General features: G+C 42.7%; 1 protein-coding gene across 2 annotated transcripts; it reads left to right on the forward strand.

Annotated features, from left to right (window-relative positions):
* Positions 1–14,675: 14,675 nt before the first annotated feature.
* amer1 (APC membrane recruitment protein 1) lies at positions 14,676–50,130 on the forward strand. 2 transcript variants are annotated; one of them, XR_013577358.1, is made up of 3 exons: positions 14,676–14,787; positions 25,220–30,961; positions 50,121–50,130. XR_013577358.1 is itself a non-coding variant. In XM_078547437.1 (2 exons), exon 2 carries the CDS (start codon positions 25,326–25,328, stop codon positions 28,944–28,946), a length of 3,621 nt encoding a protein of 1,206 aa, XP_078403563.1. In that variant the 5' UTR covers positions 14,676–14,787; positions 25,220–25,325; the 3' UTR covers positions 28,947–31,063. The 2 variants fall into 2 exon arrangements, 1 of the variants encoding a protein (XP_078403563.1); XM_078547437.1 differs by lacking the exon at positions 50,121–50,130 and having other exon boundaries at positions 25,220–31,063.
* The last annotated feature ends 21,959 nt before the right edge of the window (positions 50,131–72,089 follow it).

Genomic DNA, 72,089 nt, shown 5'->3' on the forward strand with positions numbered 1-72,089 from the left:
GACATCCCAATAAGGGGTATATGCAAGGATCCAGTACAGTATGGAAATCAGTCTGTTAATTTACCCCTGATAGTGGTAGCAGGGGAGGGTTGGAACTGGCTGAAGGAAATAAAGTTGGAGTGGACTGAGATTTTTCAACTCAGAATGAAAGACCTGCAAGAATTATTACATAAATATGCCTCCATTTTCAGGGAAGAGCTTGGGAAGATTAAGGGGCTGCAAACTAAAATCCACGTGGATCCTGGGGCAAACCCCCAGATTCTTGAAGGCGAGGTCAGTCCCTTATGGATTATGAGAAAAAGTTGTTATTGAATTAGACAGGCTGGAAATGTTGGGAGACTTACAACCTATACAATTTTCTGAACGGGCAGTGCCCATGGGGACTACAAGTTGACCCATTAATAAAGTGGCCAGGCTTGACAGGCATCCTACACTGAAAATTGATGAATTGTACTCCAAGCTGGCAGGGGGAACTGCATATATGAAGCTCGACATGAGCCACGCTTACCAACAAGTCAAATTAGGAAAGGCCTCTTGGGTTTTTGTGACCATCAATACACATAGGAGGTTGTAGCAGTATACCAGGTTACCATTTGAAGTCTCATTGGCTTGTGCCATTTTCCAAAGGACTATGGAAAATTTACTTCAAGTTTTGCCCTATGTTGGGATTTATCTCATGACGTCCTATTAACAGGACTAACTGATGAAGAACACCTGGCTAACCTGGAAGAGGTATTGAAGCGTTTCTCACAAGCAGGAGTACGTTTGAAAAGAGAAAAATGCATCTTCCAAGAAAAGGAAGTGGTTTACCTGGGTCATAGGGTCAACTTGCAGGGCCTTCACCCAGTAGAAGACAAGGTGAATGATATTAATGAGGCGCCAACACCAAGAAACACCATAGAACTCAAGTCATTCTTGGGAATGATTAACTATTATTGCCCTTTTCTCCCAAATTTGTCAACAGTGCTGGCTCCATTATACGGTTTGCTCAAGAAAAACCATAATTGGACTTGGCAAGCCCCACAACAGCAGGCTTTTACGACAGTAAAGCAGTTGCTACATTCATCGGCCCTGTTGGTACATTTTGACCCAAAGAAAAAATTGATTTTGACCTGTGATGCATCCCCTTATGGAGTAGGGGCAGTACTCTCCCACCATATGGCAGATGGCTTCGAACGGCCTATTGGTTACGTCTCAAGAGCAGTCAGTGTTGCAGAATGAAGATACTCACAAATAGAGAAAGAAGGCTTCTCCACCATATTTGGCGTTAAGAAGTTCCACCAATACATCCATGGTCGCCACTTTACCATTGTATCCGACCACAAGGCTTGTTCGGGGAAGACAAGGCAATACCCCCGATTGCCTCTGCATGCATCCAAAGGTGGGCACTGATTCTAGCTGCTTACAAATATACTTTTATCCACCGGCCAGGAAGCCAGATTGCAAATGCCGATACACTGAGCCAATTACCTCTAAAAGACAGCAATGCAAACATCCCAATTACTCAATAACTTGTCTTATTATTAAACTTTCTGGATTCGTCACCTGCACATGCCAAACAATTAAGAGAGCGGACAGACCGTGATCCAGTTTTGTCTGATGTAAGGGAACAAGTCTTACAGGGATGGTCTAATGAGCCAAAGTCTGATGAAATGAAGCCCTATTTTAATAGGAGATATGAGCTCACCTGCTAGGATGGCATCTTACTGTGGGGAGCGATAGTCATTGTGCCTCCGAGAGGAAGAAAGCCATTAATCATCGAATTGCATAGTGCTCACTCTGGCATCTCTGGAATGAAACTGTTGGCATGTGGCTACTTATGGTGGCCAGGGATGGACACAGGAATTGAAAACTTAGTCAAGAGCTGCATACAGTGTCAACATATACAGGAATTTCCCCCCTCTGCTCCATTGCATCCCTGGGAATGGCCAGGAAGGCCATGGGTCTATCTCCACATTGACTATGTGGGGCTTTATTTCCTCTTGGTTATAGATGCTCACTCCTAGTGGATGGATGTATACAAGGTGAGATCAGCCACATCTGCCGCCACCATAGACAGATTGCGTCAGAGTTTTGCGATATATGGGTTACCAGAAATAATAGCATCTGAAAATGGAACGGCATTCACCAGCGAGGAATTCCAAAGATTCATAAGTCTCAATGACATAACATATGCTAAGACCTCACCATACCATCCTGCATCCAATGGTTTGGCTGAGAGCGCAGTCCAGACCTTCAAGACTGGAATGAACAAACTGGATGGAGACTCTATTGCAACTAGATTATCATGTTTCTTGCTCAGCAAGAAGGACTATGCCACACACGACCACTGGTATTGCCCTCGCAGAGTTATTGATGAAGAGACGCCTCAGGACACGTTTAAGTCTCATAAGGTGGAATTTAAGGGGGAGGGTAGAGACAAGTCAGGAAGCCCAGAAAAATGGACACGATTACCACAGTCATGGAAGAAACTTTAGTGTTGGAGACACAGTTTTTGCAAAGAACTTTGGAGATGGGCCTAAATGACTATTAGGTGAAGTTAGTGCTGTGACAGGACCCCTTTTCTATCACATATCAGTTGAAGGTCGGATAATTAGGAGACACGTAGATCACCTCAGGAAAAGAGAAACAGATCTACAAGAAAGGAAAACAAAAACAGAATTACCTGGAAAAACTCAGCAGGTCTGGCAGCATCGGCGGAGAAGAAATCAGTTAACGTTTCGAGCCTTCATGGCCCTTCGGCAGAACGCTTTTAGCTTTTTGTTTTTATCTACAAGAAAGGATGAGCCAGGCATCCCTGTTGGAATCTACACCACATGTGGAAGGAACTCCACTTGGTTTGGAAGTCCCTGTAGGATCCGTTGAGCCTGAGAGAGTCGAAGACACAAACTTAAAGATTCCTACTGGAGAACGTAGTGCACAGATGACTCCTGAGAGGGAGGCCTCGGGTGAACCATCCAATGTTGTAGAACTACAATATTTGACATGTTTGAAGAAGCCTCCAGAGAGACTGAATTTATAAATAGTTTATTTATGTAAATAGTTGATATATTGTAAAGATTGTAAACTGTACTTTTGAGTAAAGGTAATCTGAGGTGCAATACACCTTTAAAAGAATGTGAGCAGATTGACCATGTGATTGCATTACCCAATTGCTGTGTAGTGCGGGCTACAATGTTAATCAGTAGTTTAGATTAGGGCCTGGTTGAAGAAGCACGCATGTGTTAGTGCTTTGTTACTTGTGTTAATAAACAGCATGTGCTTCATCTTATATTGGTCTCTGCATCTGCAGTATCTTGTTTACCAACTCACTCACCAGTAGATAGGCGTGCAACCGTGTTCACTGAGCAAAGGAACCCAATAGAGAAGGAACATAATAATGGCGATGGCGCTCTTTTTGAAACAGATTTTTTCACAATGGCTGCCTGCATCAGGTGCCTGCGATTTCTTTTGTTCAGCTGTTAACTTTGTAAATTGTTGCTTTGGTCGAATTGGAGCTTCTGCTTGTTTTATACTGAGCTGGACAGTTGCGACGTTCCTGAAATATTTAATTAGTTTGTTCTCTTTTTTGTTTCAGACAGCCTCGGACGCCACATTTTCAGGCTGTAACTCAGGGATTGGGTTTTAGCAATGGGTTTCTTTCAAACTGTACTTCTGACACTGAATTACTTAAGACAGTTCTCAGGACTTGCTGCAGCCTGGAATTTTTTTAAAGATTTAGTTCATAATTTCAGGTTCTGTTGACTTCTGCACTCTGAAGCTGGACTTCCAAAGGAGATTCAATGGGATCTTCTGCAGTGAGGATTTTTAAATTTCTGCCTGCAGGCTCCAGGCCTTTCTCTGGGGCATTTTATGGTGATTTTTTTCTCTGTGCCTCTGCTTCTTTAGGAGCTTCTTTTCAAGTCAGAATGCTTTGTTGAATTTTTTTCAGCCTTCCAGCATTTTGGTTTGTCTCTGCATTTTACTGAGTTTCTGGGTTTTAATCCCAATTCTGCCACTATGTTGGGAGGGTGTTGGTTACAGATTGTTCTGTTTTAAAGAAATCTCCGTAGTCTTCTGTAGGTTAATTATAGGTCGTTATTAACTACTAGACCTATTTACACATGCACAGTAAAGGGTAAAAGCTAGGAGCTGTCTCCACGCATAGGTCTACACATGTCTCTGTTCAACACCACACTGGCCCTAGATCTGGGTCATGTGCCTTCCTACATCATTGTGTGGATGGTACTATACTCGTTCCCACATTAACCCTATATGTGCCAGACTCTCATACTACACGCACGGAGGTGTGAATGCAAATAAAATATTATCAAGGCTGTAACCATTAGGGTCCTTGAAGCGGAAGGGAATCCCCTCAAGTGGAATCATTTGGTCTGCAAGAGTGACCTTTCCTGCCAGTGGCCCAGTCATTGGAGCAGCCATAGGTTCCATGGTCCCCTCTGAATTCGGCCTACATCCATTAAGCTGGCAACCTCCACATGTGGCAGGTCTACTTCGCTACTAGTAAAATGAATTTTAAAAAAAGCAGAGAGGTCAGTTAATTGGCTTTCTGCCTCCATGCCAATGTGCTTCTCAGTCTAGGCCAACATATTTTGCCCATCCCTAATTACCCTTGAGAAAGTGGTGGTGAGCTGCCTTCTTGAACCACTGCATTCCATGTGGTGTAGGTACACCCACAGTGCTGTTAGGGAGGGATATCTGCCCCTGGGAAAACTTCGCAGTGGCAGGAATGCATTGGGGGGCTGTCTTGACATGGTTCCCCCATTTTGCAGGGCCCCATATTCAAGCCCACCACCATGGGCCAGGAAAAGCTCTTGAAAATCTTAATTTTTTGTTGTAAAAATGCCAAATTGTTCATGTTCCTACAGAATGGTAACTTTTCTGTAACAAAACAGCTACTGGTAGGTCAAGATAGTATTTTGCACGAAGAGCTTATATTCTTTCACATTCAAAATTTCCCAGGTGCTTTATTTAAGTAGTAGTCAACACCAAACAGGAAATAAATGAGAAATTTGAGTCGGTGAGTTAAGGACTGGTTTGAAGAGATATGTTTGAACAAGGTTTTTGGGAAAAAATGGAGGGAGAACTCCAGGGTACAGAGGCATTGTGGTTAAAAGTTCTCTCATCTGTGAAGACGAGGGAAAAATGGAAGACGCACAATAAGGAAGAGCTAGAAGAAAATAAGAGAGGTCAGATGGAGTAAGGCCACGGAGGAATTGAAAACAAGGATCAGAGTGCTGAAGAATTTCTTTATCACATTATCCAACTTATGGCATATACATTTTAAAAATATTAATGCCAACAACAACTTATATTCTGCCTTTAATGCAATGAAAGTTGGAAGGTCTCTGCGCCTTAGCCAAAATTGTGCTGGAGTCCCAATTCCGAAGTCCCGCCCCCGATCGCAGCAAACACTATTTTGTCAGCGGGGGTAGGGGGATTTCAGAAAAACGGCAGCTGAGTTGGACTTTACACATCCATGGTTCACAGAAGTAGCTGTACAACTAAAAATGCAGCTGCCTTCAAACAGGTCCAATTTGCGTTACTGGGGTTTCCAAAACATGACTCGTCAGCTTTAGACATTTGAGGAAAAGACCTAAAGCTGCTGGAGTTATTTGGAGAAGTAAGGTACCCTTTTAAAGAGGTAATGTGCACTTTTGGAGAGGTAAGGTACCTCTTTTGGAAAGGTCAGATTCTTGTTTGGGAAAGGTTAGGTGCCCTTTGGGAGAGGCTTGGATTGTTAAAGTGAGACATGAATGTGCATAAAAAATGGATAAACTCTGTGTTCATTGTTAAGATGTCAAGTCACTTTAATCCCTGAGCCCTTTAAATTTTTGAAAAAAAAATCCAGCCTGGAATTGAAAAAAACAGTGCTTGCTATTTCACTGTTTGTTGACACAAGGATCAGTGCTGTTTGATTGCTTCCACAACCTCTCATTATCACAGGGGGTTAAATTCACAGTCTGATTGACAGCCCCTAGTGGTTATAAATAGATTTGTCTTTGATGTTGGACTATGAATACAAATCTATGTTTTCATTAGGGATTAAGTACTTAAAGGGAATGTATGTTTTATAAGGGATTAAGTACTTGAAGGAATTTAAATGTTATCAATGAGAGTTTTTTTTTTAAATAGTGAAGTATACAATAGACACTTAGAACTTTCTTTTATTTCATCTCACTATGGCTCCTGAGGTCTGCCTATAGTCGATTCTGAATGAGTTAGCACGGTGTAAGGATTAAGAATTTTGAAGGGGGCATGGATTGGCATGAGTTGGCAACAAATTGGCAAAGGAGCTCTAAAGGATTATGAGGTTGAGGGGGTCTTGGATTGGTATGAGTTGGCACAAAGTTGGCATAGGGGCTATAAAGGTCTATGGAGATGAGTGGGGAGTCATCGGTTGTTATGAGTTGGCACTAAGTTGGAATAGGGGCTTTTAAGGGCCATAGGGATGAAGGGAGCACAGGTATGGTATGGAGGCTATGAAGGGCCATTGGGCATGGGCAGAGGGGGACAGGTTGGCATGGAGGCTATGAGGGGCTGGGGTGGTGTGGGTGGGGGGGGCATAAGGTATCATGATTTGGCATGGTTGGGCATGAGGAATATGTAGGGGGTGAGGGTTGTGTATTAGAGGGCTGTTTTTTGTTTTTTTGTTTTTATTGTAACTGGCACTTTCTCCTGAGTTGCATTGCAGAGTCAGGAATTTTCCCAACTCAGGAGCAACAATTCCGCCCATTAGGTCAGATGACCAAAAGATTGATCAAAGAGGTAGGTTTTAAGAAGTGTCTTAAAAGGAAGAAAGTGAGGTAGAGAGGCACAGAGGTGTAGGGAGGGAATTCTAGAGCTTGGGACCCAGGAAACTGAAGGCACAGCCACCAATTGTGGAACAATTATAATTAGGAGTGCACAAGAGGCCAGAATTAGAGGAGTACAGGCATCTTGGAGGGTTGTGGGGCTGGAGGAGATTACAGAGATAGGGAGGGGCAAGACCATGGAGGAATTTGAAAATAAGGATGAGAATTTAAAATCAAGTACAGGGGTGATAGGGGAAGAGGACTTGCTGTGAGTTGAGACACGGACAAGCAGAGTTTTGGATGACCTCAAGTTTACAGAGGATATAATTTGGGAAAACAGCCAGAAGTGCATTGGAATAGTCGAGTCTAGAGGTAACAAAAGTAGGAATGTGGGTTTCGGGAGCAGATAACCTGCAATGGGGCGAAGTTAAGTGATGTTACGGAGGTGGAAATAGGCGGTCTTAGTGTTGGTGAGAATATGAGGATGGAAGCTCATCTCGGGAGCAAATGCAACACCAAGATTGCGAACAGGCTGGCTTAAACTCAGACTGTTGCCAGAGAGATGGTTGGAGTCAGTCACTAGGGAACAGAGTTTGGAGTGGGGACAGTAAGCAATGGCTTCAGTTTTCCCAATAATTGAATAAGGGGTATTACTGAATAAGGAATGAAACTATTTATATTTGCTTTAAAACTTCAGTATACCTTTGACTCTCGCTTAATAACTCCTGGTGGGTTAGCAATAACTTTTTTTTGCCAATTTTCTTCCAAAGAAGAGGATTGGGCAGTGATGCTTCTCTTCCTGTCTGTCGACATTCACTGTCTACGTTCACTCTCTAGGTTCACACATAAAGGATAGACACTAGATCTGAACATTATAGTTTGCCTTTCTCTATGGAACAATGGGCAGGATTTCCCGGTCGGCGAGCGGGGGGGCGGGATCCGCACGCCGACACGTAAAATGACATGGGCGGACATCACGCAGGGTGGGCCTTAATTGGCCCGCCCACGTAAAATGGCGGCGCACCCCCGATAGCCTGCACGCGCCCGCTCCTGAACTTCCCCCCCCACCCCCCCGACCAGGGGGAAATTCTGTCCAATGTCACAGAGTCATCCTTTTTGGGAGGGAGCGACACAAAAATCTTTACAATGATTTCCAAGCAGTTATTTTCTTCAGACACTATAACACACCACTAGGGGTCCTTCTAACAGCTGATGATGTTACCACTCTAGTAATAGCATTCATCTTTATGTAAAATGGTAATTATCATGCAAATAATCTCTATGAGATTATGTAAATCATGTATTATATATTGTTGGAGTCTCATTTAATTAATGTAAACCTAAACCATAAAAGGTTGAATTGAAGTTTAATGTTCATAAGGAATGTAATACAGTTTCATTAAATTGTCATCAGGAAATGGATTAGGCTGGAATACTAAAACTAACCTGACAAAGTAGTTAGTTTTGAGCTGTTAGACAGCAAGATTTACCAAAGCAAAGAGATTCTAGAGGAATGTAAACTTTAGGGAGTGACCGGATTTTATATATTCTCTCAAATAATTGATATGACAGTGAAAGAAAAGAATTGATAAGAGAGGCGAAACTAAATAACAGAATCCTGCATTAATACTGATTCAGATATGAAGAATGGCCGCTGCTACTCGAGGGCTGTCTGGTCCCCTGGAGGTGTACATAGCAAAAGATTCTGAATTATTAAGAGAATGAAGGAAGAGTGCAGGAAGGTACAGTTGAGGTAAAGGATAAATCACAATCTTATTGGATGGTGAAGCAGTCTTGAGTGGCTAAATGGCCCACTCCTGCTCCTATTTCTTATGTTTTTATGTAGGAAAGGGAGTGAAAAAATGAGAATAATCTTTAGATAGGTTCTGATGAAGAAGGTTCTTTGGCCCATTTAATCTTACCCTTCCAGAATTTCAAGCTGACCTTCTTTCCTTTTCATCTAACGTTTCGTTAAATCAGTCCCATGTCTTGGCCTCAGCTGCCCTCCCTAGTAAGGAAAGAATATCTCCAGCCTTCAAACAACTCCTTTTTAACAAGCAGAGAACTTTGAAGTCTAAGCCCTGGCACCAATTATTATTTTTCTTATCATTTTATCTTTACATGAAAAACAAGTTTCAAAGTGAATCCATTCCATTTACCGATAGCCCAGGATGCTGTATGCTTTATTAACCGTTCTTTCAACTGTCCTGCCACCTTCAATGATTTATGCATATATACACCCAGGCCCCTCTCCTCCTGCAGCCCCTTTAGAATTCTGCCCTTTATTTAATATTGTCGCTCTGTGTCCTTCCTACCAAAATTTCTTTTTATTCTTTCAGGGCATGTGGGCATCACTGAAAAAGTCAGCATTTGTTGCCCATTCCTAAATACCTTTGAACTGAGTGGCTTGCTGGGCCATTTCATAGGGCAGCTCAGAGTCAACCACATTGCTGTGGGTCTGGAGTCACATGTAGGCCAGACCAGGTAAGCACAGCAGGTTTCCTTTCCTAACGGACATTAGTGAACCATATTTGGTTTTTACAACAGTTGACAATGATTTCAAAAACAGAATTACCTGGAAAAACTCAGCAGGTCTGGCAGCATCGGTGGAGAAGAAAAGAGTTGACGTTTCGAGTCCAACATGACCCTTCAACAGAACTGAAGTATAGTTAGGAGAGGGGTGAAATATAAGCTGGTTTAAGGTGGGGGGCGGGGGGAGAGAAGTTGAGGGTGGGGTGGTTGTGGGGACAAGCAAACAGTGATAGGAGCAGATAATCAAAAGATGTCACAGACAAAAGGGTCAAAGAGGTGTTGAAGGTGGTGATATTATCTAAGAAAAGTGCTAATTAAGAATGGATGGCAGGACACTCAAGGAACAGCTCTAGTGGGGGTGGGGTGGAAAGACTGGCAAGGTATTAGTTGTAGATTTAAAAATAATGGAAATAGGTGGGAAAAGAAGAATCTATATACATTATTGAAAAAAAAAAGGGAGGGGGAAGAAACGGGGTGGGGATGGGGGGAGGGAGTTTAAGATCTAAAGTTGTTGAATTCAATATTCAGCCCGGAAGGCTGTAAAGTGCCTAGTCGGAAGATGAGGTGCTGTTCCTCCAGTTTGCGTTGGGCTTCACTGGAGGATGGAGGATTTCCACCGATGCTGCCAGACCTGCTGAGTTTTTCCAGGTAGTTCTGTTTTTGTTTTGGATTTCCAGCATCCGCATAGCTTTTTGTTTTGATAACTGAGGCTAACTTTATATTCCAGATTTACTAATTAATTGAATTTAAATTTCATCAGCTGCTGTGATGGGATTTGAACCCATGTCTCCTGAGCATTAGCCTAGGTCTCTGGATTACTACTCCACTGACATCACCACAATACCACTGTCTCCCCAAAATGAATAGCTTCACACTTTTTTGCACTAAATTTCATCTGCCACTTTTCCACCCATTCCACCAACTTGTCTATGTCCTTTTAAGTGCTACATTATCCTCCTCACAGTTCACAATACTTTCAAGTTTTGTATCATCCATAAATTTTGAAATTGTGCCCTGTACACCAAGATCTAGGTCATTGACACAAATCAGGAAGAGCAGGGGTCCTAACACCAATCCTAGGGGAATTCCACTATAAACCTTTCTCCAGTCCAAAAAACCCACTACTCTTTGTTTCCTGTCACTCAGCCAATGTTGTACCCATGTTGCTACTGTCCTTTTTATTCCAAGAGTTATAACTTTGCTCACAGGTTTGTTTTACGTCACTTTATCAAATGCCTTCTGGAAGTCCATGTAAACAGCAACAATGGCATTACCCTAATAAACCTTTTCTGATACCTCATCAAAAAACTCAAGCAAGTTAGTTAAACATGATTTACCCATAACAAATCCATGTTGGTTTTCCTTAATTGACCTGCATTTGCCCAAGTAGCTATTAACTTTGTTCCAAATTATCGTTTCTAAAAGCTTCCCCACCACAGAGGTTCAACTGACTGTCTTGTAGTTGCTGGTGTTATGGACAGGAGGGGGTTTAATGTAAAACAGCCCTAATTTATACTCTCACCACCTGTCCATAAACAGAAAGATGTTTTTGACTTTTGATTTCCCTCTTTATAAGTGGTGGCATTTTCCCTAACCTTTCAGTTTTGGAGGGGTCCAGTCCTCTATTAATAATCCTACAGCAAACTCGGGGTAAGGTAAAATAAGAGGGTTGTTCATTTTACATACACAAAATTTGGGAAGGTGTTTCGCAATGTCCGCCCCTTTTTGCATTCATACAATTAAAGAGGGATAAGGGAAAGAAAGGGGTTCAGGGCAAAGACCACGATAAAAATAAGAATTATGGTTTTACCTGAGTTCAGAATCAAAAAGTCCAATGGTGCATTCATTCAGTGGCTAGTAGGCTGAAACTGTTGCAGGGTGATCCGCTTTTCCGGAAGCGATGATTTCCACAATGGAAGAAGGCACATAGCCATGAATTAGTCTTCTAGGCACACATACAGAAGTTCATTCCAGTAGAACCCAGAGTAGGTGAGGACCAGGCAACTTGAACCATGGGCAAAGATCTTTGTTGCTACCTGTTAAGTGGTAAATAGTAGAGAGAGGCAGGATGTTATGGCCTGGAACCCTGTTATCTCTTCTGAGGCTAAAAAGTAACTAAAGATAAAACCCAAAAGCTGTTTAATTAAAACAATTCAAACAGCTCAAGTCTTGGTCATGTGACAGGGTGGTTTCAGATCGAGCTATTCAGCTAATGAGGTCCTTGGTTAAATCCATTGTGTTTTGAGCAGGTAACTGTAGAACCATTAGCACAATGTTGGAGATGAGGAGTCACAAATAGCTCTGCCTTTGTCCATATCAGGCTGGTGCAGACGTCTTGTCTACTATCCTTTGTGTTGGCTTAGCTGGAATGTTTATAGAATGCAAGGAATGTTATATTCCAGGGGTGTGATGTGTTAGCCTTGTCCATTTTTAAACTGCTCAGAAACTTCTAGAACTACCATCATGTGGTCAGTGGCAGCCATTTTATCAATCCTGTCATTTGTCCATTTAAATAAAAAAGGGAAGAATTTTCCCCTCTTCTGGGGGGGAAGTTCAGGAGTGGGCACATGCGGGACATCGGGTGCGATCAGGGGCGTGCCGCCATTTTACGTGGGCGGGCCAATTAAGGCCCGCCCTGAATGATGTCTGCCAGGAAGTGCTATGCGCTCTCCGTGCGGCCGGGGGGTGGGGATTCCCTAAGCTGGGAGTGTGCCCTTTCGAGCATGCGCGTGAAAGAGCACACTCATCTCCCTGAGGCTAAATGCTGCCTCAGGGAGATCGGTGCAAAAGTTAAAAATGGTACATGTAGAGAAATTAAATTTCCTTGACATGTCCCCTCATGTGACACATGAGTTGGGACATGTCCATCACTTTTAATTAAGCTTTTATTAAATTTTAAAAAACCTACATGAAACCTCATCCTGCCCATGGATGAGTTTTCATGCTTTTTCTGAAGCCTGCCAGGGCTCCCGGCCTGCCCGCTAACCTTAAGGTTGGACGGGCAGGTCCATTAACTAGTTTAATTACTTTTTAAATGGTCTCAATTGGCCGTTGACAGATCAGCGGGCACACAGCTGATTTGGCTGAGCCCCCGCCGACCTGAAAATTGAAATGATGCAGGATGATGTCGGGAGTTCCGCCCGATGTCATCCCACGTCATTTTATGCGTCGGCGATTGGGCCCCTCCCTCTGCTTGCCAACCCCAATATCCTGCCCATAAAGTAGCATGGATGGTATATATATACATACCATTTTTGAACAATGGTGCAACATTTACAATGCTTCAGTCCTCTGGTACAATCCCTGAGTCTAATGAAGACTAAAAAAGTATGGCCATTGCCTCTGCAATTTGTAGTCTCACTTCCCGCAGTATCCTTGAATGCATCTCATCCAGCTCTGGTGCCTTATCAGCTTTAAGTACAGACGGCCTATCCAATAACTCCTCCTTATCAATTTTAAACTTTTCAAGTGTCTCAGTGACCTCCTCTTTCTCCATGACGTGTGCAGCACCTTTTTCCTTGGTAAAGATAGATGCAAAGCATTAATTTAATACCTCAGCCATTCCCCACTGCCTCCATTTTTAAATCCCCTTTTGGTCCCTAATAGGCCCCACTCCTCCTCCTACCACTCTTTTACTACTTATGTGACTTTTGGATTCAATATTTTGTTAGCTGCTAGTCTTTTCTCATACTCGTTCTTTGCTTCTCTTATTTGTTTTTTCAATTGCCCATTAAACCTTTTACATTCGACCTGGTTCTTAATTGCATTATCCACCTAAAATACGTGATAAACACACTTTTTCTGCTTCATCTTAATCACTATCTGTTTTGTCACCCAGTGAACTCTGGATTGTTTGCCCTACATTTCCTCTTCATGGGAATATACCTTGACTATATTCGAACTCTGTCTTCATTAAAGGCAGACCATTTTCAGTTACAGTTTGCGTGCCAACCTTTCATTCCAATTTATGTGGGCCTGATCCATTCTTATCCCATTGAAGTTGGCTTTTCCTCAGTTAATTATTCTTGCTCTGAATTGTCCTTGTCCGTTTCCATAGCCAGCCTAAACTTTGATGCAATGATTACTGTTTCCTAAATATTCCCCTACTGACACTCGGTTTATTTGGCCCATCTCATTTCCAAGAACTAACCCCAGCAGTGCCTCCTTTCTCATTGGACTGGAAATATAGCATTGTAGAAAATGCTCCTGAGCACACTTGAGGAACTCTTGTCCCTTTCTTCCCTTTACACTACTACTATCCCAGTCTACATTTGGATAATTAAAGTCACCTATTACAACTAATCTTTAATTCATGCACTTCTCTGTAATTTCCTTGAAAAGTTGTTCCTCTGCACCTTTCCTACTAGTTGGTGGCCTATAGACTACACCGAACAATGTAATTGCACCTCTTTGCTCTTTAGCTCTAGCCAAACAAATCCTGCCCATGATCCCTCAAGAACATCTCTCTCTCCAGCACTGCACTGTTCACCTTAATCAATACTACCACCCCTCCTCCTTTCCTTCCTTAGGAATATTTAGTACAGTCCTGCCCTTCTTTGAGCCAGCTCTCTGTTATTGCCCCAACCCAGTCTCAGTTCTCGCTATTGTCCTGTCTATATTGTCCCTTGTTTGACTTCTCTGTATTGCCTCTGCCTCAGTCCTCTCTATAACTCTGCCCCTTGGTATTGACTATCTCTGAAGAAAATATAAGAGCAGGGAGGTTATGTCGAAGCTGTATAAAATGCTAGTTAGGTCACAGTTGGAATACTGTGTGCAGTTCTGGTCACCACACTATAGGAAGGATGTGATTGCACTGGAGAGGGTGCAGAGGAGATTCATCAGGATGTTGCCTGGGCTGGAGCGTTTCAGCTATGAAGAGAGACTGGATAGGCTAGGGTTGTTTTCCTTAGAGCAGAGAAGGCTGAGGGGGGACCTGATAGAGGTATACAAAATTATAAGGGGCATAGGTAGGGTAGATAGGAAGAAACTTTTCCCCTTCGCGGAGGTGTCAATAACCAGTAGGCATAGATTTAAGGCAAGGGGCAGAAGGTTTAGGGGGGATTTGAGGAAATGTTTTTTCACCCAGAGGGTGGCTGGAAACTGGAACACACTGTCCGAGGGGGTGGTAGAGGCAGGAACCCTCACAACATTTAAGAAGTATTTAGATGAGCACTTGAAACTCCATATAGATAGGTGCTTGATGGCCGGCACGGACACGATGGGCCGAAGGGCCTGTTTCTGCGCTGTATAACTCTTATGACTCTCTGTTCTGGCTGTCGCTGACGGAAGTCCCGCCCCCTGGCTCCTTGATTGGCGGGCGGGAGCCGGTGCTGATTGGATCTGGTGTCTGTCCATCACGGGTTGGGCGTGGCGACGGCGCGGAGTGGGGCCTGACTCAGGCCGAATGGCTGGAAGCGGCTCCGGGACTGGGTGCGGGAGCGGCTGCAGTCAGAGGCAGGAGGTGAGTGAGAGAGAGAGAGAGTGGAGTGGAGCTGGGGCTGGTGAGAGTGAACCGCCGCTCTGGGTTAAACGTAAAGCAGGGCTCTCAGCAGCTGGAGCTGGGCTTGGACAAGGCCTGGAGCCGGGGAATGGCTGAGTGCTGGAGCCCCGGCTCTGGGAGCAGGACAGAATGGGGTTTCCATGCAGACTGACCCATTCAGCACCTACCACCGGCAGCGCTGACACCATCACCTCGGCAACTCCAACAAAAGTTTCCACTAGTCCCCCCCCCCCTTACTGTCAGGCTGAGTCGCTCAATGTTGATTCTCCCACGATTTTAGCCAAATGTGTGCAATTATTACACTTGCGTTGCTTCAAATATCCAATAGTACCATTGGAGATCATGTTTGGAGGGAGTAATTTTAGCTGAGGGTAAGTTATTGGTAGTTTTGGTAGCGACATGCCAAATAATAAACTCAGTAACAACGTTGTCATTCCTTGGGGAAGTGCCAGGCTACTTAATATCTGTGGATTAAGGGTAGCATCCTGAACCTTTGATTGTGGGATGCTGATGAATTCCTGGTGTTGCTAGATGTGTTTAGTTCGAACAAAATCATAACAGTTGAATCTTGGCCCTAATCTCATAGCCAGATGCCTGCTCTGTTTATAATACAGTAGTTAATTGTATTGAACATAGTAGAAGTCATGTCATTTTGACTAAAGATAATAAAGGGCAGTGCAATTGCAATCCTCAGAACATTTGTGTTTTAATTATTCTTTGAGGCTGGACAGCACAAGTGCGTGCTGATCACTGGGGCTGACGTGCAGTAGAGTTATGAGAGTATTGTTTTAAAAAATGGAATGCTAAAAGGATAATGAGGTAATCTGCTCATTTGATTCTTGTCTGCGTAAGTGGTAACTGTTCAAACTTGTTAAGGAAGATACTTAAAGACTCGCACAAATATCAAAGTAAAAATAGAACAGATGGCTGGTACAAAGGTGGTTTGGCTCTGATGAGGCTGGAATGGTTATGAATATCTGGACTGATTCTTAGATTCTATGCTAGGCAAACTGATCTGAAGTGGGGCCACTATTTCAAAGTTCCTGGGCTAGGGAGGAGATAAATCAGCCAGGATTTTCATCTCTGAAGATTGCCAGGCTTGAACTTACGCTGTCATATAGCCCAGCCGCACTGTGCATGAAGAATTATCATGTATGAGGTATTGATAACATCCAAAAAGGCTTCTGGTGCCAGTAGATCCATTGTCCAGTAAGACTTAGTGCAACTGGGGGGAGAGGGGAATAAATAGCAGAAAAAAAATCTCCATGCTTTGTTGATTAAATCACAAACGTAGCCAGCCATTGGTAAATTGTTATACTATTACAGAGTACTAATAATATTATCAATTGTCAAACGATGCCTAGAGCACAGTAAATGTCGTCATCTTAGGCAGCCCTTCAGGATTTAAGATGACTTGCTTGTAAATGTATTGATCAATGCAATGGTTAAGGCAAAATAAGTTCATACATTCCATTGCTGTTACCATAGCAATAGAATTCCTCTTCTAACAACTTCTGACCAACCCATTACCCCCCAGCAAGTAAGTCTGAGCAATTCAACACTAAAAATATTCTGTCACAAAAGTTTTTGAAACTTTAAAAAATCATCTTAGTTGCATTATTTTTGTATCTGCATATGCCACTGCTGTCAAGTGTAAGCTAAGAACATGGGATGTTTGGAGTGAGAATTCACCATTTGGCTCATCAAACTCTCTGCATCCAGAGTTTAAGTCTATTGTGGACTTCCATTATCAGGTCAGAGAGTCATTTATGGCACAGAAGGAGGGTATTCGGTCCATACTGGCTCTCTTTGCAGCAATCTAGTCAGTTCCACTCCCCCCACCCCTCGATCCCGTAGCCCTGCAAGTTTATTTCCTTCAAGCGCCTGTCCAGTTTTATTTTGAAATCATTGATTGTCTCTGCTTCCACCACCCTTGTCTACGTTATCTAAACCTGTCATATTCTTGTACACATATCAAATTTCCCCTCAATCTCCTTTGCGCCAAGGAAAACAACCTCAGCTTTTCCATCCTAACCTTGTAACTAAAATTCCCCATCCCTGGAACCATTCTGATAGTTCTCCTCTACACCCTCATCAAGAACCCACACATCATTTCTAAAGTGTGATGCCTAGAATTGGATGCAATATGCTAGATGTGGTCTAACCAGAGCTTTATAAAAATCTAGCTTAACTTCCCTGCTTTTATATTCAGTGCCTATATTTATGAAGCCCAAGATCTCATATGTTTTGCTAATCACTCTCTCAATATATCCTCCCACCTTCAAAGATGCACATGCATCCCCAAGTTCCTCTGTTCCTTCACACTTAAATTGTGCCAGAAATTCTATATTGCTCCTCCCTATCCCTTCTACCAGAATGCATCACCTCACACTTCTCTATATTAAATTCCATCTGCCCCTTGTCTTCCTATTCTGCCAGCCTACCTGTGTCATGTTGCAGTCAGTTGGTATTGTCCTCATTGTTTGCCACTCCTCTAAGTTTGGTATCATTGGCAAATTTTGAAATTTTACCCTGTATTCCAAGATCCAAGTAATCTCCATAATAACAAAAAAAAACAATGGTCCTAGCACTGACCCTTGGGGAACACCACTGCCTACCATACTCCATTCTGAGAAACAACCGTGCACCATGACTTGCTATTTCCTTAAGTCAATATTTTTTAATCCACTTGGACATTGACCCTCCTATTCCAAAAGTCTCAATTTTGTTGACTAGCCTTTTATGTGGTACTTTATCAACGCTTTTTAAAAATCCATTTAGACAACATTCACCGCATTCCCTTCACAACCTTTTCTGTTACTTCATCAAAAAAATTAATTAGATTAGTCAAGCACGATTTGCCTTTCACGAATTTGAACTGGCTCCCCTTAATTAACTCAAACCTCTCCAAGTGCCTGTTGATTTTTTTACGCTGATTATTGTTTCTTTCCCACTCTTGACGTTAAACTAACTGGCCTGTAGTTGCTAGGACTGTCCTTACATCCTTTTTTGAAAGAAGTTGTGATATTTGCCACTCTCCAATCCTCTGGCACCTCTGCAGTATCTAGGGAAGATTGAAAGATTATAGCAAGCCTGTCTGCTATCCCCACTTCCTTCAGCACCCTGGGATACAAGTGATCTGAACCAGGTGTCTTATCCACTCTAAGCATAGCCAGCCTTTTCAGAACCACCACCCTCTCAATTTTCACCCTATCCATTGCTTCTACTATCTCTGCTCCTTTTGATATTTTGTCAGATTCCTCTTTCCTGGTTAACACTGATACAAAGTACACACTAAGTATTCTAGCCTTGTCTGTGCCTGTAAGTATATATCACCTTCTTTGCCCCTAATAGGACTCCACCACTTACTATTTACATGCTAATAGAAGATTTTTGGGTCCCCTTTTGTGTTGACCACCATTCTTTTCTCATTTTCTCATCTTGCCAGTCTTATTTTACTTTTCACCTCCCCTCTCAACTTATTGTATTTGACCTGGTTCTCGCATGAAGAATTTTTCAGGCATTTAGTTCCTTCACTTAACCTCCTCTTTTTAAAAAAAATCAAGCAGTGTTAATGTCTGCATAACTCCCAGACCCCTCCTCGACAAACATTGATTTAGCTTAGATGTCAGTTGACATTCTGTGAGTCTGTATAATACACAGGCTCAGGTGTTTGTAGATTTTCCATTTGCTCACTAACTTTCTGTACTTGTGCATGGCCAGGGTAGGAAGGTAGCCTACATAGGATAATGGTAGAGATGAAGAGAATAGTATTACTGACAGTAATTCTCATCATGGGCTACCAGTGATCCCTGTTCCACAAACCAAGTTTCAAGATAGGTTTTCAAGATGACATAACTGAACATTTCAGGATTGTGAAGGAAATTTGTTTATTTTGGTGAAGTGATCAAATACCTGGAAAGAAAAGGAAGTTGGGAGTCAGGAAGATGAAGGTTGCTACCTGTCTCTTTTTGTTGGAACAGGTTGCAATTTTAAAAAAGGGAATGCAAATAGGGCAGCAGATGATCCTGTTTGTGGCTTTTTGTCAGTAGTGGACAGTTCACCAAAATCAGTTTGTGGTTTTAAAGTTCCTGCACTGTTCTGAGATCACCCTATAAAAGATTGCATCAGATGGATCTTGCACTCCCTACACTTATCAACAAAATTTTGGTGGCTTGGCATGTTTTTTTGGTTGGCAAAGATAACTGTTTCAATGTCAGACATCTGTGGCTCTTTTTACAGGCTTTGTTCTGACCAGTGGAGTTTTTCATTGCTATCTGAGACCATGGGATTAGCATTGCTATAGTTCTACATTGCTGGCAGGCCCTGGTTTTAGTGATGGCTTATGGAGTTCTGGTATGGGAATGAAAACGGTCCTAGTATTTCACATTCAGAATTCTGCTAGAGCTCGGGGTCAGAGTACATTTGGCAGTGCAGTGCTTCTGTCTTGTTGGCAATGGGGCCTGGACTAGATTGGGGAAGTTTATTGTTTAAAAAGACACAAAATAAAGCAAAAAATTATACAATATTTTGAACAAGAAAGCCACCCAAATCAATTAATCAAATGATGATCTAGGAAGATAACCTTTATGGGATATTTTTCATCTGGTATAATGAGGTTTACAATGAAATATCAAACCAGACTAATTTAAACTGCTCTGATATTGCAAAACACCAGACACCATTGACTTTCCCATTGTACTTCCCCATCTCATATTCCCTTTCTCCCATCCTCTTTCCCTTCCCTGCATCTCTTCCTCATCCCCCCCCGCCCCGCACCACCTCAACCCCCTCCTGAGGGGGAATCTTTTGATAAAGCCCATAACAATCTGGAGCTGGAACAGTGCTTGTGGGAATCTTTGACCATCTGTACTGCTGCTTCAGGAAGAAACTCAAGGTGACATAGTTAATACAGAAATATTTGTGAAAAGTTCTCACATGTGTCAGCCAAGGTGGTCTTGCTCCTAATTTGGAGCTGGTGCTTGATCCTTCAGCTGGAAGTTCATCAGTCAGCTGGTATCTGAGCCAGGATGTGACTTGGACCGGAGAAAGAATGGCAAAACAACTGTAGAATGTAAGACAGTACTTTGAAATAATACAAGAACTGCAGACAAATCAATAAACACAAAGTAAATATTAAAAATAGAAATCAATAATAAGTGGTCAAACATTTATAAGACTTCTGAGCACAAATAACTTACGTTGAAATGATAAAATATATCGACGGCATTCCTTTTGCAAAAGAGTAACTTGATAAGGCAATCACTAATGCTGTTCTTGGCAAAGCTGATTTACTCATCTTCCGTTTCCTTTCTCCCCTGTACAGATTTTCTTTTCTCCACTTTGCTTTGTCACTATGTTATCTTTGCAGTTGTTTCTTGCCTGGTTCACAGGTACAGATCTCCCTGGTGGCCAGTGGGAAGGAGGCCAAATCTTGCTTTGCATCTGTTGACAGGTCTCTGATCTCAAAAAATTGAATTGAGCAGTGAGTGGCACTCACCATTTTTACGCTAGTTGGGTGCTGGCCCCAGCCGGAGAATGATATGTCTGCCACAGATAGCACTCTGTCATCTTAAAACCACTGTTGTAAAATTGGGAGCTGGGACTTGTGGGGATGTAATATGGATGTAGACTTGTGTTCTCCCATTTTTTTTCAATGTTAATTATTATCTGCCACTCAATCATCCTTAATTGATTTTTTTTTGGCTGCTTTCTGTTGGGTCCCTGGACAGTTGCTAGATTATAATTTAGAAAGTTTATTCAAAATATCCACTTTTGATCCAAGGAGTTATTATTAAATAACCACTCTGCTGTTTTGTGCTGTCTTCAGTAGGGTGAAAACATTTCTAGATAAGATTTGAGTCTTGGTTGCTGTTGGAGGGCAGTGTACCATTTTTAATTTTTCTCAGGGCAGCGATGTTTGCATTTATTCCTGCTAATTATTTATTTGCCTTTAGGCCTGTAAATAATGGAAATTTCACATCTTGAGTTGTAATACTATTTTCCCTGTTAATTGCCACCAACACTCCCCCCAGCCCTCCCAAGTGTGTTTGGTAATGTGCATGTCATTTATATTTTAAAAATGCATTGTACAAAGGTTATTTTACAATTGTGTTTATTGCTTGTATATTTGCCAAGTAATAATTAACCCCTGTTTTGCTTTGAATTGAATTTTGACAGTATCATTAGTCAAAGTATGACTAATTTGTATAATCTAAAATGACTTGAAGCAATTCATTGGCTACAGATAATCTTGAAATACAGGGTTTGTTAACACAAATTGTTTACGCCCTTTACACTGTACTGACATTGATCATTTTCACTTCCATTACTATACCAGCTAAATGGGTGTCTTCTGTACTTTTTGGAAACTGAAATATCAATTTTTAATTATATTAATTTACAAAAACCCAACAATTCACCTGATCGGTTCTAAGCAGTAGGTTCTAGGTTAATCTCTGCTCAGTGCTCAAACTGTGTCGGTCATCAAGACTTACAGGACCTAACCTCAGTAGCTCTGGATCTGCCTGATCATATTCTTTCAACTGTAGAACCCATCTATATCCTGCATACCTTTTACTGCTTATCATAGGTCAATCATTTCCACTGTTAGAGGCAATTCTTTTTGCCAAAATGTTCTGTCTCTTGGGATTTCTTTTTTAAACTACTTCTCTGGCACCCTTTCTTCTCATTCCCTTTTCAGAAGTACATATTTTTGGTTATATATTTAGTTCCCCTCTTCCTATCCAACCTTTCTTTCTTACCTCCTGCATGGTGGCCTCCTTTAACCTATGTAAAACACTAAAATTACACCAGTGCAGAAGTGGTGCTGCACTGTCTAAGGTGTAGTCTTTCAGATGACATGTTGAACTGAGACACTGTCTACTCTCAGGTGGATGTAAAAGATTCTACGGCATTATTTAGAGTGGACGTGGTGGTTAAACCCAGTGACTGTCCAGTGGGGATGGTTGTGTAATGGGCACAACTGTTACTGGACAAATAACCCAGAGGCCTGGACTAATGCTCCAGAGACTCAAGTTCAAATCCCAGCATAGGGAAATTTAAATTCAGTTAATTTTTTTTATTCCAGGTTTATTAATTATGTCTGGCCTGAGTGTGACTCCAAACGCCCAGCAATGTGGTTGACTCTTAACTACCCTCTGAAATGGCCTTGAACATTTCTTGATTGTATCAAATCTATACCAAAAAGCCAAATTACCCACAGACACTCACCACCACCTTCTCGAGAGCGCTTATGGATGCACAGTAAATACTGGCTTTGACAGTGAGACACACATCCCAAGAACAAATAATGCAAAGAAATTTATCGCTCAATCAAACTCACTAAAACAGATGATCTGGTCATCATCACATTACTGCTCCTGGGAGTTGGCTGTGTGCAAATTGGCTGGTGCCTTTCCTACATTACAACAGCAACTACACGTAAAATAAATACTTCATTGACTATAAGGTGCTATCCTGCAGCCATGAAAAGCGCTATTTAAATGCAACTCTTTTTGAAATGGCGCTCTATATAATGGAGGTTATGTTATTCCTGTTGGTAGACAAACGAGGGAAAAGTATCAGCCAGAGTTTCTACTCTAGCTAGTTGTCCAGTAACACTAAGTGTGTTGGATGAGAACAAGATTGGTGTCAGCTGTGATGCCCTCCAGGTTGCATAACTTGCGTTTGCATATAAAAATAGCTGGTGCTTGGGTAAGATTTTCTGTCACAAGTGTATCTGTACCCTAGCAAAAGTCGGGAAACCTGAAGCCCCCAACGTATCGATTTTGTTCCCATCCAGAGTATTTGTCTAATGGTGCAAACGCAGACATTGCTGAGTTTTTATTTACACAATTGTTAGTAATTTTGGGCTGCTTGCACTCCAGCTGGCAGTTGTACCATGGGAACCAAAGGATTGAAATCGAGTTAGGTTTTTAAAAGAACTCCCGAGTATATTAAGTAATTGAATTGAGTGGGTAGGAACTAGTTCACCTTCGTAGAAAATAGATAGAAGTTACAATGCAAATATATTAAATGATTTTGTAATATTTAAATCAGGATTTCAGTAAAATGTATGATGGGTGTGTGAAACTTTCCTACTGTTTTGATTGGAAAAGAACTAGCAGGTTGTTTTGCCAACTGGTGCAGTCCAAAATTTGGAGTAATTGATAATTTTGTGTTGTTTTTTATTTACAATATGTTAAAATGTTGTCACGTGTATCTTCAATATCCAACTGAGTGGAGTGTCTAACCTCTTACGAAAAATCCCCAGTTTTTATATTCATTGGTTGATTTTTCTTCCCCCTCTGTGGTATTTCACTTGGAGAGTCATAGCCAAGTATAAGTTTTGGATGAAGCAGGCTGAGAGGATGCAATAATTGGGCTGGGGCCAGAGCTGTAATTCCAACCTTTGTTTAAGGTCATAAATCCTTTTATTTTTATATTTCCATTATAGATTTTTGTGTCCACAATTAGAATAGAAATTCCTTTTGTAAACTTGTCATGCTACAATTACACCCTCTAGCCAGTATAATTAATAATTACCATTACCACTAATACAAAAGCAGATGTTTGAAAGCTGAAATAAAAACAGAAAATGCTGCACATCCTCAGCAAATCAGGCAGCATCTATGGGGGAGACAGTTAATATTTCAGGTTGAGGACCATTCAGCAGAACTGGGAAAAGTTAGAGATGTAATAGGTTGTAAGCACGTACAGAGGCAAGGAAAGGGGAGGGGAGGAAAGAACAAATGGGCAGGTCTGATAGGATGGAGTGCAGGAAATATTAAGTGGCAGAAGGGATGATTGTGCAAGTCAAAAGGAGATGCTAACAGATTAAGTAAAGGTACAAAAGATGGGTCCAGTGGTCCATATAAATGGCAAGAGAGAATCATTACCTATTGCTACTGTCTGGAAAAATGGGAGCGGTGGTTTTGATCTGAAATTGTTGAACTGGGTCTTGAGTTCAGAAGACTGTAAAATGCCTAATCAAGAGACGAAGTGCTGTTCCTCAAGCTTCCATTGAGCGTCATTAGAACAGTGCCTGAGGCCAAAAACAAATTGCCATCTTGCCTTGACTTTCCATGTTGAAGTTCATTGGATGTAATAAATTGCTGGATCTACATCATTAATGTAAATTAATCTCACTGTAGTCATTTAATATTGGTAATTCATGTTGTAAGGACCCTCTTACTGACGCCTTTTATGGTCCTGATCATGGAGCCCCAAAAAGGGAGCGATGAAACTGGAATTTCACTGCAGTAAGTAGTAAATTGTTTCTGGAGGCTTTTAGAAAAAAAAATACTTCCTTTCCCCTAGCCTTTTGTCTCTTTTTTTTCTCTCTTAATCCACTCTCTCATTCTCCATGACTTCTAATGGCCCCAATTTGTCCTACTTCCTCCTGTCATTCACTCTATCTTTCTCTATCATTTTTTTCCATTGATTAAGGGGACAGATAATTGAGCACAACATTCATGAGTTCCAGAGGTGCTGATGCCAGCACTGTGCTGTTAACGATTCCCATTTTCAGCAATTTGTGAGAAATGTAGTGCAATCTGAAAAGTGCAGAAAAGCTTTTTGTTCTCTTCTCACATTGCTCACCACGAGATGTACCATTTGAGCATTTCTGAAACCATGTTGCATGTTACTTTGAAGGTGCTAGTTTCCATTTGTTGTAGATGAATGTTTCTGCCATCTGTGTTTGTCATCAACAAGGCCAAATTTAAAGACCATTAACTTCAGTAAGGGACAATACAAATGATCTCAGTTAAGAGCCTTTGGGGTTGGGTGTGGTGATGTGTGGTGGGCAGAACGACCCTGTGTTCCTGTTCCTGATCTCTGCCTAGTGATCCATGCTTGGAAGCATGTGTGCTTGGCCATTATGAGCAGGGTCAAGCTCTGCTGTAATTGCCTCTGCAGTCAAATAGCATGCTAATACTTATCGTCAAGGCTCAGGGGTTACTTAGATGAGGTGATGAGTGATGGCACCTGAACTGTCTTGAAAGAATCTGAGCTGTCAACCGGGGAGGGCAGTAATTTGGGGGGTGGATAGGAATGGGGGGAGTCATGGTGGGGTGCAGGGAAAAAATAAGCACCTATAATTTGTTTTAGTTAGTGGTTGTTTTTATTGACATTGTCTTTCCATTGTGTTGTGTGCATCGGTAGTGTTGAATGGAGACCTTTCATTAAATTATTGCAGTATTGCAAAATCCCATTAAAAAATGAATTTTAAGTTGTGATTTTCTCATTTAGTGATCAACAGTGTTGAAATTGCCGTGTAAAGTTAAATTATTTCAGCAGCCTCTAGATAATGGCTGGTCAGGCAATAATAAATGTGTAGAAGATGTTCCCTTTCAAGTTTACAACTTGATTTTCTGTCTTTTTTTTGTAGGACAATGATGGTTGGGCAGGTATACAGACTTTGTGACGATGATTTGGGTGCTTGTGCATCTGACCCAATTTACAGCTGATTGCACCTGTGTATAGACACAGTTGCCATGGAAACTGACAGCAATGAAGAGACAGCTGGAACAAAGGCTTTGTCTGCGGGCCGTGGGGAACTTGCCAGAGGGAACCAGGCCCAGGGAGCAGCTGTGCGCGCACCATCAGAGTGTACTGATGCCACTGATGCTGAACAGTCTTCTGGGAAGCTTAAGAAAACGGCATTCAAACTGTTTGGAGGAAGGAAGAACATTTGCACACTACCTAGCTTTTTCACAATAAAGAACAAAGGGCAAGTAAAGGGACCCTCTAAAAAGGGAATCAGCAAAAGCAAAACTCACAGTGGCATAAGTGAAGTGGTATTGGACATCAACCAGAAAGAAGGATCAGACACTGGATGGAGTGGATTTACTGATTCATCTAGTTGGAACTCTGCTGCAGCAAGAACCTTGTATGGCTCTAAAAGTGAGCACTCGGCACTTGATAGCAATGTAAACTCTGATTTCTATAAAGGTGAATCACTACAGTCAGAGAACTCTGAATGTTTGGCTCAGAAGCGGAGCACGGACAAGCCCTCAAGTGTGCGGAGGTCGAAGAAGGGACTGAGAGGCCTGTTTAATAGTATCAGGCGTCACAAAAAGAACAAAGCTGTTGATTCTGCTAAAGGAGATTCTTTGGACAGCAACCATGCTGCTGCTGATTTTGCACATACGGAACAAATGACAGCAGGAGAGGAGGGAGTGCGGGCTGATGTTAAAAAGGGCTTGGTGGAGCTAAATCTAAAGCCTTCCTGTAAAATGAACCATTCAGGGACTGGTGATTCAATAGATAAAACTGGGACTGCAAATAGGATAAGTTTTTCATCTGAATCATGTGCTATTAAAACAGAAAATACATTGAAAAATAAGAGAAGTGACTTTGAGACATCTGGTGCGGAGGTAAGAAAAGTCAGCCCAGTTGAAATTAAGACATTAAATGGGAAGGCAGGTGCTGCTATTCTTAAAATGGACTCCAGTTTTGGTAGCATGCCAGATATTATAAAACCTAATTGCATAGACCACGATCCACCATCAGTGCATTCTTTTGATCATATCAGCTTGATTTTTGGTGACGTGACCTCACTGAAGAGCTTTGATTCCCTAACAGGCTGTGGGGACATTACTGCTGACCATGATGATGATAGTATTGCTGAAAGTACGGTGTCTGGTGAGAGGGGAAGAACAGCTGGGAAACGAACTTCGTGTTTGGTTACTTACCAGGGTGGTGGGGAAGAAATGGCAACTCCGGATGAGGTGGATGATGAATACCTGAAAGCACTGTGGGAGAAAGCTACAGTCTACGACAGCAGTCAGAATATAGCAGAAGATGGAGGTGAGTGCCCGAGATCGCCCAGTGAGGTTGAGCACTCTGCCTTGCATATCAACCTGGCAGATCCTTGTGTTCTGAGAGGAATCACAGATAGTGCAATCAACAGCAGTGAACTGGTGACGCCTCAGAGCGACCACCAGGAATCGGCACCAAATAGTGACGAAGGTTATTACGACTCCACTACCCCAGGACATGATGAAGAAGGGGGAGATAGCATCAGCCAAAGCCAAAATGAACGGCTTCCAAGGGATAGCTATAGTGGGGATGCCTTGTATGAACTCTTTGTCGAGCAGAATGATAGCCTCATGAATTCTCCTCCGAGTGACAAGCAGTCTTTAGAAACAAAGTCACCTTTGGGAACCTCATTTACGTCCATTTTAAATTTAGCTGTGCCTGGGGATATAAATGTTTCTTGTATCCCAAGCAAACAAAGTATTCTGCTTCCTTCAGGACAAGAGAAATTTGATTTTATTCAGCAAGATGAGATCAGATTAGCCCACTTGCAGCAACTGACCTGTTGGGAACCAGGTGAAAAGACAGCACTTAAAAAAGGCTTGGCCTTTCAAGAAAAGGAAATGTTCCTTGGTGATGTGCACAATGCTGAACTGAATAACATTGATGCAGAAACTGTCAGTATTATTGCCAAAAGCCAGCAAGCTGGTTTGTGCACAGAGCCACTTGTTTCACATAGTCTGAGCAGAAATGGGAAGGTGAAAGATGATTACATGCCAGACACAGCTGATGAGCAGAATTGGACAGATCTCCAGGGATCTAGCTGTCTAAAAGAAGCCAATAATAAACACATTGGGTGCCGGCAGAGTGTGTGTGGAAGCTACAGCATTACAAAGCTTCACAATAAAATGTCAGGGACAAACTACACGCAAGAATACAAAAGTGAAAAATGTGATAAATGGGGACAACAAATGAAAGACGGTGAGAATCAAGGTTTGAAAAATGTAGTTTCGGATAGTACAAGTGTCAAAGGGGCAATTGATGATTCCTGTAGAAATGCCTCTGCCTGTAACGTAGTGGAAATAGCTGAGGGGAAATGTGAACAAGCTATCAATTACTCACAGGCTTTAGTTGAATTCACAGCTAATAGAAAACTTTATCCCAATCTCTCTGATAGTCTTGGGAGCTCTGATTCGAATTCTCAATTCACACAGGATATACATGCTCTTCCAGCGATGGTAACATTTGATGTTGTTGATGTTGAGAATGAGGAGGAGTGTGACCAGCAAAGTGAAATGGTCACTGATGAGGAAATTTCTGCATCTTATGAGGCCTTTGATGCCAGTTACATGGAGAAAGATCTTTATCACCACTGCGATAACAGAATGTTTCATATATGTGCCCAAAATTCCTTCCTTGGCAATTGCTGGGGTGCTGCCAGTCTTCCACGCCACGTTAGCCTTTATAAATTAAGTCCGTCGTTGCCAGCTCCGTTATCCCTTAACAGAAGGAGCAGGTCCCTTGACACAGACAGCTTGGAATCTGAACTCATTGATTTGTATCTGTCAAAGTTCACTGCAGCATCAAAGAGTGCCCCACAGTCCCCTGATGTTTTTCAGTATGAACAAGACAGTAAGAAGGGATCTGCTTCTCATTGGTTTGGCAAAAGAAGTGGTCATGCAGTTTCTTTGGAAACCCGGGAGACCGCAGACATTTCAAATTGCTTGGGGCGGCAGCTAGCTCAATATAAGGAAGAGCCTTTGTCTTCAGATAAACGAAACACAGCATTCAAGTCTTTCTGCCTTTCGGATACAAATTCAGGCGCACAGCACACTGGCCTGGGTGGAGATATGAGTTTACACTGTAAATCTAATTCTGTTATACTGACAGCTCAGAGCCAGCCAACTTCTAAAAGGCACCCGGAACCTGTAATTAACAATAAGATGCCTCACAATCCTAGAAAGTTGGTTAGACCCTCCCATCTACCATTGCAAAATGACAGTTGTGGGATGCAGGCAGGGACTGTTTCTTTTAGTTCTTCAAGAGAAAACACTAATGGCAAGCAGGCATATGTTTCATCTTCATTAAATGAAAGACAGGAGGATGATTTTTCCAAAACTGCACCCATGATTCCATATTCTGATTCTGTCTCTGAACTTAATGGTAAAGGATGTAGGGTTGTAGGGCTATCTCCAGCTTTATCTCCATTTTGCGCAAATAAAGCAGAAAGTCTGAAACGTGCCATGGATCCGACTGGACTTTACACAACTGCCAACAGTAGCATGTTTAAAGGGAGAAGTGACCTTGGAATGAAACTTCCTGTTGGGTGGAATAAAAACACTACAGTGGACATGTAGCATTTTAACAGTGTGAGGCAGGGAAGGTAGCTGGGGATTGGAAAATATTTACCTGATGTGTGTTTTTTTTTACATTACTGATTGTAAAGTCACAAAACATTTTTCGTATTCACCAAAGGCTTTGGATATTACTTTTTTTTTTAGAAAAAGGTATTAGTGTAGCACTATTTTTAAAATGTGAAGTGCATGTTTTTTAACTATCCGTAGATGTGGTAAAGTGGTTTATTATAAGAATTTCCACTACTTTGGTATAAGATGCTGCTTCTATACTGCCAAAGTATGGGGATTGTTGTGCTAAAATATACCAAATGTGACTGTTACCAGCTTGGAATTTTGTATTACAGTGCAAGCTTGATTTATTTGTACTTCTAGTATATGTGTTCTCAATTATCTACAAGAATTTCATGGGTTCCGAGCATGGTTTTGTATAAACCAACTAAAATGTAATTGAATGCAAAGTTGTTTTTTCATACAGATTGGGTTCTCAATCCGACAGAATAAATAGTCTGCATTTCCTGTACTTGATAGAATTTAATATTAATCCATGTCCATTTACCTCTGTTTGGATCCTCTGTGTCAGGGCTACCATCTTTCTCAAGAATATCTCCTTAAAATAACAGAATATAGACACAATTCACATTCTTAAGAATATGGCCACTTAAAATAAATGGACCAATGAGAAATGTTAGATTTGTTGTGTCAGATGAATCTGCTATTTGAAGGAAGTCCCTCCGTTATAACATAATTGCAGTTCCACTGTAAAGGGCTATACAGATTGGTGTCTAGAAATAATTGCTGTGGAGTAATTTAACTGGTGTTTAATCTTATTTAGCAAATACTCTGGCAAGAAATATTGCTTGTATATCAGGATTTGTATAAACTCCTAGATTAAAAACTCTTAATTTGAATTCCCTGATAGCCTTGTAGTGTACTTCCTGATACAGTACTGAATCTATAAATTATAAGATCCTCCATTTGATTGTCAAGTTACATACAAACATAAGAATTAGAAGCAGGAGTAGTCCACTTGGCCCCTCTAGCCTGCTCTGCCATTCAATAAGATTGTGGCCTCAACTTTACATTCCGCCTACCCCCAGTAACCTTTGACCCCTCCTGTTAGTCAAGAATCTATCTACCTCTGCCTTAAAAATATTCATTGACCCTACCTCCACCGCTCTCGAAGAGAAAAATATTCTTCTCATCAACGTCTTAAATGGGAGACCCCTTTATTTTTAAACTCAAACAGCTTTGGGGAGAGAAAGGATGGATATTGCCAAGAGACGCTGTTTGATTGTTATCCAGTCATTTCTGCTAGACAGCCTTTATCTGTGATGTCTCCTCGAGTTGAGCAATACTCACTTCCAATACTCACTGCCTAGTCTTGCTATGCATATTTACATGGTTAAAGTATTGGAGGGCTATCAGCCACTGTGGAACCATTCCTCAGCAAGACGGTTACAGACAACAAATATCTCTCCCACTTTAATTGACAACTAGTTTTACTATAACCAAAGTAATTATTCATTCAAGATAAATCAACAGTAACAAGAAACACTTAACAGAATAATGGGAAAAACACTACAAAATCTATATATTATATAAAACTGGTTAGAGTTCTACAATTGCTGCTAAATGTTGTGCGATATGGCTGTGCAGTGTTGTCATTGGGATTCGGGTGAAGTGTAACAGTAAATCAAAATGGGCCATGAGAAATATACAATTAAAATGATAGATTTTTGTGCCCTTTCAAACTTGGGTTGTGCCTAGAGACTTTGAGTCACATAACATGAGGTCAGTACTGTAGTTAAACAATTAAACAAAACCAAAACTTAACATTTTCTTGTTAAGTTTTACTTTGTGGCTGAAGGTTGTAATGCCAAGAGATAGTATAAGTTGGAAATTCAGAGTGAAATTTCAATGTCCAAACTTGATACAAACTGATAAATTTGTCTGTTTCTCTTGTTGCTGTTAAGTTTTTTTTAAAAAAAGGCTAGAAGGGCAAAAAATCAGCCTGGGTTCCTGCTGCACATTGTTATTTCAAAACTCATGCTTGGTCCCCTTGTGTATTTGGCTGTAGCTGCAACACCCTGCACATTTGAATAGCCTCCAGAACAGTCATTGCTCAAGCGTGCACGTGAAAATACTGGTGGATGACTAGTGCCTGTGGAAATCTACCTGGCATATGACATTGCCTTCAGCAGTGCAGGAGTTGGTGCATCTTCCCCTCTTACACCCCAAAATTTTATTATTTATCTTTACACCACAACTAAAATGTTGAGTAAAATGCATTGATATTTTAATGCAAACTGTTTACAGAACCAGAGTTTACTTGCTGTCACGGTCTTCATTCTAAATTTCTTCTCCCTTCCTAAATATGCAAACAAATCCTGGTGTATAGATCTCAATGCTGCTGCCCTTTATTCCATTCAACATTTGAAATAGTTGCTGGGTTGATGTGTGGACCTGATGGAAATTTTCCCATAGCACCATCTGTTCCAATTACAGTGCCACCTGAAATATATTAACACTTTCATAACCGTGGAAAGTCATGTTTTGCATAAGAGTAGAAATAGGGGCAATCGATTTCTCACAGAGGTTCACTATAATTGCTACTACTTTTCTTCCTCTGGTGGTTTGAATCCAAGATTATGGTAATTTGGCAGTAAATCTCAGCACAAATAATAAATCATAGAATGATACATCATAGAAGGAGACAATTTGGCCTATTGTGCCTGTGCTAGTTCTTTGAAAGAGGTGTCTAATTAGTTTCACTCCCCTGCTCATTCCCTGTGGCCCTGAAAATAGTGAAATTCATAATATGTCATACTGGACCATAATCCTTCCCCCAACAAGTGCATTATAACCCAAGACAAACTTAACTGTTCCATACAAGTAAACCAGTTGAAGTTTTATAGTTCTCTAGATTTCTTTATCCATAAATTGGTAACAACGCAGTTTTTCTTTTTCTCATTCTTTCTTTTCCCATCTCCATCCACATCCCTCCTGGGATATGGATCTGCACCTTTTATTCTTTTGAGTTGCTTTGCACTACAAATGGAGTTTCACTATATCTAAGTTTTGTGGAACGGTTTGAATAAGGACAGAACAACATTTTTTAAATATGATTTTTGACAGTAAGAAGGCATTCTCCAGCATAACTACCTGTAAAGGTTAAGATTTACAGTTTTTCCAGTAATTAATTCCTAATGTTACAACATTAAACTAGATTTCTGTGACCTCTGGTTTTTTATGGAAAAGTCATACGTAGTTATAAAGAATGATCAAGTGACCTCAGAGAATGACTTGTATTTCATAAGCAAAAACTTAGCATTATTTTCTGTGAAACTATTAACTCACTGAAATTTGGTGGGACTATTTTAATACTTGTTTTGTACATAAATTGATTAGCATTTTGCTTTGCTGTACCAAATATTGGAAATATAATAAGTGGAATCTAATTTGATACTGGTGTGAATTATTATAGTCAGATTTTTGCAAAAAGAGAACCTTTTTTGTGTATTTTGTATTCATTGATATGTTATTATTGGGAAAAATGGAACTCTTCCTCTTCCAGGCACCCATTATAAGGAACATGCATTCTTAAGTCAGGTAGATGCAGCTTAAAGCTCTTGGTGGTACTTCCTGCAACACCAACCTCAGAAGAACATCCTCTTATTACGTTGGTGACATTTTTCCTTTCCTGTCACCCTGTGAGCTTTGACATTACCAACTGATGTTGAGTTAGTGCTAGATTTTGCCTGTACTTGCAGACTGGACTGAGAGCAGACAAATTTTGTTGTTTGAAAGATTCTTACAGCTAGCAGACAGATGCTAAACTTGTCCTTGGATTAGTCTTTTAAACAAAAAAAAAATCTATGATCATCATTTTTGGAAATATCTAACCATACTGAGAAGACTGTTTCCTTTTTGACCTACATTGATTTTTATTTAGCATTTTGAAACTTATATAAGTACTCCAAATACTTAAATGTTTTACAAAATTGTGACGACCATTTTTTCCATTACCCTACATGATAAATATAGAAGTATCAACTTTGGGGGAGGGGGTGTTCTAAATAGATACTGAAGTGCATGAAAACGTCCTAAGCTCATGGAAGGACCCTGTCTCTACATTTGAATATGATGCTAACCTTGTTTTAAGCAGAAAAAACTGGAAATATGGAACAGGTCTGTTAGCAACTAAAAAGACAATGGGCAAAGCTTCTGCACCAGTTCTGGTGAAAGAGTTTCAATACAAATTGTTAACCCACCCTTTCTCTTTTTAGATGCGATTGACCCTGTATTTCCAACATTTACTGTGTTTACAAAGAATGCATTTTCAGTTTTTTTGATACCAGCCTTTCTTGCAAATTTGGGTATAATTTCATATTGCATGCTTTCTGTTGTGCACGATATGTATGTGCGTGTGTTCCAGCATCAAAGGTCCAAGTGGTGTGTCTCTTGCGTGTAATAAACGTACTGAGGTGCCTTAAGTAACAATGGGGTTAGTCACATCCATAAAACTGTTACTGTTGTCATCTTGGCCAACATTGAACACTGCTGGCTGTCTCTTGTACTGCTTGCATGTATAACATGTTCTATGGTAACTAAACATCAAGTGGTCAATGTAGCTACTTTCATTCAAATGATGCAGTGTACTTTTTGGTGTAGTGTGACCTGTTGTAAATATGTTGTACTGTACATAACAATGACCTTCATAGAGCGTGGAAATGCCTTTTATTTGTTGTAAATTGTATTAATATCATGCTGTTGTGCTCCAAATATTTATGGCCATTGTTATTCTTCCATTATCAAGTGTCTCTAATAAATGATTTACATAGTAATGTGTAAAAAGGAAATAAAACTCAACAATGGAGTAAAAAAAATCCTGTCTTATAGTATGATTTTGGTTTTCCTGAAGTCCTGATTTATAAGAGGTTAGGCTACTGTCACTAAGGATGCGATTTGAGTAGCTTTTTTGAGCTTATGAAGTTGAGGGATATTAATTTTATGGAATAGAACATGTACCATTTCAGGCAAACCTTGTTGACGTCAGTTTGCATCTGAGAAAGAGCTTCCATTTATGTAGCATGAAATGAAAAAAGGATATATTGAAAATACATCTGTTATCAGAATCTGGACAAGTTAGCGTTGGATGGAGATCATTTGTCAGACTGAAGAGACTGCAAATATGTTCAATTTTAGTATTGCAATTTTGTTTTAAAACTAGTTGGATGTAGGATATGGCTCCACCTATCCTGCTCCAACCTTTTCACCTTATTTATCACATCAAGACATTTTACTATCATGGCAGCTAATAATTTGAATTGTTTTAAATATATCTCCATATTGCAGTAATAAATTACATCTTTTAAAATAAAATTTAATTCTTTCACTTGCACGATCTGTGTCTTTATAATCCGTACAGTGGTTATTGAATAAGGAGCAGCTCCTGCAGCAGAGAGGAGCAAAATCATAGAGGAATGAACTACAAATGTCCAACAGATATAGACGTTACTTGTAATTTCTTAATTTTCCAACTCTACTGGTTCAGGCTGTGGGATAGTCCTGTGGCTGCTGGCAGATTTCCAGTAGCAAGTCCTTATGGCCTTTCTGTACATTTAAGGTTTGACAGACTGTTTGTTTATTTGGCTGTGCACATCACAAGCAAGTTTGCTATTCCCCGGATAGTCACACAAGCACTTTCACTTCAGTTTCATTCCTTTTCTGTATTGAATCAGCTGATATCAGCCAGCTCAGCAGATGGGATACTACAACTGGCCTATTGCCCTAAATGTCAAGGGGAGAAATCCACCAGGAATCCCGCTTCTGATTGCCAGCCTGCAACACTGGAAAATTTGCACGTGTATACATCGGGTCAGAACATAACTATCCCTTCAGTTGAATACTTTGCTAATATTGGCAAGGCTCATAAATAAAGTAGAATCATTCGGGCAAAGGATCAGCGGAGTGCCAACACCTAAGGATTGTATCCAGCAGGAAGCAATACTCAGAGGGGAAAACTTACTGCTGTTCTGCCTTTTAATTATTGTGGGTACTTTTATGGCTATTTCTCAAAGCATTTTTCCTGTTCTGACATGGAATGCATTGATTTGTCAGCTTTATTAGCTAATGCGTATTGCGTATTTTTCCAAGAATCTACCTAGTCCTTGTTGTACGAACAATTCTTCTGTACAGCTTGTGGAAAATTGACCCTCAATTTGTATGTTCCTATGTTTACTCCTGCCTTTCGTAGTTGGGATAAATATATATGGAAAAAGATGATTGCAATTCTGATGGCTGAGGTTTAAAAAAAATCAGACTGCACAGTTTGAGAGCAAGGATCCCATTTTTAAAAAACTCTTTTTACCTATTTTGAGTTTTTTGCTGGGCTTGATAGCAGCCAAGAAGTAGCACTTTGATATCATGCCTGGCTATTGCACATCTAGTTGCTGATTTTAATAATGGCTGGCAGTTTCTTACTCTGGATCAACCAAGGATAAATAGAGTCACATGAAGGGCTAATTCTGGGCTTTAGCAAATTATCAAGACGGGGACACTGCATATGATCCTGTGGCTGTGACTGGAATGACACATCTTGAGAGGAAAGTATCTTAAAACAGAAAGTCCTGAAATATTCCCCATTGGATTAGTTAGTAATTTAGCGAGTAGGGGAATTAAAGCAACCAGATTCCCCATGGGTTTATTCCTAGTCTGTGCTGAGTTTGTTGATCTCAGTGGAAGAAAGAGTGCTAAAATTAGCCTCGATATCCCTAAATAAGCAGGGGAACAATTCTGCCAGGTTTCCTCACTCCTGTTTTCTATTTAAGGCCTGCATCCAGAAAGTGTGTTTTGTGAACTGATGTTCAAATAATTTGTTAACGTTCATTGTCTAGGCTCAGTCAGAAAGAATGCTCACTGACACTATGCCATTCTTGAAGCGAGGGGAAAAATGCCTCTTGATAATTGCAACTCATCATCTGGTAGATAATGATTTAGCTTTTCATTCTAATTAGCCTTAAAGTACTGTGCTGCAGGACCTTACCGCATGAATAAAATCACTGGCACTGCTACATGACCCTTGCCTTGTAGCAGGTGGCTCTTTTAGTCTATACTTAATTTGGGAAAATTAAATTCTGAAGCAATTTTATTAGCAGTTGCATATAAGATGGCAAATTAATGTATGGAAAGCAGTTACTGATGGAGATTTTGAGGGAGAGCATTTTTGCCATTCTTAAGGATGGCAACGCCATCCGTCAATGCTGGAAAGAACGTTCTCAGCAACTCCTCAATAGTGAATCCACAGTGGCAACTGATACTCTCTGGTGTACCCCTCAGTACTCTAGTAAAATCCATGGGCGAACCATCAACAATGGGAGAGCTGCAACAAGCGATCAAACAGATGGAAAACAACAGCTTGTAGTCCTGATGGTTTTCCAGCCGAGGTCTTCAAAGCTGGTGGTGGTCCTTTGCTCACATCAAGAATCCCATGCACTCGTCCTATGGATTTGGAAGGAAAATGTTTAGTATAAAGGGTTAACAGAAGGCATATGCTAATGTATGACGGATGATGATGTACTACTGACATCAGTTAGCCATGTGTTAGATTCTGAGAGGTTGGAACACCATGCCTAGGAGCAACATGCCTACTCTGTAACCTGTTTAGATGTGAGCAATCTTCAGGTCGGCAGGCGTGCACAGGTGTTGGAGTCACGCCCGCCAACAATTAAAGGGCCACCTAAGGTCATTAAAAAGGCAATTGATCCAGATTTTATGTTGCCTGTGCGATTTTGCGCTCGTCACAGGCAAAATGGGCAGGCAGGCAGTTCACTTTTAACGAAACGGCATCCAAGGGTGGGATTAAAAAGGTCAGCAGTATTGCCATTGTGGGTAGTGAGGAAAAAGTTTGCTGCTGGTTCTTATTTGAACTTGACAGCTTGATCTCTGTTCTGAGCTTAAGTCTTAGCGTTTCTAGGCTTCATTTCAGGACTCATTGGTGTCTCCAAGGCCCCTAGAGGATTTTGACCAATAAGACCCTTCCAGGTGCCAGACAGCCTCCTGAACCCTGGTAATGGGGACTGTGCTCTCTGCTGGTGGCACCTCCTCTGAGGAGGAAGAGGGGCAGAAGGGAGAGGAGGCCAGGTGTCCTAATGCAGCTTCCAGGGGAGTGACCTGTGGGAGGAGACGTGGAGGCACAAGGGGTGCAGGGCCAGCAGGTAGTCCAAGGCAGAAAGGGCCGCAGATGACGCCTCTCTCCTGCTGCCAGGGTTTACAGGCAGCGATGCAGCTACCTCAACATGTCTGAGGTGCAATGCTGAAGGAGGGTCCACCTCTTCAGGGAGACGGTGACCTCCATTTGTCTGATGATTGGGCCTGAGATCAACTCCAACTGTGTGGGTGTACACCCCATGCCAGTGGCCCTGAAGGTCACAGCGGCCCTCAACTTCTATGTTTCCGGCCATTTCCACAGGTCAGTGGAGGATCATTGTGGAGTGTCCCAATCAGCTGTCCACAATTGCATCAAGCTGGTGACAGAAGCTCTGTTCAGGTGGGTAATAACATTTATTCATTTCCGTACGGACGAGGCCAGTCAGGCTGAGTGAGCCAGAGGGTTTGCAGCAATTGCTGGGATCCCCCGCATCCAGGGTGCCATCGACTGCACACATGTGGCCATCAAGGTGTCAGCAGGTCAGCCGGGTGCCTTTGTCAACAGGAAGGGATTCCACTCAATGAATGTCCAGATAGTTTGTGACCAGAAGACGCAGATTCTGCAAGTCTGTGCAAGGTATCCTGGCAGCTCCCATGACGCTTACATCCTCAGACACTCCCAGGTGCCAAAGCTGTTCTCTGCTCCAGCTCAACTGGACGGATGGCTGCTGGGTGACAAGGGCTATCCGTTGAAAAGCTGACTTATGATGAATCTCCGTTACTGAAGAACAGAGGCAAAGCAGCATTATAATAGGAGTCATGCTTCCACAAGGACGGTGGTAGGGAGGTCCGTAGGTCTTCTGAAGATGCACTTTTGATGCCTGGACAATTCATAGGGAGCACTACAATACCCTCCAGAGCGGGTGTCACTGATAGTGGGTGCATGTTGCGCTCTCCACAATTTGGCTCTGACAAGGAGGGTCCACTGGAGGAAGGGGATCTTGAGGCAGCTCTACTAGGCACAGATGATGAATCCAGTGGTGAGTCAGAAGAGGAGCACGGTGAAGACATGCAGGCAGACCTCTGGATCCTTCAGGGAGGCAGGGATGCCTTAATCCAATGCTTCTTCAGCTAGGCTGTCAAAGATCTGCTTCCACCTCATGCCAGGGGTGCCGCCTCGATCCAGATGTTTGAAGTGATTCTTTCCTTTGAACCCAAAGTCCACCCGGTGCCTGTGCAATGAAGTTTAGAGCCACTCACTTCCAGTATGAGATGCTGGTGTGCCCTGCACCTACAAAACAACTGAAACATACTCAGGTCATTAAGACAAAAGCAAAATTTATGTCATGTTGACACACATCAAATCAACATAACAATATATGGTGTTAATTACCACACCAGTAATCATATTAACAGAACATGGCAGAACAGAAGATCACCACCCCCCCCCACCTCCCCCCCCGCCCCACCACACCACACTCACTGGCAGTGGCATTGGAGGCAGCCTGCTGACTCTGCTGTCCTGTTGGCCTTGATGACCTTAGCAGTTGTCCTCTGGAGAGTGGAGCCTTTGCTAGCCCCGCCTGGGAGGGAACAGCCAGTGCCACGGCTGTCATCTCCCCAGTCATCCCAGCTTTATTGGATGCCATGGTCACTGGCAGAAGGGCGGAGGAACTGCTGCCATCATCCAGAGTACCCTGAGAGAAGCCCGCAGAGATGACAAGCAGCTCGTGCACCAATGTGAGGTTGCTTTGGACCTCCCTGCTCGCCATTGATGGATGGGCACTTAGTTAGGATACTGGGTGCCTCATCCATCTCCCACACGAGCCCTGACCACCTGAAACCCTTGTCTGTGTGAGGCCTTGCAGGCCTGAGCGCAACCCCAAGAACCCTTGATTCTGCCCCTGGAGCTGCCTCTCCTTGAGAGTTGCCACTTTCTCAATGGAGGAGGCAGTGCGCACGGCAATGAGGGTCAATGCATGGACTCCTCCACAACAGAGACCTTGGCACACATGCCCTCATAGATCTCTGCTCGATCCCCACCAAAATCCCGCTGGACATCCAGCATCTGCTGCCTAATGGATGATTCCCAGAGGTTCATCACCGGCCTTCGAATCAGCATCATCCTGGTTCCAGCAGCCCTCTGACTGCCGGCACCCTGGGAACCCTCTGCCTCCGCCTGCTCTTCACCGCTATGCACCGACATTCTAGACAACAATCTAATGCCCACTGAGGTGCTGCTATCTGCACTGGTGCTTGGTGCAGAGAAGAGGCATGACTCAGGTGAATCTAAAGCCCAGTGGTCCTCTGACATCAAGGGTGGCTCTTCAGGGTCCTGTGTTCATGGGCAAGCTGGTGATTCTAGGGGAGAACAACGACATGTCATTAGTTTAAGTCATCACACCGTCATTGCGCATGCCAAGCGCCCTGGTGAGACAATGGAGATCTGCATCATGGTGCCATCGTCTTTCAATGATCAAAGGGGACTCCAGGTTTGAAGCTCCCATTAATGATGAGACTACACAAGAATGTTTGCACAATCCAATTTGTCCACTCTCTACCTGCAGCACCATTGCAACCTGACAAACCCAACCCTCTGGGACACCTTGCAAGGCACATCTGAGTCATGGCCCTCAACCCGCAAGGCACTCAGGCCAAGCAGCCACCCCCGGTCACTGCCTTGACCGACGCCGGTGTCAGTGACAGGTGGAACTCAGACTCCAACACCCTTGAGCTCCACGGTGGGTGTGGGGGGGGGAGACAGCCAGCCCTTGATACTTCTCCACACTGACCCATACCAGCTCAGTACTCACCCTTGCCAAATGCAGCAGATCGTTGAACCTTTTGCGGCACTGCACCCATATGCACAGCACAACGTCGTGGCCCTTGACCTTGGCTACCACCGCCTCCCAGGCTTTTTGATCAGCTGCGGTGGCCTCCTCCTGTCATCCCTGGGTACTAGAGTGTCCCGCCTGACAGCAATGTCTTCCACAAGGACCACGAGGCACTTGTCCAAGAATTGGGGGATCGAGTGCCCACCCGACTTGCCCTCCTGCCTGACACCTCCAGCCCCTGGTAAGGCCATTGTTCGAATGAAATGGTTTCCTGGACAGACTCCAAACATTCTCCCCTGGTGGCCTTCAGGGAGCTGCTTTTGCCAGATTTAATGCGCCTGCCGGGTCACCATTGGACCCGGCGCCCAGCAGGCTCCCACCCCACCTCGGCTCTTCCCAACCATTGAGAAGATACGTTTCACGCTGGGCAGGCTTTAATTGGCCATACAGCGTGAAATTGCGTTTGCAATGTGACCGTGATTCCACATCCACTTCTGCTGCTGCCGACTTGTTGCACCCACCAAACGTGAAATTGAGGCCATAGTTTCATATTGTTGTTGAAAATGGGAATGGTATTCTTGGGGTAGTGGTGGTGGGGGAGGTGTAGTTTAAAGGGTTATCAGATGGGATATGCTAATATATGATGTAGATGATGGTGTACCATGTGTTAGACTCTTGAGAGAGAAAGAGGTTGGAATCATGCCTAGGAGCAACATGCCTACTCTGTAACCTGTTTAGAAGTAGTACTAATAAACAATTGTTAAGCAGATACCAGAGTATGCCTACAGTCTGCCTAAGAACCAAGACCCATGCCCAGAGTCTACAGAGGGACCATCTCAGAAGAAAAGAACTCCCCCATCCACAACTTCAGGAATGTGACGATTGTAACTATCTTCACGATGAGAGAAATACCACGCTGTAGAAACTATCAAGGTATTTTCCTCTTGTCCATAGCAGGGAAAAGCCTGACATGCATTCTCCTGGATCACCTACTTACTGTGGCTGTGGAAACCCTCCCAGAGAGATAATATGACCTTAGACCTTCAAGAGGAACTTCTGATATAACCTTTGTTGCCAGACGAATCCCAAAAAACTAACACCAGGAACTCTCCATTGCATTAATTGATCTGACCAAAGCATTTGATTCAGTAAATTACGTGGATTGTGCTCGGAAAATTTGGATGTCAAAGAAACATCATCACAATCCTGAAGTTGCATCATGATGATATGACTGCAACTGTCTTGAGTGGGAGAACTGGAATAATCACATTCAAAAACTTGACCAGGGCCAAGCAAGGTTGTGTGATAGCCCCCAACTATTAACAATCTACTTGACAATGGCTAATCATCTCATCAAAAATCAACTGCACTCTGGTGTTAGTATTAAATACAGCCTAAATGGAAAACACTTTAATCTCAGTTGCCTCTGTGCTAAAACTAAACTGACCGCCATAGAGATACATGATCTACAGTTTGCGGATGACTGCAATGCAGTTGCCCACTCTGCACCAGATTTGCCATCCTCGATCTCTTCAATTCTGCATATAAGAAATTCGGCCTGTTCTTGTATGTTGCCAAAACAAAACTCAACCCACCACCTGGTTAGCCAAATATTCTAGCTCCTATATATGTTGAAGGAGAGACTCTGAAATATGATGAGCACATTCTACACCTTGGCAATCACTTCTCAAAAGGCCATCATTGAAATATCTTCGTCATCATACCTGTCCCTCAGTTTGATGGGGATACCTACTCAGGATCGAGAGTTTCTGCCATGGGTTTTCATGTGACTGAACAGGTCAACTCTGAACCCTCAGATCTTTGGGCACATAAGGCATGTTGCTTCACAAGAGAGTGGGATTTGGAGTGCAGGATTTGCTTCTTTTGCTTTCCTCCTCTGCCTCATCATTAAGGTGTTGAGGCACAAAGCGTGATGCAGCTTGATGGACAAGTTGTTGACATTTTGAATGATTGGTAGCAAGTTCCTCCCAGGCATTAATGTCAATGTTGCTGCACTGCAAGGAGAGCTTCAGAGTGTCTTTGAAGCATTTTCTTTGTTCTCCCCTGGAACTTCGGCCATTGAGTGGGGGGTGGTGTTTTTCCATTATTGGACACAGTGACCAGTCCATCAAAGCCCATCAGTGTGCTTGCACACAAGCAGGGGAGAGACTTCATCCTGAGTGAGACACAGCCAGAGTGAGTGTGGGTATTGGCAATTTGGTGCACAGTGGGAATTCGGTGCAGAGGGGAAGAGGTGCTCTTTGTATTTTTTCTTTGCTATCCAACTTCTTAAATCTTCAGAGAGTGGTCTTTCCCTGTTGCAGCAGTAGAGGCTACCAAGGAGAGAAATGACTGGTAGGTAGTGGGTAAGGTCGGTAAGTATTTACTACTTTTACCGCTTATAGCTTAAGGTCTTTTTGTGGTTTATAGTTTGTATATTTTGTAGTAACGAGGATCAGGAAAGAAGAGCCCTAGGGAAATTGATTTAAGAGGTTTAATTTAAAGGGATAAGTCATGGCAGTGCTTCTTGTGCTCCATGTGAGAAGCCGGGAACATTTCCAGTGCCCAGGACCAGCATGTGTTCAGGAAGTGTGTCCAGCTGCAGCTCCTGGAAGCTCAGGTTTCAGGGCTGGAACGGCGGCTGGGGACACTGTGGAGCATCTGCGAGTCTGAGAGCATCGTGGAAAGCACGTATAGAGAGGTGGTCACACCGCAGATGAAGGGACTTTAGGAAGGAAGGGAATGGGTGACTACCAGGCAGTCCAAGAGAAACAGGCAGGTAGTTCAGGAGTCCCCTGGGGTCCTGCTCGCAAATCGATATTCCGTTTTGGAGGCTGATGAGGGTGCTGGTTCCTCCAGGGGGTGTGGACAGAGCCAAGCTTCTGGCACCACAAGCAGCCTGTCTGTACAGGAGGGGAGGAAGAAAGGAAGAGCAATAGTAATAGGGGATTCTATAGTCAGGGAAACAGATAGGTGCTACTGTGGCCGTCAACATGACTCCAGGATGGTGTATTGCCTCCTTGGTGCCAGGGCCCAGGATGTCACTGAACGGCTGCAGGGCATCCTGAAGGGGGAGGGTGATAAGGCAGAGGTCATGGCACATGTTAGTACCAATGACATAGGTAGAAAGAGGGATGAGGTCTTGCATCAAGAATTCAGGGAGTTAGGCAGTAGACTAAAAAGCAGGACCTCTCGGGTTGTAATCTCTGGATTACTCCCAGTGCCACATGCTAGCGAACACAGAAATAGGAGAATAGCGCAGATGAATACGTGGCTTAAGAGTTGGTGCAGGAGGGAGGGTTTTAGATTCCTGGATCACTGGGACCATTTCCGGGGAAGGTGGGACCTGTACAAGCGGGATGGTCTGCATCTGAACCAGAGCGGGACTAACATCCTTACAGGCGGGTTTGCTAGTGCTGTTGGGAGGAGTTTAAACTAATTCGGAAGTGGGAGGGGACACAGAATGTTAGCAGAATAGGGACACATCATAATACAGTAAAACAATCAAATCAGAAGGAGTACAGCTGCATTAGGTTTCAAGGGAGTAAGGCAAGGCTGGATGGCCTCTACTTTAATGCCAGGAGTATTACAGGTAAAACGGATGAGTTAAGGGTGAGGCTTGACATTTGGAATTGTGATACAGTAGCCATCACAGAGACATAGCTGAGGGAGGAGCAGGATTGGCAGCTCAACATTCCGAGATATAGAATCTTAAGGTGTGACGGGGGGGTGGTAAAAGAGGAGGAGGCATTGCATTATTAGTTAAGGAGTCAGTTACTGAGTTACTGCAGTAAGGAGAGATGATATCTTGGAGGGGGCATTGAATGAAGTTTTGTGGGTAGAGCTTAGGAATAAAAAAGGAGCAGCCACATTGTTAGATGTTTATTATAGACCCCCAGATAGTCAGCGGGAAATTGAGGAGCAAATATGTGCACAATGCACGGAGGCATAAGACCAGAAGACATAGGAGCAGAAATTATGCCATTCGGCCCATCGAGTCTGCTCCGCCATTCGATCATGGCTGATAAGTTTCTCAAACCCATTCTCTCGCCTTCTCCCCGTAACCTTTGATCCCCTTACCAATCAAGAACCTATCTATCTCGGTCTTCAATATACTCAATGACCTGGCCTCCACAGCCTTCTGTGGCAATGAATTCTATAGATTTACCACTCTCTGGCTAAAGAAGTTTCTCCTCATCTCTGTTCTAAAAGGTCTTCTCTTTACTCTGAGGCTGTGCCCTCGGGTCCTAGTCTCTCCTACTAATGGAAACATCTTCCCCACGTCCACTCTATCCAGGCCTTTCAGTATTCTGTAAGTTTCCATCAGATCCCCTCTCATCCTTCTAAACTCCATCGAGTATAGACCCAGAGTCCTCAAACGTTCCTCATATGTTAAGCCTTTCATTCCTGGGATCATTCTCGTGGACCTCCTCTGGACCCTCTCCAGGGCCAGCACATCCTTCCTGAGATAGGAGGCCCAAAATTGCTCACAATATTCTAAATGTGGTCTGACCAGAGCCTTATAAATCCTCAGCAGCATATCCCTGCTTTTATATTCCAGTCCTCTCAATAAATGCCAACATTGCATTTGCCTTCCTAACTACCGACTCAACCTGCAAGTTAACCTTAAGAGAATCCTGGACTAGGACTCCCAAGTCCCTTTGCAATCCAGATTTCTGAATTCTCTCCCCATTTAGAAAATAGTCTATGCCTCTATTCTTCCTAGCAAAGTGCATGACCTCACACTTCCCCACGTTGTATTCCATCTGCCACTTCTTTGCCCAATCTCCTAACCTGTCCAAATCCTTCTGCAGCCTCCCTGCCTCCTCAATACTACCTGTCCCTACACCTATCTTTGTATCATCTGCAAACTTAGCCAGGATGCCCTCAGTTCCTTCATCCAGATCGTTAATGTACAGAGTGAAAAGTTGTGGTCCCAACACTGACCCCTGCGGAACTCCACTAGTCACCGGCCGCCATCCTGAGAAGGACCCCCTTATCCCCACTCTCTGCCTCCTGCCAGACAGCCAATCTTCTATCCATGCTAGTACCTTGCCTCTAACACCATGGGCTCTTATCTTACTGAGCAGCCTCCTGTGCGGCACTTTGTCAAAGGCCTTCTGGAAGTCCAAGTAGATAACGTCCATTGGCTCTCCTTTGTCTAACTTACTTGTTACCTCCTCAAAGAATTCTAACAGATTTGTTAGGCATGACCTCCCCTTGATGAAACCATGCTGACTTTGCCCTATTTTACCATGCACTTCCAAGTATTCTGAAATCTCATCCTTAATAATGGACTCTAAAATCTTACCAACGACCGAGGTCAGGCTAATCGGCCTGTAATTTCCCGTCTTTTGCCTCACTCCCTTCTTAAACAGGGGGGTTACATTAGCGATTTTCCAGTCCTCTGGGACCCTCCCTGACTCCAGTGATTCCTGAAAGATCGCCACTAACGCCTCCACTATCTCTTCAGCTATTTCCTTCAGAACTCTGGGGCGTAATCCATCTGGTCCAGGTGATTTTTCCACCTTCAGACCTTTCAGTTTTCCTAGCACATTCTCCTTGGTAATGGCCACCATACTCACCTCTGCCCCCCGACTCTCTTGAACTTTGGGAATGTCACTCGTGTCTTCCACTGTGAAGACTGACGCAAAGTACCTATTCACTTCCTCCACCATTTCTTTGTTCGCCACTACTACTTCTCCAGCGTCACTTTCCAGCGGCCCAATGTCCACTTTTGCCTCTCTCTTACCCTTTATATATCTAAAAAAAAACTCTTGCAATCTTCTTTTATATTACTGGCTAGTTTACCCTCATATTTAATCTTCTCCCTCCTTATTTCTTTTTTAGTTGTCCTCTGTTGGTCTTTGTCGGCTTCCCAATCCCCTGGTTTCCCTCTGCTCTTCACCGCATTGTATGCTTTCTCTTTAGCTTTTATGCTGTCCCTGACTTCCCTTGTCAGCCACGGTTGCCTTGTCCTCCCTTTAGTATGCTTCTTCTTCCTAGGGATGAATTTTTGCTGCGTCTCCCAAATTACTCCCAGAAACTCTTGCCATTGCTGTTCCACTGTCTTTCCTGCTAGGCTCATCTCCCAGTCAATTCTGGCCAGCTCCTCCCTCATGCCTCTATAGTTGCCTTTGTTCAACTGTAATACCGTTACATCTGATTCCAGCTTTTTCCTCTCAAATTGCAGGGTAAATTCTATCCTATTATGGGTTCCTTCACCTTAAGCTCCCTTACCAAATCTGCCTCATTGCACATCACTAAATCTAGAATTGCCTGTTCCCTAGTGGGCTCCACCACAAGTTGCTCCAAAAAGACATCTCATAGACATTCCACAAATTCATTTTCTTGGGATCCACTACCAACCTGATTTTCCCAGTCTACCTGCATATTGAAATCTCCCATGATCACTGTAACCTTGCCTTTCTTACACACATTTTCTATCTCCTGGTGTATCTTGTGCCCCACATCCTGACTACTGTTCAGAGGCCTGTACATAACTCCCATTATGGTTTTTTTACCTTTGCGGTTCCTCAACTCTACCCACACAGATTCTACATCATCTGACCCGGCATAATTTCTTGCTATCGATTTAATTTCATTTCTTCCTAACAAAGCTACCCCAACCCCTCTGCCAACCTGCCTATCTTTTCGATAGGATGTATATCCTTGGATATTTATCTCCCAGTCCTGATCCCCTTGCAGCCATGTCTCCGTAATGCCCACCACATCATACCTGCCAATTTCAATCTGCGCCACAAGCTCATTTACCTTATTTCGTATACTGCGTGCATTCAGATACAACATCTTCAGTCCTGTATTTCCCATCCCCTTTCTCATTGTTGTCCCTTTATCTGATGTGCTTGAAGTTAGATTCCCAGCCCTTTCCAAATACTCTGTCCTATTTTGTGTTCTGGAGACTTTAATAGCCTCTCCTGGGCTCTCCTTTCTTTTCAGTTTTTTCATAATTTTCCATGAAGTTGAATCCACCCCCCACACGCTAACCTGCTGCTTTGTTTCCCATTAGTTATACCTCTTGGAGTTTTACCCTTCTCTCCCCCCCCACTTTCTAGTTTAAAGTCCTGTTGACCACCCATGTAAAAACAATAACAATAGGGTAATTATATTAGGTAATTTCAACTTTCCCAACATTAATTGGGATAGACATAGTGTTAAGGGCGTGGATGGAGTGGATTTCTTGAAATGTATACAGGAGAACTTTTTAGGTCAATATGTAGAGGGTCCAACAAGGGGCGGCGCAGTACTGGACCTAATTCTGGGGAATGAAGCTGGACAGGTGGCAGAGGTGGTGGTGGGGGAGCATTTTAGTGATAGCGACCACAACATGGTACAAGTTAAGCTTGTTATGGACAAAAAAATCGAAAAGTTGCAAAAAAAAATTGGGGGAGAGCGGATTCTAGTAAAATAAGGCAGGACCTGGCCAAGGTAGACTGGGAACAGCTACTTATGGGGAAATCTACAGAAGAGTAGTGGGGGGCATTCAAAAAGGAAATGGGGAGGGTTCCCTCTAGGGTGATAGGAAGGAGTAACAAGCCCAAAGAACCATGGATGACCAGAGATATTCAGGATACAATGGGAAGGAAAAGAGAGGCTTTGAGCAGGTACAAGGGAAGCAAATCAGCAGAGGCATTAGTGGAGTACAAAAAGTGCAAGGTGGAGCTTAAGAAAGCAATTAGGAGAGCAAAGAGGGGAGATGAGAAAGCTCTGGCTGGTAAAAGTAGGGAAAATCCCAAGATATTCTGTAAGTATATAAATGGGAAGAGGATAACTAGGGAAAGAGTAGGGCCCATAAGGGACCAAGGAGGCAATCTATGGATGGAGCCAGCGAACATCGGTAGAGTGTTGAACGAATACTTCACATCTGTCTTCACCCAAGAGAATGAGGATGAAGGTAACAAACTTGGGGAGAGAGACTGCGAGGTTCTTGAGCAAATTGATATAGGGAGTGACAAGGTATTGGAGGTGTTGGCAGGCTTAAAAGTGGGCAAATCTCCAGGTCCAGATGATTTGTGCCCCAGGCTGCTGAGGGAGGGAAGGGAGGAGATCGCAGGGGCTCTGACCCAAAATTTTAATTCCTCTCTGGCCACGGGTGAGGTGCCAGAGGACTGGAGAACAGCTAATGTGGTTCTGCTATTTAAGAAGGATTGTAGAGATAAGCCGGGGAACTACAGACCAGTGAGTCTCACGTCAGTGGTAGGGAAACTATTGGAGAAGTTTCTGAAGGCGAGAATCTATCTCCACTTGGAGAGGCAAGGTTTGATCAGGGATAGTCAGCATGGCTTTGTCAGAGCGAGGTCATGCCTAACAAATCTGATTGAATTTTTTGAGGAGGTGACCACGTGTGTAGATGAGGGTAGTGTAGTTGATGTAGTTTATATGGATTTCAGCAAAGCCTTTGACAAGGTCCCACATGGGAGACTTATAAAGAAGGCAAATGCATATAGGATTCAAGGTAATTTGATAAGGTGGATTCAAAATTGGCTTAGTTGCAGGAGACAGAGGGTGATGACAGAAGGTTGCTTTAGCGACTGGAAGCCAGTGTCCAGTGGCGTACCACAGGGATCTGTGCTGGGTCCCCTATTATTCGTCATTTATATAAACGACATAGATGACTATGTGGGGGGTAGGATTAGTAAGTTTGTGGATGATACAAAGATTGGCCGGGTGGTTAACAGTGAGGTTGAGTGTCTTGGGCTACAGGAAGATATAGACTGGATGGTCAAATGGGCAGGCAAGTGGCAGATGGAATTTAACCCTGAAAAGTGTGAGGTGATACGCTTTGGAAAGAGTAATTTGACAAGGAAGAATTCAATGAACGGCATAACACTAGGAAGTTCTGAGGAACAAAGGGACTTTGGTGTGTGTGTCCATAGATCTCTGAAGGCGGAGGGGCATGTTAGTGGGGTTATGAAAAACACATATGGGACACTTGCCTTTATCAATCGAGGCATAGATTACAAAAGTAGGGAGGTCATGTTGAAGTTGTATAGAACCTTGGTGAGGCCACACTGGAGTACTGTGTGCAGTTCTGGTGGCCACATTATAGGAAGGATGTGATTGCACTGGAGGGGGTGCAGAGGAGATTCATCAGGATGTTGCCTGGGATGAAACATTTAAGTTATGAAGAGAGGTTGGATAGACTTGGGTTGTTTTCGTTGGAGCAGAGAAGACTGAGGGGCGACTTGATCGAGGTGTACAAGATTATGAGGGGCATGGACAGGGTGGATAGGGAACAGCTGTTCCCCTTAGTTGAAGGGTCAGTCATGAGGGGACACAAGTTAAAGGTGAGGGGCAGGAGATTTAGGGGGGATGTGAGGAAAAACATTTTTACCCAGAGGGTGGTGACAGTCTGGAATGCGCTGCCTGGGAGGGTGGCCTCACATCCTTTAAAAAGTATCTGGATGAGCACTTGGCACGTCATAACATTCAAGGCTATGGGCCAAGTGTTGGTAAAGGGGATTAAGTAGGTAGGTCAGGTGTTTCTCATGTGTCGGTGCAGACTCGATGGGCCAAAGGGCCTCTTCTGCACTGTGTGATTCTGTGATTCTGTGATTGAAAGTGATTTTTCAGGGTTTTGCATCAAGTCAGAGTACACCATGGACTTCATGCATATTAATAAATTGCACCAAGAACAATATAATGAAAATGTTTCAAATACCTAAACTTCATGTTGTAATTGATCTCCAACTTATCAGAATGGCACAATCAAGTTTACTATAAATTTCTACGGACAATATAAGAACAGATAAAATCAACGTTCTTTGTGAAAAATATTCTAAGTTATCTGGTCATTGCACTATCCTAAAGATAAGTATGGCTTAAATCATAAATAAATGTAATTTTTGCCCCTTGTTTTTTAATTTTCTCCCATCCTGTTCTCCTGGATACTCTGATTCCTCTTGTAATACATTCATTCAATAAGACATGCATTTGATCATTCCTCATGTGTGTGTCGATATAATGAACTATGATAGGTTGTTCACAATTGGGTAATCACAACTAAGCTTGATTGCCCAATTTGGAATTCTCTACCCCAGAGGCTCTGGATGCTCAGTTGTTAAATATGTTTGGCAATGAAGGAAATCAAAGGTTATGAAGACAGGATGGGAAAGTGGAATCGAGGTAGAAAATCAGCCATGATTTTACTAAATGGTGGATTAGGCTTGAGGATTCCTGCTTCTATTCCTTGTGTTCTAATACTCTCCTGGCCAGCCTTCCATCTTCCTTAAATCTGAACCCATCTAAAACTCTGCTGCCCATATCCTAACTCACGTGAAGCCCATCACTCTTGTGCTCATTGACTTACATTGGCTCTTGGTGATCAATGACTCCATTTTAAAATTCTCATCCTCTCGTTCAAATCAATCTCTGGCCTTGCTCCTCCCCATCTCTATAACCTCCTCCATCCCTATAATTCTCCATGAACTCTGCATGAAGGTTCATGGATGGTGTTTTTGATGATAGTTTTGAAGAATGGGGTACTTCTACCTGTGGACAGTACAGTGAGTATAATTAAGCTTTTATAAAACATTGAGTTCCTTTTTTCACAGGGAAACTTGAAACTGTGAATAGGACAGACAGGGAATCTATGGAACATTTGAATTTAATATATAATGGTTAACACCCATATACTGTTGTAGCATTTACAGAGCTGCCACAAGTTAAAGATAAATAATTCTGTTAGCTCAAACATTCAAGCTAGACAATAAATAATATATTTCAGAAAAGATTCTCTGATAGAATAGCTGCCAAATCACTACCTATAACTGCCAAAGGTTTCTATTTTGAAAACCTCAATAAATTATTTTCTCAATTTTGCCCTCATCTCTCTAATCTTTACAAGGTAAGGTTCTTCAGTTGACCACTATCCTTTGGTACCACTCCCAAGTAACCGTTTCTCCTATGTTAACCAAGACATGTGTGTTGGTGAGTTATTCAGCCATGGAGAGGCGCATCATAGCTGAGCCCACTCTAGTGTTGGCTTGACATTTCCACATGCATATTTTGCAGCAGGCGTCAATGGGCCCACATGCAGGAGCAGAAATCTGAGTTGATTCTATTTTTTTCCTTACCACAGGGATACTGAAGCCATTTGGGGTGTGATTATTTTGACTGCTGGTTTCTCCTTCCCAGTTTCTTCTTCCCACTCCTGCTGCAGACTTCAAAGTAATTTTCTAATTCAAAATATTTGTGTGCTTAATTGTATTTGTATTCATCCTATCCAGTTTAGCAGTTGAGCCAGTACAAATGGCTTCAATGCAGCTGACTAGAGGAGGATGGGGAGGAACTCAACCAAGATTACTTCTTTTGTTCACTCAACAACCTTCTACACAGGTGTGTGAAACGCGAGTGAGAACGGGGAGGTTCGGTTGCGATGCCTGTAAGACGTAACCTTCTACCCCTGAGAGGTTACTCTACGGTTTGGACATGAGAATTATGAGAAATAATGAGACAGCATTCAAAGCTCAATTAAACACTAATGTCTTTACCAGATTTGAATAATACAAAGCACCTATTACAAGACACCTGTCGTAATACCCCCATTACAGTTATTCACAAATATGTTACAAGTAATATATATATGTATGTACAGTCATTGAGTGAGTGATCAATTCCCCATTAATAGTACCTCTAGCAGTTGACCAGGCTCCTTGACTAAGCATCTTTTTGCAAAGATTTTTATACCCTTCTTTCCAAGGTGGGCAAACTGTTTCATTGGAAAGATTGTATTGTCCTATCAATGTCCACCTTAAGCTCCAATTGTCCGGAACATCCAATTCTTTGTTCAAACTATGATATTAGACACTATAATGTCCATATGTTTAACACCCCCTGCAATAATTACCATCCTTCTTTGCCATTGCCTGTGCTTTCAAAATCTTTATCAATAACTTCTTTCCTGTATCATAGGACAATAAAACAATTCAAGCCTCTTAAGCTTCTGACTTTTTACAAACTCTTGCTTGGAGAATTAAAGCAATGTCCACCTGGCAAAGCATATAAACCAAACATGTCTGCTCACTTCTCTGCATTTCAAAAAGACAAACTCTGACCTTGTCAATCAATGGCAGTTTGTCTCTTTCTTGGAGTCTTGATTAACTGTACTAGCATTTTTAAAAACATACCAATCCCTTATCTTCATATTTTCAGAAATCATGTCTCTTAAGTTTTAGGATCTGTAAACCCTCTGCAGAGGCCTGACTTGACATCAAAGCAAAGCATAGCTTTCAAAACGTGTTTGTTTATTGATTCCAACCCATTGTATGACTTTTTATGCCTCTTGCTAAATATTCCTTAAAGTGTTTATCGCAGCTGTATACAGTCGACAGCATTCTGTATTTAATTTAAACTATTGGTGCTCCCCCTGGGTTGAATAGCTTCTGCAAATCCCAATCGCAAATTTCGATGAAATATATGATCAGGTCAGTCAAAGCAATTACAGCCTCTTATATGTCCTCCACTGTCAAATACTTAGGCTCACATGTGAACAATGGCCTGTTGGATGAGGTCCTGAAGAGCAGCTGGAACCTGTGAACCCATATCACAGCAAGAGTCAACGCCCCCTGGAGAGCTGGGGAGAAAACGGAAAAACAAAATTACACAAAATGTTGATGGTGCATGCAAGCACCGTTTGCAGTTCTCTTCTTTGGGGTCAGAGAACTATAAACCTAGTCTGGGCTTTCCACAATTGTTGTCGATGATAACCAGAAGATTTGTGCCGCCACATATGGATGTTACAAATTGCTGAGTGATGTTGGCAAGGATATAGCATGGTTTGTAGTGGTGAACTACAGTAAGAAATCAGTCATTCACGCTGTACTGATTCTGTATTGAACAGATGTCGGAAAGAATTAGGCCAGTCTTAAGCCTGTGATCGAAACAGCATGTCATATAATGACTGTATATTGTTATTATCATTATCATAATTTAGCCAGTAAAGCAATAGAATTTCACAGAGTTGGGGATCAGATTAAATGAGATATCAACAGACCAGCTAGACAGATTCAGAGTTAAATATGAAAAAGTGGTTTTGTTAAAATTCTATTCTAGGAGATTGCTTGCAAAGTTATTAAAATGACACTATGGTGGAAGGATTTACAGCCTCTTCTGCAGCTTTATTCCATTAGGGCTTAGGTTCAGCAGATTCCTTGATTGCTTGAGCCAGACAAAGAAAATCAAATCTTACAGACCTACAAGTGTTATTAAGGCTTTAAAATAGAATGGGACATTCAGTGACAATTGTAAGAGGTTCCCGTTTCCCCCTTTCAAACAGGTTTTGGACTTTAGGATTTATAAAGAACAAAAATAGACAGACACAGGGTTTGGCTCAACCATAAATTTGTTGTTTTATTTTACCCACTAATACTAATACAGATACCTCTACGATTAGTTGAAATAACACAGAACCCCACCCCCCGTCCCCAAAATAATAAACAACCCGTCCCCAGTACAAAATGCCCTGGGGTTTGACTGACAACCCACAAGCTGAAAAAAATAAAAAGACCTTCGACAGTTACCCAAAATTGATGCAAATACCTCAGTTCAAATCCTCCTTTGGCTAACTGAAATTAACACCCCAGTTCCCAGCTGAACCCTTCTGCAAGTCAACTGCTGTCCCTTCAGTTCCCCTTGCAGCACAGCCACCCAACATCTCAGTGGAGCTCAAACTGCTGCCACCATGACTACCAGTGTTCAAAGGGGTTTGTAGGTTGTCGCAAAAGTCCAACAGTCCAATACATTACTAGGATTGCAGGGGAATTGTTCATGGCTATGGGAGTATCTCCATGTAGCAGAAGCACTGTTTCAGCAGACTGGTGGTGTCCTCAGTGACATTACTTTTGGCAGCGTGGTGTTCATTGTTACAAGTTGCCCACATGTACATAGGTTGCACGTTAGTATCATGAGCTATGCTGTAAATAGATAGCCCTGTCACTCAATAGCCACCCTTTCGTTTATCATAGTGGCTCAAATGCAGAAGCCACAGCAGAAGCTACCCAACATTTCAATGCTTCAGTGGAACCTCAGACTGAAGCCAGACTGAAGGACTGCCACAGCTGCCAGGATACTGAGCATTAAACTGCATGATTCACTGTGTATGGTTCCACACATTGAGCAAGAGAAATTCCTTTGGTTGTGATAAATCTCAGAGTTGACATGCTGCTGCCACAAAATGCAATCAATGGCAACCTGCAGATTGGGGAAAATCCCCAATCCTCATGAAGCAGGGTGCTCACTCATCCTGCTGTTCCCAAGCAAGACAGAATGGAATTCATTCACCTCTCCTGGAACAATGGACAACAAACTGGGTGATGTTATAATTGTCTCCTGCTGCAGCCTAGAAGCTGCCTGGTTCATAAAAGCTCATGGTCATGGTCACTTTCACAGCCACAGGCAATACAGTCCTTTCCTTGCTCTAAGGTTCCAATTGTAGTTGAGGCAGTTGGCAGATTTCAGTGATGACATCCTTTGTGAAGTGCAGGTATAGCACACCTCACTGATGTTTGGGTAGGAGAAATGCTCAATAGACAGGTATGGCCTCCTGCTAAGAGCCCTTCTCATCCTCCTCCTTCTCCCTCTTCCAGCAGCTTGTCCTGCTCTGTACCACCTCTCTTCATTCTCCCAGTCAGATTGCAGTCCAAGGGAAATGTATACTACTGCACCTATGTCTGGGAGCAAGTGCTTTGTGCAGAATCTTTGAAGTCTAGACAAGATCCTTCAACACTTGCCTCATCACTCTGTAAACCTTAGCAACTTAAAATAACTCACCAAACACTTCTACAATCACAGCAACAGCCAGCAGAAATCAATCAGCAACTAACCTGTAAGTAGTTGATGTTTCCTTTAAGTAGTGCTGGTGGAGGGTCCTTCCTGCTGCTGACCATGTGTTCAGCCATGTGTGATTAAGAGATGGAGTTAGCTGGAGCATTGCCAATGTGAGAGCACTGGCGTCAAATCAGTGATACACACTGGTTGACTCCATGACCTGCCTACTCTGTATACTTCTAGCAGGTGCTCACTGCTAATGCGCTCACCAAAATGATGTCCGGTGTGATTTGCATGAAAAGTGTATGCATGGATGCCATTTTGGACCTCTAAGGTGAACTGTAGCTCCCAAAAAAGTGGATGCTATACATCTGAGTGTTGTTGCTATGGGTTCTCACTAGAGTACTATCGTATGGGTTTTCTGATACCTGATCTAAGTACCTATTCTTTATGTGTGAACCTAGATATTGAAAGAGAAAAAAAAAATGACTTGCATCTATAAAACGCTTTTTACATCCTCAGGACAGCCCAAAGTGCTTTATATGCAATGAAGCACTTTTCTGAAGTATGGTCATTATTGTAATGTAGAAAACGCTGTAGCCGATTTGTATACAGCAAGTTCACACAAACAGCAATGTGATGATGACCAGATAACCTGGTTCTTTTTGGTGCTTTTGTTTGAGGGATAATTATTCACCAGGACACCTAGGATAATTCCCCTGCCCTTTTTAAAATAGTGCCCTGGGATCTTCTATATCCTCCTGAGAAGGCAGACAGGGCCTTTGTTTAATGTCGCATCCAATGACAGCACACCCGACAGTACAGCACTCCTTCAGTACTGCACTGAAGTATCAGCTTTTCTTTCTGAGTTTAATTCTTTGGAATGTGTCTTGAACTCACAGCTTTCTGACTACGACAAGAGTGCTATTAGCCGAACCACAGCTTATACAGTGAGCATTGCCTGACTATCTGTCGAGGGCAGCACAGTCCACATTAATCTTTTCCTTACTCAATATCTACATGTATGCCCTTTCCAATAGGGATCACTGAACAGTAATGAGAAGGGGCCCTGAGGCAAATTGTAGCACTTGACCAAAGCTTTGACTAAGATCAGGCAACTTAGTACAAAACAGATTCAAATCTGAAACTTTCTAATTTATTTGCCTTAATCCCCATTTTGGATCACTCATGAAATCTGACCAGATACCTAATGACACTTGCTGTTAGTGAATTTATATTTAGGAAAAAATCATTATTTACAAGACAGGAGAATAGGGGAGGAAAGCAGCAAAACAAAAACACTCCATCTTGGTTTCATTAACACACAACATCTGGAGTTGCAAATGAAAGTGGTACATTATCAGTCACTGTATATGTAGAATGACAAACCATTTATCATATCTGACAGCAGGGCCATGCACTTAGCTATGAGCGATACTTCAACAGAAATAAATTGTTTAGATTTAATTAAAGACAGAATGTACAGGACAATTAATCTACTGAAATGGAGACTGAAGCAGATGATGGACAGGTGCAGAGGAACACTGGAGGGGAGAGTCAAAATAATAGTTAATTGTTTTCATAATAATGGATAGTCATCCAGTTATTCTTCTAAGTCAGAACCAACTAGCACAGTCATCAGACATACCTTTCAAAGTAATTACACGTTTGTATGTTTTATTTGAAATTGAATTTTTTGGGTGCAGACTGAACAAAATAAATATATTTTATTATTTAAGTTCCATGCGTTTTGTAGGAAATCATCCCTATGATTTCCCCAATTCCCTCCTCTCCTGAAAGGTCTATTATTTTTGCATGGGATGGAATGGGGACACACTTCCACAGGCACATGGTGCTCTGGTCCATTGTTCAGGTAATTATTCTTCATTCAATAGCATACATAGGGCACAATTGTTCCAGATTTGCACTAAGTGCAGTGGCGGATGGGGTAAAAGACGTTTTACCTGCCATCACAATGGCAGCTTTTCATGCAGTATCGTCCCAATCCTGCCTCATTAATCATGCATTCTCAGGAAACACGTTGTTTCGATGGCAGACGGGGTCCGATTCACCCGGCACGCTGTTACCTCGCCAGTTCCTCGTGCCAGGCACCATATTTAAAGTCCAGTTGCGTGCGCACCTCTCGGTGCTTCCAACTCAGGACTGCTTCAAAGAAGACTTGGCCCTGAAAAGCAAGAAGACTGCAGCACTCCAGTTTAGTGACACGTCCCTCGAGCACCTTTTGACCACCATGGATGTCCTCTACCTGCTCTGGCCACGGGAGGGGCTGCAACATTACCACTCCAGCTTGGTAGACGTTGGCAGTGGTGATCAGTGCTAACGCTGCACAGAAGAGGTTGGCCACCCAATGCAGATAGAGGATAAATTATCTCATCTGTGCCGTCAGGGTAAGGCAACCATCTCATTACTATAAACTCACACACTCAAGACCATCACACATTCACTGGCATCTCACTCAGTGCCAGCTCAAGGGACATCACCATTCACTCTCTCACACAAATCCTTACATCTCTATCTGGTCTCATCTCCTCTGGAGACTGCCTCCTCAGCTCTCACCATCTTGAGGCCATGCGCACAGATCAACATGTGCCCCCATGCACAGCCTGGGATACCCCACTTCCCCAGTACAGCCCTAGCCCTGCAGTCATTGAAAAGCCACTCTCGCCTCATGGCTGGTCTGGCAGGTAGAGACCTGCCCATGAGCCCCCCTAAAAGTGGTGCGGTGCTGTCTGCGAAGCCTGGCACCAATGATTCGAGTGCTGCCTGAAGCAAGACAGGCAAATGAACCTCGAAATTCTGAATGAAGTGCCGCTCGCCAGGTGCAGCTTGCACGCCGACGTGCTCGGATGATCCAGTGTGGATGGATGATTCCAGTGAGCTGGGCTTATAATGATAAGCAGATGTATTACAACGAGGTCCCCGACGTCCATCAGTGGAAAACACAGCCCGCCATTGACAGGCAGAGCGGACAATTGCAAACTGGTTTCACTGTGAAACTGATTTTTGGCCTTCTCGCCATATTGTTCGCTCACGTCGCCAAACATGCCCGACGCCAGCGGGCACGGGAAATTCTGCCCACAGCATCTGCCTGCAGGTATTTGACCACGGAGGATATCAAAGCCAAATTAATGTCCTGCCCTGAGTTGATATTCACAGATGCTCACTTTCCAGCAGGAGTCACTGACTAGCAATTTATCAGGTCTTTTAATGCAACTGGGGTTAATGAAGCCCTAATGAAGAGGTTGGGATGCCTGCATTGCTCCATGTTTTGGGAACGCATCACATTAGCAACTGGGTCACTATGTCAGACAGTCACTAAATAGCAATCTGCAGAGGAAACTCTAGCTGATCTTTTTTCACCCCTCTTTCAGGAACAATGAAGTCAATTCCTACCATAGCTGAGATCAACCAACTCAGCACAGACCAGGGGAGCAATTTTGGCAAAGAGTGAAAACAGGCACCAAGTGTCCACAGTGCTAATGAGACTTGGCTTTTTGAAAATCTGGATTAAGCACACAGTTTTGAATCAATTACCATAGTTTGAACTTGCCTGGAGGTGCTAAACCAGAAACCTGCAGGTTCAGCACTCAAGTGCTGATTAGACACAACTTTCGTGAGCAGGATGTGTAAGTTCCTCGCATCCACTTCCACCGAAGGTGTTGTTGCTCTGAATGGCACATGGTGGCACACTGTAGGAATGACTGGGGACTGGAGGAGAGGGTGCACCTGTTCTTGGAGGCAATATGGGAGCTCCTAGCAGAGAAGGTCCAGAAGCAGCATATCCTGTACCCACAAAGGGGAAGGATGTCACAGTGTTCTTCTTGTCCCCCTTTTGCAACTGATGCTGTTCTGCCTGACCTTATGTGCCCTCCCATTCCTTATTTGGACAAAGTGGTATGCCCAGGAAGATGCCCATGACAAAGCATTCCCTTTCTCCTGGTGTCTGCTATAAGGTGCCCAATAATGTGGAGCAGCACAGTTCTTACTTTTTTAAGAGAAGCCCTCAGAGAATTTTTGCAGAATTAAAGGAGTGTTGGTGCAATCTTGACAAAGTGCCTCTGGAAAATCACCCAATGTGTTTCAGAGGTCCTCTTCACAGCTCCAGCAGCAAGTGAAACTAAAATGGTGAGTATCCCTTGAAGTAACACTTGAAATTGACATTAATGCTGTGTTTACTCCCAAACAGCTGGTCACTGTTGGGAGAGGTTGTTAAGACAAGTGCGAGCCACCAAAATGCTGTGCAGCCTTTTTAATGAGAGCTAGCAGACATTTTAAATAATAATGAACCCATTATAGATCCTCCAGGTGGGTGTTTCTAGTGCAAGCTTCAATTCCTTTACCAACATGCTCTAACCATGGACTAAACAGGCGTTTGAGTCTTGGCCATCTCAGAAGATCGTTAATACCAGAATGCACTACTGAACATTAACCCCCCAGGATTTGGAGTGTTGGATCTGTATCCGTTGGTACTATTATAACACCAGTCCATCAGGAGAATTGTTTCTCATTAGCCTCTTCTTGATTCTAGTTAGGGTTATCCAGTCTGCTGCTGCCACACATGGCCCTTGACTGGGATCGTGGGACAGTGAGGGCTATAAACCTCCATGTTTACACATCAATACTGTTTCATGGATAATAGGTTTTATATTTCTGTTGAAATTTAGGGATCCTGGCAATTTTTTCATCAAACTGGATTATGTATGCAATTGCTACTGCTCGATTTGCAGCCCAATCAGGAAATGTGATACTCAGTCAAAGCAGTGAAGATAACCAATATATGCATGCAGAATTCTTCAGTTTGGAAGTCAATACTCCCCAGTGCAAGTGATACTGGACTTTCTTGGCTCACCTACAAAACAAAGGCATCTGCTAAGGCTTATTATAGAACCAAACCATTAAAACTGGATGGTTCTGTTGGTTCCTGCAGTTAGCTGCTTCAATTTTAAACAATTTGGCCTGATCTCAAATGGAACTCCTACTGCCACTAAGTGACTTGGTTTCTTATTTTATGCCAAAAATTTTCTTTCCTCTCAACAGCTCTCAACGTTTTCTGAAGCCACTGACACTCAGGTAAGTCAGAAGGAAGGTGATGGAGGTTGGATTCAGCAGGGGTTGACGCATTGTTACTAATCATAGAATCCTAGAGTACAGAAAGAGGTCATTTGGCTCATCATGTCTGTGTGGGCTCTTTGAAAGAACAATCCCATTCCCCCGCTGTTTTCCCATAACACTGTACATTTCTTATTTTCAAGTATATATTGAATTCCCTACTGAAAGTTATTATTGAATCCGCTTCCACGACCCTTTCAGGCATTGCATTTCTGGCTGGGTAAATTTTAAAGTTGTCCTTTCCTAATGTCACAAATTCATGTTGAGGCAACCAGCGATTTATGTGTTTTTGGTCTAAAAAGAGACCAAAACACTGGTTCATTGAAGTACTATACTTTGGGAAGAAAAATTCTTAAAGTTAAATATTTCGTAAATCGACAACAGTGAGGAAGTTTATTTTACTAAAAAAGTCAAAAGTTTAATAAAAAGGCTGAGAGAAGAGGGTCACAACTGATGTTTGCAGTTGCCTAGTTTGAAATCTGTCTAACCAATAAAAACCAATGAAATATAATGTGTGATGTTCACGTTGACTGTAATGGGTGATGTGGTCCCAGTAGATTAGCATCTCAATGTTTTAACAGGATGATGAAGCAAATGCTTAATCTGTGGCATTGGATGAGACCCAAAAGTGCCGTTCACTGATTTATTCTGTAAACCTGTCAATCCTGCTTAATTATACCTCTTTTACTGACCTTGAATCCCATACGTTCCTGTTATGCTGTCCCTAATTTTGACCTCAAACCACACCCCCTCACCACCTCCCTGCCATTTCCCCATTACTTCTTTTGATAACATTAGGCTCTTGTTTCCTCATTAATGATACTCCTGCTGACCTTCTGAGGATGGAAAACTGAGTGGACTTTTAAAAAAATTAATTCATGTGGGCATCGCTGGCTAGGCCAGCATTTATTGCCCATCCCTAATTACCATTGAAAAGGTGGTGGTGAGCAGCCTCCTTGAACCAATACAGTTCATGTGGTGTAGGTACACCCACAGTGCCATTAGAGAGGGAGTTTCAGGATTTTGACCCAGCAACAGTGAAGGAATGGCGATATAGTTCCAAGTCAGGATGGTGTGTGGCTTATAAGTTGTGGTGTTTCTATGCATCTGCTGCCCTTGTCCTTCTAGATGGTAGTGGTCATGGGTTTGAAAAGTGCTATTTAAGGAGGCTTGGTGAGTTCCTGAAGTTCATCTTGTAGATGGTACACACTGTTGCCACTGTACATGGGTGATGAAGGGAGTGAATCTTTGTGGATGGGTGCCAATCAACCAGGCTGTCCTGGATGGTGTCAAATGTCTTGAGTGTTGTTGGAGCTGCACTCATGCAGGCAAGTGTGGGGTATTTGATCACACCCCTGACTTGTGCCTTGTAGATGGTGGACGGGCTTTGGGGAGTCAGGAGGTGAGTTACACACCACAGAATTCCTAGCCTCTGACCTGCTCTTGCAGCCTGAGTATTTATATGGCTAGTCCAATTCAGTTTCTGGTCAATGGTAACCCGCAGGATGTTGATAGTGGGCAATTCAGTGATGGCAATGCCATTGAATGTCAAGGGGTGATGGTTAGATTCTCTCTTGTAGGAGATGGTCATTGCCTGGCAATGGCTTGTGTGACACCAATATTATTTGTTACATTCAGGCTGTTATTTTAGTATGAATAACTCAAGGGCTCTTATAACTAAGTTGTCCTAGGCATCTTCAGCCAAAGATTAATAGATGGCCTATTAAGAATCATAAATAGGATTGTTGTAGAATTTCTACTACATACTTTGAGTAACTGAGTTACAGTGTATGGTCTACTAATACACAACCCTATAAGGCAGTGTTATCCAAATTCTAATCATTTGTTGCATTAAAAATAATTCCTCACGCCACCTCTGGTTCTCTTGCCAATTCACCTTAACTCATGATCTCTGATTATCAAGCTTTCAATCATTGGAAAAAGTTTCTCTTTATTTACTCTATTAAAACTCTTCATGATTTTAAACATCCACATCAAATCTCCTCTTAACCTTCTCTGCACTAGAGAGAACCTCAGCTGCTCTAGTCTAGTAGCACGTCTGTAATCCCACATCCCTGGATCCATTCTAATAAATCCCCTCTATACCTACTCAAAAGCTTTCGCATCCTCCCTAAAGTATAGTGCCCAGGCTTGGGGCAGAGTTTTGCCCTCATCGGGTGGGCTCAGTGGGGGCGGGTGGGAACGGTTGGGAAGCTGATCGCTGCCCGCGATGGGGCTGGACCGTGATTGCACACTGGCGGGCCAATTAAGGCCCGTCTAGCATGAAACGCGTACTTCAGCGCTTAGCGCTGCCTGTGTGGGGGGTGGACGGCGAGAGCGCAAGTTTGCGCATGCCTCAGTGAGATGAAGATATGAAAAATTTAAAATAAAGCATTTTAAGATGTTAAAAAATATGTCCCCTCATTTTGTCACACGAGCAGGGACATGTTAGAAATTAGTATGAAAATTTAAAATTTTTTTTTATGACGGCCCATGGATGAGGTTTTGCAAAAATTGCTGTCAGGTCGGATGGGCAGCAAAAAATTTAAATTATTTAGATTATTAATGGTCTTAATAGGCCTTTTAATTGTCAGTGAGCATGCTGCCAATTCTCGCGTGTGCCCACCGACCGAAATATCGCACAAGTGTACGATGACGTTGGGACGCTCGCCCGATGTCATCGCGTGTCATTTTACGTGCATTCGGGCTGGGCATGTGCCCACTCGACGAGCGGAAAATGAGTGGCCGCAAAATGGTCCGCCACCTGTGATCGGGTCCCAATTGCGATTTCACACTGGCTGGCCAATTAACGGCCAGCTAACGTGAAAGGTGCACTGGGAGCCTCAGCGCTGCTGGGGTGGGGGCAGGAGAAGAACGAGCGCTGAAGTTTGCGCATGCGCTGGAGTACACTCACTGAAAGCTCCCTGAAGGCACAGAGCTGCCTCAGGGAGCTGAGGATTTTAAAAATGAAAAATAAAGATTTGAAAAATAAGGAAAACATGTCCCCACAGGGACTTGTGAAAAATGAGTTTAAAAATTTTTAATTGTTTTTTTCAGTCATTGTTGGAAACCTCATCCCGCCCATTGATGAGCATTCCCAAAAAATGCAAAGGCCGCCTGGCCTATTCGCCCGCCTGCCAACTGTAAGGCTGGATGAGCAGTATAAAAATCAATTTAATTAATTGATTAATGGGCTTAACTGTCTTAATTGCCGGTGGGTGTGCCTGCTGACAGAAATGTCGCGCGAGTGTGCAATGACATTGGGATGCTCGCCCGACGTCATCGTATGCTATTTCATGCTTGTGCGTGTTGGGCACGCACCCGCACGGCAAGCTGAAAATCCTGCCCTATGTTTAAAATAAATTTCAGAAATGTGCCTTTATGGGTTTAAGTTTACTTAGTGACACCCCCACCCCTAATGCTTTCATCATTATGATATGCCCAGTAACACATGAAAGGATAATACATGAAGATATATGAATGATTGATAGGAGTGCCACTTAGCACTAAATCTTACTTAATGGGCAATGATTAAGTCAAATATTTGCCTGGTATGAGATGCCAATCACAGCCCTTGGGGGAGGAGGTCAATTTTCCATACTACAGAGCCAAATATATGAGATAATTAAGACATCATTACACTCAGTTACTAGCCAGGTGGTGTTACGAGATCATACCATTTAACTCATTCTGAGGGCAGACGGGGATCTGGGTTTAATGTTTCATCTGAACAGAGGGATTTAGATAGGTTAGTTAGTAGGGCTGAGAAAAGGCAAAGAAAAAAATCCAATGTAATAAAATACAAGGTGATGAGTCTAGTGAAGAATCATAAACACTGGAACTCGTGTAACTCTATAGCACACAGCATAGTTAGGAATTTGGAGGTATTGGAGGAACAGATCATTGAAGTCCACTTTGTGGTAGTGGTAAATGAGGGTGTAACAAGCAGGGTGGGTGAAAGGGAACCAATAGATATAGTGTATCTGGATTTCCAAAAGGCATTCAATAAGATGCCACATAAAAGGTTACTATGCAAGATAAGAGCTCTTATTAGCATGGGTAACAGATTGACTAACTATCTGGAAATAGCTGGCATAAATGGGTCATTTTCAGGTTGGCAAACTGTAACTAGTGGAGTGCCAAAGGGATCAGGGGTCTAAACTATTTATCATCTATATTAATGACTTGGCTGAAGGGATGGAAAATATTGTAGCCAAATTTGCTGATGATACAAACATAGGTAGGAAAGCAAGTTGTGAGGAGGACACACAGAGTCTTCAATGGAATATAGATAGGTTAATTACATGGGCAAAGATTTGGCAGCTGGAGTATGATGTGGGAAAATGTGAGGTTGTCCACATTAGTAGGAACAACAGAAAAGCAGAATATTATTTAAATGGAGAAAGACTGCAGAATACTGCTCGAAAGAGGGATCTGGGTGTCCTCATTAATGAATCACAAAAAGTTAGCATGCAGATACTGCAAGTAACAAGGGAAGGGCATACTCAGTAGAGTGCATCCCTCTACCATGCTGTGTTAAAGCAACATTATTACAATTACGCAGTTCCTCCTTGAGGTTTTTCCCTGTCTAGTTGATGCTCTGTAACTACAAATCTGAAGGAAATATTTTTATTAAGCACTTCCTTCTCACTGAGGAGGCTTCAGCCTAATTCACATCCAACACCCTGCTCTAAAAAGTCTGCTCACCTTTTAACAGCTGTGACAATTTCCAACACAGGAACTGAGACAATCCACACCATTCTAAAGGTAAGCTAAAGGTAAGCATGCAGGTGCAGCAGGTGGTAAAGAAGGCAAACTATGTTGGCCTTCATAGCCAGAGGATTCGAGTACAGGAATAGGGATGTCTTGCTGCAATTGCACAGGGCCTTGGTGAGACCACACCTGGAATAATGTGCACAGTTTTGGTCTCCTTATCTGAGGAAGGATGTACTTGCTATAGAGGGAGTGCAGCGAAGGTTTACCCGACTGATTCCTGGGATGGCGGGACTGACATATGAGGAGAGATTGAGTCGATTAGGATTATATTTGCTGGAGTTCAGAAGAATGAGAGGGGATCTCATGGAAACCTATAAAATTCTAACAGGACTAGACAGGGTAGATGCAGTCAGTATTTTCCTGATGGTGGGGGAGTCCAGAACCAGGGGTCACAGTCTGAGGATATGGGGTAGACTATTTAGGACTGAGATGAGGAGAAATTTCTTCACCCAGAGAGTGGTGAGCCTGTGGAATTCGTTACCACAAAGTAGTTGAGACCAAAACATTGTATGCTTTCAAGAAGGAGTTAGATATAGCTCTTGGGGCGAAAGGGATCAAACGATATGGGGAAAAAGTGGGAGCAGGCTATTGAGTTGGATGATCAGCCATGATCATAATGAATGGCGGAACAGGCTCGAAGGGCCAAATGGCCTACTCTTGCTCCTAGTTTCTATGTTTCTATGTAAAACAATCAGCACATTTTAAATAAAACAATCCACAGCATTCTAAAAGTCAATTTTCTCCATCTCCCAATGTTAACAGATCCTTTAAAAAAATTCCAGAACCTGGATTCGGATCATAATCTTGGCCAAAAACTAATCACTTCTTCCTTGGACCACACACTCTCTGTATACCAAGTTTCTCTAAAATCTGTCAATTTGTTTTTGAGATAAAGGGCTGGAATACTCCACAGACTTTTCAAAATGGTGGGCAGGACCTGGATGCAGAAGTCCTGCCCCATTACTCATATCCCATTATTGTCTGTAGGTGAAAGGGGGCAAAGCATGATTCATACAGATGAGAAACCTAAACTCAGCAGGGCCATTTGAATTCAGTGCTGAGTTCAAACAGACCCCATTTTGGCTGGTTCAAGGGCCTTAACCTGCAGTGTGGGAGTTACAAATTGACAGAATAGACATAGACTGTCTTGAAGAGTAGATAAGGTCTGTATAACTGTCACGGTGTGAAGTTTTGAAAATAAATTCCTGCTCTTTAAATTTAAGAAAGGCTGCAGCTGTCAGTGAGAATTTTAAAAAAAAACCCTCTGCTGGACTGCTTTGATTGACAGGCATAGGTTAGAAAAAAATGTAGCACCTGGGCATGTAGATTCAAAGAGTTCTTTGTTGATATTTCCCCAAGGCCTATCATTATGTAATAATGAATGCTTGGCTGAGTTTCATAAGCTATAATTATCTCAGAAGGAGGTTCTGAGTTCAAGTTTTGACAGTTTAAAGAAGCTATTAAAGGATTGGATGTCTTTGTGGCATCTGTACAGACATTTGTTTGTTTGTTTCTATAAGAGATTAACCATTCCAAAGGTGAGCGAGGGTGGGGTGGGGGTTGCAGGAGGGAGGCAAGGGCTGGGGGTGGCTTTCAACGGCACCACCCCCCTTCCACATCTGGGTCCCTTGATCACAAGCCAAGTGCCTGCCAATGATGGAACGCCCTCACCCGGGACCGCTGGCAAGCCCAACATGATTTGTTGGGAAGACTTTGAGAAATGCAGGAGAACTTTACGGCTCCCATTTAATCCCTGAGCCAGGACTATATTGTGTTGGACTCAGGGATAATTGTGTAAATTGGCTCAGTAATGAACCTAATTGACATGCTGCCAGCACCAGGCCTTCCCGCCCCCAACATAAGTGGGGAAAGTTTTCCTGATGTCTGGAATCCGATGCAGGTACTCCTGCCCGATTCTCCCGACACCCCTGTCATCATGCCTGCTCCAGTAGGTTCAATTAAATTCCACCTTTGGAGTGTAATTCATGAGTTGATTTGATGGACAATAAATTACTTACTGCGATAAAACACTTGCTTTACACATATCCAAATCATTGCTAATTTTGTCAGGAATAAAATTGGGATTTTTTTTTTTAGCAGGGTTATCTAGATCTGGGTTTAAAAGTTCAAAAATCATTTGATCCTTACTAAAATGACCCATACTAGAGTATGAGAAGAGTGAAACCTTACAACATGCCTTACATGAAAACTTAAAGGGAGTAAAACTTCAAAGAAAAGCTGTTTTCCATTTTTCTCAAAATGCCTTGTTTTTGTTAATGAAGATCCACTGCCTCATGATACCTGTGTACTTTGGTTTCTTTTGGAAATATAGAATGCTTGCATCATCTTGAGGAATAATTTAAAAAGCATACTCTGATGACACGCCTCCTTTCCCGGTTTTCTCTCCCTCCTTCCCTAAATGTTCTGAACTTTGCCGGGCTGCAGTTCAATCAATTGTCTGATAATTCCTCCAGGGCCACATTTTTTTAATGTGTATCCCCAGACAGTAAATAACTTGCTGCTATTAAATCACGGGGAGCGGTAGATTCTGTTCTCCTCTGATGTCCACACACTTGCATGTTCCAGCAGGCATTTAGGAGAGTAAACATTGATTTTCCTCATGCTAGTACAGCACAGCTGCTGTACCTCCACCGTGCCCCAGCTAGTTCAGGTCATTGAGAATGAAACCTGGCACCTTTGCTCTGTATGGCTCAGTGGTGCTCCTTGTTTTTATAGCTTATATACTTTGATCACATTTACAAATATAAGAAGTTAGAAATGGCACCATGTTTTATCCCTGAACAGTAGGGGAGACAGGCAGGTGAATATCTGGTGGTGATATTGTGTATCCATTTGCCCACCTGTATCAATTTTCAGGCAGCGCTGCTGTGGAAAACAGGCAGGCAGCAGTTTAAGCATGCAAATCGGATCCTATGCACAATGTAGTCCCCAGTTGCAACTTTCAAGGAGAAATGTTCAAAGCATGCCACCGCTATTTGTCCAGGCATTGAGAGGTTTAAATGGCCGTCCTTAAAAAGGAAGATTGCTCAAAAAAGGTAAGATATTTTGTTTCTGCAAAGCTTTTGTGATAGCCAGGTGGTGAAGGATAGAAGGGCCTAACCTTTACACACTTATAAGTTTTATTTACAACAATACTTATTTATACAGTGCCTTTTAACAGAACAAAACATACCAAGGCACTACACAGGAGCATTAAAATAAAATATGCCGAGCCACATGAGAAGATATTAACTATCTTAGATATTATAAGGTCGAAACATTAACTCTGTTTCTCTTCCTGCAGATGCTGCCAGACCTGCTGAGCTTTTGCAGCATTTTCTGTGTTTATTTCAGATTTCCAGCATCCGCAGTATTTTGCTTTTATTTAATTGAGAAGATATTAGATCAGGTGACCAAACGTCTTGGTTAAAGGAGCGTCTTAAAGGAAGTAAGAGAGGCAGAGAGTCAGAAAGCTGTAGGGAGGGAATTCCAGAGACTGGGACCCTGGCACCTGAAGGCGTGGCTACCAACAGTGGGACAATTAAAATTGGGGATGCAATGGAGGCCGAAATTAGATGAAAGCAGATATCTCTGATGATTTTATGGTTGGTGGAAATTACAAAGATGTGGAGGGGGAAGGCCTGGAGGGCTTTGAAAACCTGGATGCGAATTTTAAAATTATGCGTTGCTTGGCTGGGAGTCAATGTAGGGGTGAAAGGTGGACAGAACTTGCCGTGAGTTAAGACACAGGCAGCAGAGTTTTGGATTACCTCAAGTTTACAGAGGGTAGAATGTGGAAGACCAGTCAAGAGTGCATTGGAATAGTTAAGTCTAGAGGTAACAAAAGCATGGATGAGGTTTTCAGCAGCAAGATGAGTTGAAACAGGAGCGAAGTCAGGCGATATTATGGAGCTAGAAATAGGTGGTATTAGTGAATATGCAAATATGAAAATATGTGTTTGGAAGCTCATCTCAGGGTGAAATATGACACTTAGATTGAGAATGGACTGTTGCCAGGGAGAGTGATGGAGTGAGTAACTAGGGAATGGAGTTTTGAGTGGGGACTGAAAACAATGGCTTCAGTCTTCCCACTATTAATTGAAGAAAATTTCTACTCATCCAGTGCTGGATGTCGGATAAGCAGTCTGATAATTTAGCAACTGTGGAGGAATCGAGAGAGGTGACGATGAAGTAGATCTGGGTGGCATCAATGTACATGTGAAAGCTCTGCTTTTGGATGATGTTGCTGAGAGCATGTAGATGAGAAATAGGAGGGAGCCAACGTTAGATCCTTGGGGTCACCAAAGGTAACAGTGTAGAAGCAGGAAGAGAAGCCAATGCATGTGATACTCTGGCTATGGCTAGACAGGTACAAATGGTTCCTTGTGAGCATGTAGTCCCACCCAGCTGGGTGACAGTGGAGAGGCCTTGGGGGAGGATGGTTTGGTCAACAGTATGAAACACTATAGGCAGTTCAAGAGGGATGAGGAGGGATAGTTTACATTTGACATAGTCACATAGGATGCCATTTGTTATGAACCATTTCAGTACTGGGGCAGAGTTTGAATCTCTCCTGATTGGGGAGATTCAAACATGGGGTACCAGGAAAGGTGGGCAACGATTTGAAAGGCAACAACATGTTCCAGGACTTTCCAGGAGAGAAAAGGGAGGTTGGGGAACAGGCAGTGGTTTGCCAAGACTGTGGGCTCAAGGATTTTTTTTTTGAGGAGAGGAATAATGATGGCAAATTTAAAGAAGAGGGGAACAATAGTTGAAGAGAAAGAACCACTTACATCAGCTAACATGGGGCCCAGGAGGGGAAGTTGAGTTTAGTGGGAATAAAGTCGAGGGAAAAGGAAGTGGGTTGTCAAGGCCAAGATGAGCTTGCAAAATACATGAGAGGAGATAGGACAGAAACTAGAGAAAGGTACAAGTTCAGGGCTAGGCCATGGTGTGCTTTAGAGGAATTTTGGTCTGATGGATGTACCTCAATATCCGACAGCCACAGTTTCAGTCTGCTCCTATATATAGCCATCTGACTAGAAATGAACACTCAAGTCTGGATTTTCACCCCCAGGATGGGTGTGAAGATTCAGAAATCTCCCAGTTTGCTGTGCCCGCATCAGGAAAAAGCATCCTAAATGGCAGGATATTTGCTCTGGGAGGAGTGGGAGTGGGGCAAGGACAGATACAGGATGACGTTGGGCAGATCGGGGACTGTCAAGTGCCGAACTGGGCTGTCTAAAAGGCCTGTCTTGGTTTTCTGGGACATTGTTCAAGTTATTTTCTTAAACATCAGGCCCTCCAGCTCTCACCCTTCACACCTCCTCACTCCACCACCCCCCACCACTCCCCATGCCAATTCATGCTAACCCATACCCCCCACCCACACTTATCATTTCTTATTGCCCCATGCCAACTTAGTGCCAACACATGTGAACTCATGCCCCCATCCCCATGGTTCCTTATAGCCCTTATGCCAACTTAGTGCCAACTCATTCCCCCCAACTACTACCCTTTTCCCTTACACACTCCATACCAACTCACCCAGTATACACCATGGGCAGACCTCGGGAGCCATGCTGAGATGAAACAAAGTTCTAAATACCTATTACAGACTTCACTATGTAAAAAAGTTATTCTCATTCATGAAAGCCCATTCAATACATTTACATCCCCTCAAGTACTTAATCCCATATAAAACAGACATTTGTATTCATAACCCCACATCAAAGATAACTAATCCTAAAATAGCCACTTTGAGTTGTTAATAAAACTGTGAACTTACAGCCCCACACCATGATAATGACAGGCTTTGGAAAGCAGTCAAGCAGTAATAATGTTATAATGATAGCAGTAAAGGTAATGTCAATTAATAGTTATTGAAACTGCTAGAACAGTTTTGTTTTGAATTCACAGGCGAAGACAAGTATCTTTTTCAATTTTTAAAGGAGTAGGGACTTGAATAACTCAACAGCTTGACAGTTCTACATACCTTATCCAACCTTCAAGAGCATTTACATCTTCTCTATAATGCTCACACTGCAGGGTAAGGCCCTTGCTCCAGCGAAAATGGGGTCTGTTTTAACTCAGCATTGCTGAGTTTGGGGTTCCCTCATGCATGAGTCACTTTCTCTGTTCCCCCACCCACTCAGGCAAAAATGGTTTCTGCTGGATTTGGAGGTGTGACTTCCAGGTCCGATGCCTGTCCACGATTTTAAATAAGCTGTGAATTCTCCACAACTGCATGAAAATCCAGGCCTTAATTAACAAAAAGGAGTATGGGTACTCATTCAAGCCCTAAGAGGATCTTTTGGACTGCTGCCTGTCCTTGCCCTCACAGCGTTCACCAGTACCACCCTCTCCATGCTACATTATGCCTTACTTGCTAGCTGACAGATGGTCTCAGCTTAATCTCTCATCTTCCAACAATGCAGTACTGCAGTGTTAGCCTAGATTTCTTTGTGTTCAAGTCTGGAGTGGGACTTAAACCCACAACCATCTGGCTCAAGGCAGAGTCCTATCAACTGAGCCACAGCTGTTGGATAGGGTGTAGAAAGAGATTCCAGAGCAGGCATCAAAATTGGAAACTTGACATAAGTAAATCTTTTAAGTCAGGAGTAAAGTATGCCAAATGCTATCACAAAGAAACATTTAATGGATTTAATCACCTCGAACCTCTTTCCAGCATTTTAAATGTGTTGGATGATACACAAAGATCTTTGTAATCAGGCAACAAAATGCCATGCTTAAAAAAAACAAATGATAGGGGCATAAAGATAGCTCCAAAATGGAAGGCCCTGTCAGGAAAGAAGGTGAGAAAAACACACAGGAAAATAAAAGATACATTGAAAGTCTGAAAGCTGTTGTAAAGTTTAAACAAATGGAGTTGTATTTATTTTTAGCAATGACATTTTTTCAAATTATGTAATTGTTTTCAATCAAAAACAAATTGATCCGCCATGGTGTTATTTTCAAACAAAATAATTTTTAGAATCATAAAATGATACTGTTTAGAAGGAGGCCATTGGGCCCATCATACCTGTACCAGTCCTAAGAAAGAACCACACAGTTAGCCCCCTCACCTATTCTCCCAACCCCAGCCCTGCAAATGTTTCTTCTTCAGTTTCTGAAAATGACAAGTTGAGAAGACTGTTCAAAAAAGACCTATGCAAACAAAAGCATAGAGAACAAAAATAAGGAAGTTGCATTACATCTTCATAAATAATTTTTTAGGCCTCAGCTGGAGTATTGTGTCCAATTCTGGGCATCACACTTTATAAAGAATAGGAAGGCCTTGGAAAGGGTGCAGAAGATATTCACTAGGATGGTACCAGGGGTGAGGGGCTTCAGAGGAGAGACAGCAAAGCTGAGATTGTTTCCCTTAGAGCAGAGATTGCTAAGAGGAGATTTAATAGAGGCATTGAAATTATGAAAGGTTTTGATAAATCAGATAGGGAGAAACTGT

Source organism: Cetorhinus maximus, chromosome 8 (genome assembly GCF_964194155.1).
Source record: "Cetorhinus maximus chromosome 8, sCetMax3.hap1.1, whole genome shotgun sequence".
NCBI classification, from domain to species: domain Eukaryota; kingdom Metazoa; phylum Chordata; class Chondrichthyes; order Lamniformes; family Cetorhinidae; genus Cetorhinus; species Cetorhinus maximus.

Excerpts from the sequence above, each read along its gene's own strand:
- amer1 (XM_078547437.1), top strand. The coding sequence starts at position 25,326 with ATGGAAACTGACAGCAATGAAGAGACAGCTGGAACAAAGGCTTTGTCT.